The sequence below is a fragment of the Esox lucius genome, chromosome 24, assembly GCF_011004845.1.
Source record: "Esox lucius isolate fEsoLuc1 chromosome 24, fEsoLuc1.pri, whole genome shotgun sequence".
In the NCBI taxonomy this organism is placed as follows: domain Eukaryota; kingdom Metazoa; phylum Chordata; class Actinopteri; order Esociformes; family Esocidae; genus Esox; species Esox lucius.
The window spans coordinates 20,738,535-20,810,623 of NC_047592.1; the positions used below are offsets into that span (position 1 = coordinate 20,738,535).

The window sequence follows — 72,089 nt, forward strand, 5'->3', positions numbered from 1 at the left end:
CGTAGCACAAACGATCGAGACTATTTTGGGTGAATTTGGAGAATGTGGGGGGGCTGGTTGACCTCAGATTGACCTACAAATTTGATTTTAATATCTAAAATACCGAAGCAGCACAAACAAAACCTTTTACAGCACAAACCAGCACAAACGTAGCACAAACGAACAAGACTATTTTGGGTGAATTTGGAGCATGTGGGGGGGCTGGTGATGTCATCGTCTATAATTCAATGTTGAATATTTTAAAACCCAATGCAGCACAAACAAAACTTTTACAGGCATAAAACAGCACAAACGTAGCACAAACAAACGAGACTATTTTGGGTGAATTTGGAGCATGTGGGGGGGCTGGTGACGTCATCGTCTACAATTCAATGTCGAATATTTTAAAACCCAATGCAGCACAAACAAAACTTTTACCGGCACAAACCAGCACAAACGAAGCACAAACGAACCACAAACGAACAATACTATTTTGGGTGAATTTGGAGAATGTGGGGGGGCTGGTTGACCTCAGATTGAATTAAAAATATTATGTTAATATCTAAAAAACGGGAGCAGCACAAACTAAACTTTTTACAGCACAAACGGAGCACAAACGAACAAGCATAGTTTGACGACGTTTTGCGTTGGTGGGGGGGCAGGTCTACAGGAGCTGGTAATATAATTAGAATATCCTAAAGTTGATTTATGTCAGTAATTCCATTCAAAAAGGGAAACTTAATTAGCTGATTAGAGTGTAGCTGATTAGAGTGTGGCACCAGGTGTCTTCAATATTGAACCTATTCACAATATTAAATTTTTTTGAGACACTGAATTTGGGGTTTTCATTAGTTTCATTAGTCAGTTATAATCATCAAACTTAAAAGAAATAAACACTCGAAATATATCAGTCTGTGTGGAATGAATGTATACATTATACAAGTTTCACTTTTTGAATGGAATTACTGAAATAAATCAATTTTTGATGATATTCTAATTATGACCAACACCTGTACTCACTTCACCACTTGTGAAGTAATTTGGAATGAAATGTTGCAACAAAGGATCTTTAAAACCGACTACATCAACAAAATAATACCAAACTTTTAACAAAGGTAATCTTCTCTGGAGATGGCAGTGACACTTCTAATGTATTGTGCCATAATAGTGGTTCCTCCAAAATGTAGGGTTTGCTGCATCTTTTAGTGTTTTTTTTAATCATATGGTTTTCAACAGTGGTTTACTACTTACCAGAAATATATATATATATATATATATATATATATATATATATATTAAAATGGCTGTCCACAATATGGTAGGATAGAGGGAGAACTAATTCCCTTGCAAAAGAAAAACAAATGTTTGTGAAAAACCCAGTCCTTCAATGTTTGTTTGTCAAGCTGCTGATAACAAACCTTGAGTAAATTAATTTGCCACAATCCTGCCCACATTCAGAACAATGTGATTGCTGTTCTGGATCTTGTCACACTGTTTGCTCAACGAGTAGGTCTAGCCTGGAGTCCACAAGTTCTCAAGCATTTCATCCTTTGCTGTGCCTAGGAGATATCGTCGAATGAGATTGACATTCCACCATGAAATCTTTTCAAATACAAAAAGGTTTGGACAGATTCCTGGGCTGTACAGCAAACTACAGCCTTCCCTTAACACGCTTCTTAACACACGTTTATTGCTTCTACCTGCCTCCAAGAGACTGTTTAGCCCTGTAGAACTGATAGCTGTTTTTCACAATTGTGAGGCTACTGCAAATTGTGCTTTACTGAGTTATTTATATACAAATATAGTTATTACTGAAATTACTTTTACATCTTGCATAATAATTATGTATCTTTAAAACATGTTATACATAGACATTTACTTAAGTAACATTTTAAAGGGATTACAATAAACAACTAACTGTCACATCCTGGCACGGCAAGCTTGATTATTAAACATGTTTGCAAATTAATAAAAATAAACCGAAATGCCAGTATTCAGACCCCTTCATTCAGTACTTTGTTGAAGCACATTTGGCAGTGTCTTTAAAAACAAAAACATACAAGGCAACAGTAAACATGTTTTCCCCTGCTTTTATTTATCTCAAAAGTAGGAAATCAGAAGACAAAAGTGAGAAATCGCCTGTGACACGTGAACATCGACCTTGTTACACTGTCTCCCTTCCAGCTTCAGTAGTGGGGGACAACAAACAAGAAAGAACGAAAATTCAAGGTCAATTTGAACATGACTGGTCAACATTGTCACCTACATTGATTTTTCAAATTGCAATATACATTTGTAAATTGTGGTCTGCACATTTGCAATAATTTAAAATCAATTCTACCTCCACATTTTACTTGTCATCATTACAATAATTTTTACTTGTACAGACACACTCTGAAACAGGCCATATGTGTGCAGTGGAAGTATCTCTTTTGGATCGGTACTTCTGTATGTCTGTAAATATTCTACAGGTTGAACCACGTAGAGTTGGTCGGTTAACATAAATACTCTGCAATGTTCCTGTTTGGCCCCAATCAGGACATTAGTTCACTTAAAAATATTTCTTCTCCCATTGCTGGCAGTAGTTTCTTCCACTTGCGTGTGTGTTCCTTATAAACTGTAGGACCTTTGCACCATGGGATTTAGTCAGGAAGTTGAATTTGAGCAGGACAGCCTCATGGTTGTGTTATCATCTCTCCATACAATCCGCTTAAAACTTCTACGTTCCTTGCCTTTGGTAGCATTCTCGGTATGTGAAATAGATGCTGACATACTGTTCTTATATCTTTGTTAATTATTGTCAGTAAGTTTGATGTGCAATATGTATATTTTTGATGATGATTGATAGCTCATATTAGACTGACAGTATGCTTCAGTAAGCTGGTTTGCCACTATTTTCTTGGGTTGTGCTACATGTAAGTATATTTTAGTTTATTTAGATAAACAATATAGATTATATTATGTACATTGTATAACAATACATTAGATATTTCCTTTATTTCAGCTTACATGTTAGCTACTGTATATACTACCGCATTACAGTGGCATGTACAGTGGGGCAAAAAAGTATTTGGTCAGCCACCAATTCTGCAAGTTCTCCTACTTAAAAAGATGAGAGAGGCCTGTAATTTTCATCATAGGTACAAAAAAATCCAGAAAATCACATTGTAGGATTTTTTATGAATTTATTGGTAAATTCCTCTGTAAAATAAGTATTTGGTCACCTACAAACAAGCAAGATTTCTGGTTCTCACAGAGCTGTAACTTCTTCTTTAAGAGGCTCCTCTGTCCTCCACGCATTACCTGTATCAATGGCACCTGTTTGAACTTGTTATCAGTATAAAAGACACCTGTCCACAACCTCAAACAGTCACACTCCACTATGGCCAAGACCAAAGAGCTGTCAAAGGACACCAGAAACGAAATTGTAGACCTGCACCAGGCTGGGAAAGACTGACTCTGCAATAGGTAAGCAGCTTGGTGTGAAAAAAATGAACTGTGGGAGCAATTATAAGAAAATGGAAGACATACAAGACCACTGATAACCTGCAGAGAGCTGGGACCAAAGTAACAAAGGCTACCATCAGTAACACACTATGCCGCCAGGGACTCAAATCCTGCAGTGCCAGACATGTCCCCCTGCTTAAGCCAGTACATGTACAGGCCCGTCTGAGGTTTGCTAGAGAGCATTTGGATGATCCAGAAGAGGATTGGGAGAATATCATATGGTCAGATGAAACCAAAATATAACTTTTTGGTAAAAACTCAACTCGTGTTTGGAGTAGAAAGAATGCTGAGTTGCATCCAAAGAAACCCATACCTACTGTGAAGCATGGGGGTGGAAACATCTTGCTTTGGGGCTGTTTTTCTGCAAAGGGACCAGGACAACTGATCCATGTAAAGGAAAGAATGAATGGGGCCATGTATCGTGAGATTTTGAGTGAAAACCTCCTTCCATCAGCAGGGCATTGAAGATGAAACGTGGCTGGGTCTTTCAGCATGACAATGATCCCAAACACACCGCCAGGGCAATGAAGGAGTGGCTTCGTAAGAAGCATTTCAAGGTCCTGTAGTGGGCTTGCCAGTCACCAGATCTCAAACCCATAGAAAATCTTTGGAGGGAGTTGAAAGTCTGTGTTGCCCAGCGACAGCCCCAAAACATCACTGCTCTAGAGATCTGCATGGAGGAATGGGCCAAAATACATTTGTGAAAACCTTGTGAAGACGTACAGAAAACATTTGACCTCTGTCATTGCCAACAAAGGGTATATAACAAAGTATTGAGATTAACTTTTTTTATTGACCAGATACTTATTTTCCACCATAATTTACCAATAAATTCATAAAAAATCCTAAAATGTGATTTCCTGGATTTCCTTTTCTTATTTTGTCTCTCATAGTTGAAGTGTACCTATGATGAAAATTACAGGTCTCTCTCATCTTTTTAAGTGGGAGAACCTGCACAATTGGTGGCTGACTAAATAATGTTTTGCCCTGTCAGGGAAATTTCTTTATACAATGTATTCTCACTGATTAAAGGACTGAGTCCCATTTTTTAGATAGGTAGAGGAATGTGGGGGATCTGGTATTTGCCGAGGGTGCATCATTGACTGGTATCAGCTGATGAAAGGGTTACTCTTTATCTCCTTATCTGTATAACTCATCAGGGCATCTATTGTCTGTTCGGGTTTGGTTGGAACTCTTAGAATTGAATAAGGTATTTATGGGAGGAAGGAGAGCTGTCCTTTATGTGATGTTTAGGTTATAATGGAACAAAGGGAATGTGCTTTGCAATTTAGAAATTGCCATCACAGCCCCACTGTATAAATGCATGTGGGCTGAGTCCAGAGTCTATTTAAACTTAGTCGAGGTTGGAAGCATGACCAGATGGACAAAGACAGGGACAACACGGGAGGGGGAGGTGTCAGTACAGTGGCAGCTGAAATCGTCAGGTATCGTCTTGATCTATAACACAACCAGGAGGACTTTGGACAGGGACAGCAACGGGATTTTCAAGCCTGGTACTCCTCAGGTGTTGTCCAGGGCCACATGTCTTCCTAAGTTTAAAATGGCAGGAGACGGGGAACATTTTGAAAATTCCTTAGATCTACAAGAATTTATAGTGACAAGATTTATAGAACAGACCCTACTCCCCCAGCACAATAATATAGCAGTGTAAGAACTTGGGGCTGTGACACTGTGGCTCTATCTGAGGGAGGCCCTGGACAGGGACCAACAGGCAGGAAATCAATGGCATTGGAGGGAGGGCATCCCAGTGTCGATGTGTTGGGTGTGAGGGTGTATTGGGTGTGCTGCTGCCATCTGCTCCACTTAGTACACTGGCGAGGTGGTGCGCTGGACAGGGAGAGAGCACGCAGCACCACGCGGAGCACCCATCACGAAATGAAACAGCTTTTGCAGTGTAAAGTTCATCTTCAGTCTCGCTAGCAATTGCCCAATTCTTATTACTATTCCAAGTAGTATGTAGAGACTAGTATGCCTATTACTGGGTACCAAGCTGTTAAAACTGCCAGTGGCAAACGTCATACAGTTCATATACGCTAGTTTGTGGTGGAAGTAAACTTAATGAGACATTTTAGTCAGTTTAAAACAATGCTTAATGGTGTCTAGCTGAATATTCAAACTTGGCCTGATGCTAATGCGTGACAAAATGATCTATTGTTGAGGCAAATAATATGAAGAGGTACTGTGGTATGTCCCAATCGGTCCCAATACTAGCTTACTATATACAAGCAGTACATACTTAACCATCATCTGTGAAGTACGTACTTGTAGTATGTAGTATGCGATCTGAGATTCAACCTTTACTTAGTGGTCAGAGTTTGGGAGTAATGGATTACAAGTAATCTGTTACAAAAAAACAATAGTGGTAATCCGTTACGTTACCAACAAAAATATTGTAATCGATACCTTTAAAGAAATGAATGATTACTTTTGGATTACTACAATAGAAAAATAATAGGTGCGCGAAATAATTATGACACGTTGCATGTTTGAGTTTATAATTTAATGTTATAAAAACATTGTTATTTGAACCAACATATGAACTGCGCGCCTCAGTTGTGTGTGTTATCATGATGCGCGCAAAGGTGGACGAGCATAACTAGTTTAGTGACGGAGGAAGCGCTAGTTTACATTTCTCAGGTTTATGTTGGTTGGATGGCAGGTAAAACAGAGTATGTCTTCGATTTTTTATTTAGTTATCTACTCAACGCATAATTTTCAGAACAATGATAGGCAATAGGCCTACCTGGTATTATGTCTTTGTCAAGTTTCAAGGTTTATTTGTCACATGCACTGAACAACCCAGCCAGGACTAGTTGCACCGAATAACGTTTACAGGAATTGTTTAATAGATTAGGCAACTATTTGTTAGATAGCTGTAACATGGCGCTGCCTTCAAGATAAAACATCATATGTAATTTACCAAGACATTTGAGGAGAAAAGGTGTGTTGGGAAGCACTCTGCCAAAGGATGATTATTTGCATTTGACACGGCCACATCAAATCCGTCCATACAGGTAGGCCATGTGATTCTGCTTGCTTTGCACCTCTGAAAAATGTGTTCATTGGTTATCATTGGCTGCTGACGTCATTTACTTTAAGCTAAGATTGAGGGTTTATAATCACAGTTTATTTATTTCGTTTTGAAAATCCATCACTTGGTGGCCACAATAATTGCAGGTTAAGTTTGCGAGGGTAAATCTTATTTTCACAATTGCAAACGTACATTCAGGTGTGGGGGGTTTTTGCAAGATTTTGACAATATTGGTTGTGGATCAAATCAGACTACTGCAGATTTATTTTATGCGCGAAAAGCTACGAATATCTTATTTTTAATATACAACGTCAATACCCTTTTCATGTAATTGCCATTTATTTTTCAACAATGTTTTGAAGTAATTAAAAACATGAATAAAACACAAATTACAGAACTGGCTTAAGCATCATTAGATTTCGGGTTATGTTCAGATAAAAAGTCAGATTCTAGAAGAACGATGTTTATTGGATTAATTGAATATCTGACAAATCTTTAGCTTGTAATGTAGAGATGTAGCCCAATCATTTTGAAGTAAAAAGCAGTGGTTTAGAAACCCATTTCCAAAGGCATTGTAGCCTACACATCCCATAAGGTAAAAAGTGAATTCCATTTTTGGCCAGCTATGAAAAACTCTAACATTGATTTATCCCGCAAAAAGTGTTCAGTTGATTATAGGCTATTCCTATTTGTTTTCCAATGCCTCTTAATATGAAAGTAATCTAAAAGTAATTCAAAGTAATCAGATTACGTTACTGAGTTTGAGTAATCAAACAGTTACATTACTGATTACAATTGTGGACAGGTAACTTGTAACTGTAACAGATTACATTTAAAAAGTAACCTACCCAACCCTGGTAGTGGTTGCCTGTTCAACTGTCATTGTTTTTTAAAGCATCAAACCAGATATGGATTACTGTAAAGCCATTAGCTAGGCATCTAGTGTAAACACTTTCTAATTTAACATGCTTGATGTAGTGTAGCGACCCTCTTAAACATGTTACAGGTTTGGATGTTAGCTAAAGTAGGGTACTAGTTTCAAGATCCGTGGAGTTTCTACTAATTGGTTTAACAATGCAGATGAATACCGGTCCCACATCTCTGCACACGTATAGCTTAGAGGCATAGATGTTAAAGACATGGTCTGACACATTGGAGAACCTGGTTTAAATCTAGGGAGGGCAACATCATTCATCCCTTTTAATCGCGGGCTGGCCAAACAAGGCTTGCCTGGTTCCTTTTCTTAACTTTTTCTTCTTCATTTGGCAGTGTGTGGGCCTCCTTTTTCTCTATTCTGAATAAAGATAGGCAGATCATGACAGAGAGATAAACAAGAGGTAACTAACGGATAAAGGGGAGCGAGAGTAGAGAGAGGTGACTAGGTCAACTTTACAGTAATGTCTCAAATATATTGATGAATACATGAATGTAATGCCTCTAATATTGATGAATACATGAATGTGAGGCATCATATGTTGCTGCTGGTGACGATGCGCTACTATCTCACCTACTATCTATTTTAGCCAGGCTACCCGATTTGTTTTTAGTTCGACCAACTCTTTTGACAGGAGTTAAAACACAAACACTTACAGTATTGTGCAAAAGTCAAACTTCTGCTTGAAATTCTGATACTTAAGACTTTGGACATTACTGTATGTGGCAGGATTAGGCATATAGTTTATAGCTGTTTTCCATCCATCCATCATCTTCCGCTTATCCGGGGCCGGGTCGCGGGGGCAGCAGTCTAAGCAGGGATGCCCAGACTTCCCTCTCCCCAGACACTTCCTCTAGCTCTTCCGGGGGGACACCGAGGCGTTTCCAGGCCAGCCGGGAGACATAGTCCCTCCAGCGTGTCCTAGGTCTTCCCCGGGGTCTCCTCCCGGTGGGACGGGACCGGAACACTTTCCCAGGAAGGCGTTCCGGAGGCATCCGAAACAGATGCCCAAGCCACCTCAGCTGACCCCTCTCGATGTGGAGGAGCAGCGGCTCTACTCTGAGCTCCTCCCGGGTGACCGAGCTTCTCACCCTATCTCTAAGGGATCGCCCAGCCACCCTGCGGAGAAAGGCCGCCTGTATCCGCCTGTATCCGGGATCTTGTCCTTTCGGTCATGACCCAAAGCTCATGACCATAGGTGAGAGTAGGAACGTAGATTGACCGGTAAATCGAGAGCTGAGCCACAAGGCTCAGCTCTTTCTTCACCACGACAGACCGATACATATATAGCTGTTTTATTATTTCAAAATTTAGGTGAATATATTTAAGTATGTAAAATGTTTTGTGTCTTATCAAACTGGACGGCTAATTAGTTAGAATCACGAATATTAGAATCGCACATTTTGTGGGTGTTACCATTTTTTTTTTCATTGCTTTGTTGCAATTTGTAATATTCTTTAACAAAGACATATTAAAATGTCATCAATAAAAATTTACATATCCCCCCCTGGAAAAAGAATAAACCCTCCCCCTGACTTATGTGGCTTATGTGTACCGGCTCACACCCTCAAACACATCACTGATCTGGCAAACGCAACTCACTCCTCAAACACAACAGCAACCCGGGAAACGCAACTCACCTTGCAGATCACAATCATCGGAATTCTAGTCACCTGTTCACTCATCTGTTGTTCATCAGCACCACTATTTAGTTCCCTTCCAGTCCACACTTTGTGAGGTGTTGTTTTGTAGTCCAGCAACTTTCGTTGAGTATTTTCTGTTAGTATTGTCTACCGTGTACCGAAACGCTTTTGTCCTCTTTAACTGACCACGTTTTGCCTCATCCTCTTGTACCTTCGCTCCAGAGATCCTGACCTTGACCTACTTCCTGTTCCCTCACTACAACCATCGTTTTACTCTTCTGGTAACTTTGACCACACTGGTTGGAGGCTCCCGTTTTTTTACTCTTGCCTGTTATTACTGACTATCCCCCTGGATTTACGTTCTGTACCATTGCCTCTATTAAACCAGTGCTCTGCGCTTGAATCTTTACCTTTCTCCTTGGAATCATTACAACAGAAATATAACCCTACAACCCCTCTGTTTTATTCCTGGTACAAATTGTGCTAATTCTGGGCAGGTTATAACTTGCTAGCTAACCTACATAAAATACAATCTATGATTTATCAGATCAATACTCATTCACTGTCTGTGACTGTCTGTTTTTTTGACATTCTAGTTTCTTTTGTCAAGGTGAAGAGGTGATTCTGGAATGTTGGTCTTCTAGGCAGAGTTACAAAGAAAACAGACTGGCCAGTGAAAAGAAAAGGTTAAGATGGGCAAAAAAACACAAACACTGGTCTGATAAAGAACCAGGAAGTCCAGCATCCCGGTGTCGCCTCTTCTCTGTTGATGTTGAGACTGGTGTTTTGCGTGTTCTATTAAATGAAGCTGCCAGAATCTGTGAGAAATCTGTTTCTTAAACTAGACACTAATGTATTTGTCCTCTTCCTCAGTTGTGCATCAATATTCTGAACAGATTGTGCTGTTCTGTGAAGGGGGTACTACACCATTGTATGAGATCTTCAGTTTCTTGGCAATTACTCACATGTAATTGCCTTCAATTCTCAGAATTGAGAATGGACTGATGAGTCCAAAACAAAGTGCTTTGTTTCTGGCCATTTTGAGCCTGTAATCGAACCTACAATTGCTGATGCTGAAGATGCTAGTCTACAGAAGATCAGTTTTATTGCTTCTTTAATCAGCACAACATTTTTATGCAGTGCTAACTTAATCGCAGAAGGGTTTTCTAATGATCAAATTAGCAAAACACTATATACAGTATCTCACAAAAGTGAGTACACCCCTCACATATTTGTAAATATTTGTTTATATCTTTTCATGTGACAACACTGGAGAAATGACACTTTGCTACAATTTAAAGTAGTGAGTATACCGCTTGTATAACAGTGTAAATTTGCTGTCCCCTCAAAATAACTCGACACACAGCCATTTGTCTAAACCGCTGGCAACAAAAGTAAGTACACCCCTAGGTGAATATGTCCAAATTGGGCCCAATTAGCCATTTCCATTCCCGGTGTCATGTGACTCATCAGTGTTACAAGGTCTCTGGTGTGAATGGGGAGCAGGTGTGGTAAATTTGATGTTATCTTTCTGACACTCCCTCATACTGGTCACTGGAAGTTCAACATGGCACCTCATGGCAAAGAAATCTGAGGATCTGAAAAAAAGTATTGATGCTCTACATAAAGATGGCCTAGGTTATAAAAAGATTGCCAAGACCCTGAAACTGAGCTGCAACACGGTGGCCAAGACCATACAGCAGTTTAACAGGACAGGTTCACTCAGAACAGGCCTCGCCACGTTCGACCAAAGAAGTTGAGTGCACATGCTCAGAGTCATATCCAGAGGTTGTCTTTGGGAAATAGAGGATTTTGAAATTGAGCTGCAGCACGGAGGCCAAGACCAGGGGTGTACTACATTTTGTGAGACACTGTACATTACCAAAATACATTTCCTCTTATGGTCACAAATATATTCTAACATACTATAGCCAACTTGGTAAGACCACTACTTGCCTCTCCAAATGAAATAATCCTGTTTAGAGTAGTGGTTAGTGTGCCTGACTGTGGAACATAATTTTGCAGATTTGAAACACAGCCTGGCCAATGCTGCAGTCATTTTAGACATGCATTTAAAAAAACATATTAAATATTTTTTTTATAAATATAGTTAAGCAGACAATTTCTAATATTTTGCTAATTTTGTGTTCGGAAATATATTTTCCCAAATGTATTCAAAAACATTTAAAATACATTTATTTTCATTATGGGTTAATTCACTACATCTGAATAGCTTGAAATGAAGTAGTTTTGGTAGGGCACTGTGGTATGAAGCTGTGTCCTGGGATTGTGGCCGGGTGTAAACTCCTCAGATTTAGACCCCAATGCTTGCTAGATCACATGATGAGAGATATTTCTTTTTCTAATCTTACCCCTAACCCTAACTACTTATTTTGATATAATTAAGAAAACATCTTCTAATGAGGTAATATAAAACCTCACATATTCTATGTTGTGAATGCATTTGAGTCATACTGTCACACTATCACATTGGATAAAACAGTACTGAATCAGAGCATTTCATGTTGTGTACGTGGATGTGGAAATGTGTGGGCATGCAGGTATTTACACCTGCGTACAATGTGTGGATTCTGTTATGTTACACCTAACTGCATGTGACTGTTTATTTCTCCATCCATTGTCCCTCCTCCTTTCACGAGTCCTGTTTTAAATAAAGAGCAACCTTAGTTGGGAGAAGAGCATCTCCTTCTTGAACACACCTGTGACATCCATTAGTCAGACTGTGACAACCGCTTGTTCAAGGAGAACAGCAACACCTTTTTTCTGAGATACAAAATTACAGGTACATTTATAAGCTATCTTGTCAAATTATGCAGATGTGTAATACCTTATTTTTTAAAACTGTGTTTGTTTTTTCTATCATGTTTCAGTACTTGTAGGCAATTTCAATAATGGCATATTGGTGGGTTTGAATAGTTTTATTTGCTGGCTAGCTATTGTATTCTAATAATTTGTATTCTTATTATTTCCTCCCTGTTGACTTTGTTGACATTATGGAGTTTAAATAAAGCCTCTAGTTATTATTATAGTTACGAAAGAACATCAAATTTGCATTATAAACCATTCAGTTCCTGTTGTATTCATTTTGTATTGCTTGTTGTTGTCATGAATCCCTCAGCACAGGCAGAAGTGGTTTTATCCCAGATGCTGAAAGACGCGCCGCTTTATTAAAGGGTTCAGGCATGAATCGTGGTCAGGCAGGCAAATGTAGGGATAGGTTTCCATACCCTGGCAGAAATAGGGACATTTTGGCATTGGTTTTGTAAATATGACTAATCATGCAAAAATAACTGTCTTTTATTCAAGGATAGTGATCATGTGAAGCCATTTATTATCACATAGTTGTTTGGCTTCTTTTTAAATCATAATGATAACAGAAATCACCCAAATTGCCCTTATCAAAAGTTTACATACCCATGAATGTTTGGCCTTGTTACAGACACACAAGGTGACACACACAGGTGAAAATGTCAATTAAAGGTGAATTTCCCACACATGTGGCTTTCTAATTGGAATTAGTGCCTGTGTATAATTAGTCAATGAGTTTGTTAGCTCTCACGTGGGTGCACTGAGCAGGCTAGATACTGAGCCATGGGGAACAGAAACAAACAGTCAAAAGACTAGCATAACAAGGTAATGGTCAGTACTGTTCAATCACTTAATAAGAAGTGGAATATTCGGGAATCTCAATACCAAGCCAAAGTCAGGTAGACCAAGAATGATTTCAGGCAAAACTGCCCGAATTTTTTTTCGGGATACAAAGAAAAACCCACAGGAAACCTCAGGAGAAATACAATCAGCTCTGGAAGAAGAGGGTATGTTTGTTTCAAGAAGCACAATACAATGATACTTGAACAAAAATGAGCTGTATGGTTAAGTTGCCAGAAAGAAGCCTTTACAGCGCCAATGCCACAAAAAGCACTGTTACAATATGCCAGACAATACCTTGACACATCTCACCGCTTCTGGCACACTGTAATTTGGAGTGATGAGACCAAAATAGAGCTTTATGGTTACAACCATAAGAGCTATGTTTGGAAAGGGGTCAACAAGGCCTATAGTGAACAGAATACCATCCCTACTGTGAAGTATGGTGATGGCTCACTGATGTTTTGAGGGGTTGTGAGGCATGAGTATCTGGTGAAAATGTATGGCAAGATGAGTGCAGCATGTTATCAGAAAATACTGGCAGACAATTTGCATTCTTCTGCACAAAAGCTGTGCATGGGGCACTTTCCAGCACGAAAAGGCCAAGTTTACCCTCCAGTGGTTATAGCAGTATTAGATGAAGGTTCTGGAGTGGCCATCACAGTCACCTGACCATGATATCATCGAGCCACTCTGGGGAGATCTCAAACGTGTGGTTCATGCAAGTCAGCCAAAGACTTTGCATGACCTGGAGGCATTTTGCCAAGACGAATGGGCAGCTATACAACCTGCATGAATTCGGGGCCTCATAGATAACTATTACAAAAGACTGCACGCTGTCATTTATGCTAAAGGGGGCAATACACAGTATTAAGAACTAAGGGTATGCAGACTTTTGAACAGGGGTCAGTTCATTTTTTTCTTTGTTGCCATCTTTTGTTTTATGATTGTGCCAGTCTGTTATGACCTACAGTTGAATGTGAATCTCCTAAGAAAAAAAAGACGTGTTTTGCCTGCTCAGTCATGTTTTCTTTACAAATTGTACATACACTCACCTAAAGTATTATTGGGAACACCATACTAATATTGTGTTTGACCCCCTTTCGCCTTCAGAACTGCCTTAATTCTACGTGGCATTGATTCAACAAGGTGCTGAAAGCATTCTTTAGAAATGTTGGCCCATATTGATAGAATAGCATCTTGCAGTTGATGGAGATTTGTGGGATGCACATCCAGGGCACGAAGCTCCCGTTCCACCACATCCCAAAGATGCTCTATTGGGTTGAGTTCTGGTGACTGTGAGGGCCATTTTAGTACAGTGAACTCATTGTCATGTTCAAGAAACCAATTTGAAATTATTCGAGCTTTGTGACATGGTGCGATATCCTGCTGGGAGTAGCCATCAGAGGATGGGTACATGGTGGTCATAAAGGGATGGACATGGTCAGAAACAATGCTCAGGTAGGCCGTGGCATTTAAACGATTCCCAATTGGGGCCTAACGTGTGCCAAGAAAACATCCCCCACACCATTACACCACCACCAGCCTGATCTTCTATCAGCTTGAATCAGTCGGCCCATTCTCCTTTGACCTCTAGCATCAACAAGGCATTTTTGCCCACAGGACTGTCGCATACTGGATGTTTTTTTTTTCACACCATTCTTTGTAAACCCTAGAAATGGTTGTGTGTGAAAATCCCAGTAACTGAGCAGATTGTGAAATACTCAGACAGGCCCGTCTGGCACCAACAACCATGCCATGCTCAAAATTGCTTAAATCACCTTTCTTTACCATTCTGACATTCAGTTTGGAGTTCAGGAGATTGTCTTGACCAGGACCACACCCCTAAATGCATTGAAGCAACTGCCATGTGATTGGTTGATTAGATAATTGCATTAATGAGAAATTGAACAGTTGTTCCTAATAATCCTTTAGGTGAGTGTATATTACCAATTCTCCAAGGGTATGCAATCTTTTGAGCACAACTGTAAAGAGAAGGATTTGAAACAGCAAGTTAGTCAAGAAAGCAGTTGACGAAACAATAATTGCCTGAATAGAATCAGAAAAAACTAAAACTAGTTTTGTTTGACAAAAACGAGACTAGATTACATTTTCTTTGGGACAAGTGTTATTTAACTACCATAGTGGGAGAGGAGTATTTTGGACAGAGAGGTTTTCAGAGTTGCGCTTTCAGATGTGATCAAAGGACTTCTGAAAGCACATCAACCCAATATATACACACAGGGTATGCCTGTGGTGTGGTGCCTGGAGATGTGGGTATACCCTAATTTGTTAACTATCAAAACGTTTTAGAATTTTCTGTTCTCCCCTCATTCAAACTGATCTTTCCATCCATCTGAATTAAACTGTGCTAACAATAACGCATGTGCAAATACGCATTTACCCTGGCTAATTACATTTTGGACATTTCACAATTCCAACGCTGTGCTTACACTTTTAATTAAACAGCCTAATTGTAGGGAATGTGAACATTGTATATGAAACATTATGATATGTCCCATTAGACTTGCTTGATATGGCGGTATGTTTAGGCTACTATAGGTTAATGAGGCGACAACTGTGATTGGACTAAAATGAGACTAAAACATTAGGTCATTTTGTTGACTTAAATGGCTCAATCATTGACTAAAACTAAAGACTAAAGTAGAATATCATGTCCGAAGCTTCGTTTCACCAAGTTCTTTTCAAACCGAAACACAACCCCCCACCCGTGCACAATTGACCAAATACCAAACTAACACATCTAATACTTTGTGGCGCAACCATATTACTCCAGACTTCTATTCATATGGTCACAAGTTTGGTTTTTCCTGTTGTGGGTAAAACAATTTTGTGGAAGCAAAATGTCATAATTTCCCCCTCCACAGATTTCTGTTTTATTGAGGTTACGCTTTTCAATGATCTTCATTATTCATTCATCCTTACCATTTCTTCGAATACACCACTCCGGGCTAAATACAACACATCTAAATCAAACAAGTCACATTATATTTTGTCCAGCAGATATTTTGTCCCTGCTGTGCACTGTGTTTGGAAAGCTTTGAGCAATGAAGCGTTTTTTCGAAACAAGCCTTAATGGTTCAGAAAGCCTTCCCATGCCTAGGCAAATGGTTAAAACACAGTAATCCAATACAGGCAGGCAAAGTTCCAAAACACTAGGCAGGCAGGTAGTCAAAAACACCAGGCAAAAATACAAGGCAGGCAGGCAAAAACATCTAGACAGGCTTAGTACGCTGAGTGACAAGTTACAAGCAATAACACCTCACAATGTGAGAACACAACAAAAAAGTAGTCCAATTGAGAGGTGTGTGACACAGGTGGGGCTCATAACAAAAGACAAGCTATGTTAAATAGCTTGGAAAATAACAAACCGTAACCAATGACAAGAACGTAGAAACATGAAAATAAAACATAACAGGCACTTCACAGTTGTATTCTAATACACCACCATAATAATTAGTAATTGCCACAATGATAGTAGGCGTGTGTAAATGCACTTATATTTCTTATTTATTCATAATATTGTCTTCATTCAAAGTTGTGAATCATCATGGCTCACCGTATCTTAACGTTGGTAATTTCATATATAAATGTTATTATAATTGTATCTTAACATTATGTATCTCCATTAATGTAACAGCAATGGACAGTGGTAGCAGGGTTGTGTTTGCAGTCATCATGATAATGGCATGCATGGGAACGAGAGCTAATGGACTTAGCTCCATAACAGCACCGAATACATTGCCCTCGGTGAGTGGCCAGGCTACAAAATCTTTTATTGGTTTACATAATGATACTTGACACATGATAGCTAATGTCATGTCAAATGTCATGTTAGAGTCTTTACATGGTGTGTAAAAAGTTAAAAACAAGCTAATAGAGAACTGTATACTGATTTCTGTATGGTGCCACACAGTTAAACTTTGCCCGTGAGTCATTGGGAAGTTATTTCCTTATGTATATAAAAGCATATATTTAAGTGTTAAATGTACCTATTGCAGGTTGACTTTTTAGGCAAATTAAAAACCAAACACCACAACCACTAATGAGGTACTCTTTACACACAGGGAAATATCTCAAGGGCAAATTGTGGAACCACACAGTTATGTGCTGCTCAGCCAGCAGGCTGTAACCCATCTGTGTCTGGATCCTGTTTCTTCGTCTCAACCAGTTTAATCTCAGGACAGAACTTTTCCTTCCACCTTCAAGGACAATCCAGTGGCTACGTTGCTGTAGGGTTGTCCAGAACCATTAAAACGGTATGAAAACTGACTAGATATTAGTGTTGATTTTCTAGAAACTTCAGGATTTGGATTTTTTGTCAAATTTTCATGAATAAAATAAGAATCCCCAAAATGTACACATTCTAATATTATTATAAATTTGAAACATTCTTGTTATTTTATATTTGTATGTATTCATCCTCTCTCTCGGTAGGGACAAAATGACTCCGTCTATGTGTGTGCTAACATCAACAACACCGTCAATTTCTCTTCCACACTTTACAACAACGGAGTTCTGACTCATACCAACACGGTGGGTTTGGCCAGTTAGCTGGAATTATTTTCCTTTTGATTTCATGTTTTTCTTGTTTGGGGCTGATAAATTCAACAAGACATGCAAAATGGTGAGCATAATTAAGATTAAGAATGGACTTGATTTATAATTTCTTGTCAATGTTAACTGATGCTAAATTTGATAAGAATCACCAAGGTTAATCTCTGATTACACACTTGTGGTCCATTTGGTATATGCGCCTGGTGAATAACAGTGTACCTGATTAGATGTACAGTTCATACCTACTGACGTTTCTCTAATAATGTTGTTATCCTTGTTTCCTGTAGCAGGCTAACCTGGTGATGGGCTCAGTCAGTGGTCAGACCATCAGGTGCATCTTCTCTGCTACAGTCCCCAATGCTACTTCCACCAAGAGCAGCAGTACCTCCTTTTTCCTTTCCATCTACAACGGGACCCTGACTAACGGTGAAGCACTTGTCTTGACACAATCCAAAGAACAGATCTAAGAGCAGCTTCCCCTTGTCCAATCCTAACCTTATCCATTAGTTATTGAAATGCTCAGTTGTCCCCAGATCAGAACCTAGGAGCTGCTTCATGCCTCCAAACCCTCTGTAAGCAATGCATCCCTTCTGTGTGGTCTTTCTTGAACCCTCTATTTTTCTCCTCCTTCAGGACTCCCAAGTATTCCAAAGGCTGTCTTTATAAGCACTGCACCCGTGGACCTGTCCAACCCCACCGCCATTGCAACCAACAGTCTTTACATGGTGTGTAAAAAGTTAAAAACAAGCTAATAGAGAACTGTATACTGATTTCTGTATGGTGCCCCACAGTTAAACTTTGCCCGTGAGTCATTGGGAAGTTATTTCCTTATGTATATAAAAGCATATATTTAAGTGTTAAATGTACCTATTGCAGGTTGCTTTCTCGGGTAAAATAAATACCAAAAACCACAACCACTAATGAGGTACTCTTTACACACAGGGAATCATCTCAAGGGCAAATTGTGGAACCACACAGTTCTGTGCTGCTCAGCCAGCAGGCTGTAACCCATCTGTGTCTGGATCCTGTTTCTTCGTCTCAACCATTTTAATCTCAGGACAGAACTTTTACTTCCAGCTTCAAGGACAATCCAGTGGCTACGTCGCTGTATTGTTGTCCAAAACCACTACAACGGTATGACAACTGACTAGATATTGGTGTTGATTTTCCAGAAACTTCAGGATTATGATTTTATTTGACATTTCATGAATAAAATAACTTTCTCCAAAATGTACACATTCTAATATTATTATTATTAATAAAACATATTGTTATTAAACATTTCAACTTATGAATTCTATCTCTCTGTAGGGACAATATTACTCTGTCTATGTGTGTGCTAACATCAACAACACCTTCAAATTATTTTCCATAATTTACAACAACGGAACTCTGACTCCGACCAACACGGTGGGTTTGGCCCAATAGCCAGAATTATTAGACTTTTGATTTAATGCTCTTCTTGCATGGGGCTGATAAATTCAACAAGACATGCAAAATGGTAAACATAATTATGACTAAGAATGGACTTGATTAATAATTTCTTGTCAATGTTAACTGATGCAAAATTTGACAACAATTAGCAAGGTTAATCTTTGATTACACCCTTGTGGTCCATTTGGGATATGGGCCTGGTGAATAAAAGTAAATGTACAGTTTATCCCTACTGACTGTTCTCTTGTTGTGGTGTTACCCTTGTTTCCTGTAGCTGCCCTCTAACCTGGTGACTGGCTCAGTCAGTGGTCAGACCATCCAGTGCATCTTCTCTGCTTTAGTCCCCAATGCTACTTCTACCAAAAAAAGTACCTCCTTTTTCATTTCCATCTACAACGGGACCGTGACTAATGGTGAAGCACTTGTCTTAACACACTCTAAAGAACAGATCTAAGAGCAGCTTCCCCTTGTCCAATCCTAACATTATCCTTTAGTTATGGGAGCTGCTTCATTCCTCCAAACCCTCTGTGGATGATGCATCCCTTCTCTGGGATCTTTCTTGAACCTTCACTCCTCTTCTCCTCCTACAGGACTCCTAGGTAGTCCTAATGCTATATTTACCAGCACTGCAGCCGTGGACCTGTCCAACCCCAACGCCACTGCGACCAACAGACTCACATCAGCCTCACCAAACGCTTTTGGTCTACAGCGCACCCTGTCTCAAGGTAACAAAAGTCCAAAGTACCACTGAAACGCTAGCTGAGAAGCATAAATACTACTTACTAATTAGTACTTTTTTAGATACTGTGTATTATTATTATTAGCAATAAAAATAGTACATTGTGAGTTATGGATGATTTTAGGGACTAAATTATATAAATATATACAACATGAAATAATTATATATAATTATAATAATATTTTATTTTAAAATAATTAATAAAAAATGTAACATATTTAATGGTGTATTCCTACATTTAACGATTTATTTCACAATTTCATATTTCACAATGTATTAATTTCATGGTTGCAGTCCTTGTGATATCTGTCATTCATTGAATCTGTCCCTTACACCCATCAAAGGGCGGGCTCTACTGAATACTGTTTTTTGTTTGGTGAATCAACTTTACAGCTCTGGAAACAATTCAGAGACCACTGCATCTTTTTCTTTTCTTTCCAAAAAAGTCTCACTAACAACTATCCTTTTCAACTTATTTTGGAAAGGAAAGAAAAAGGTGCAGTGGTCTCCTATCTTTTCCCAGAGCTGTATTGCCCTGGTTCCACTTGAAGGCACTTTGGGCTTCTTTTTTCAGAAACATGCTGCACTGGGTGACTTGGTGAGGGAAATGCTTTCTACGTTCAGATGAAATTGAAATTGGGGAAGTTATTACAATCTGGATGCCCATTATTCATCATTCTGGTTGAATCGATTCAATGTCCAGGGCTAGCAACATTGCAGTCGGAGCTCTCTGTGTGTGACATACTCCGTTGTCGAAGTTCTTCAGTTTTTTCTTATACAATTTAATCAATGTCCTGGTCTGACAGGGACTGCAGCATTGCAAACTCTTCGGCCATTTCTTTGATTTTATCTCTTTAGACTATTTAATAAAGTCCTGAAAATTCCTCCTTAGTTAGCACTTACACAATTAGACAAAGATTAATCGTTAAAGCGTTGTTACCATCGTGTCCAGTTTCTTATCATTCCATATACCATAGAATGTATATATTGTTTAATATTTTATTCAGTAATATATAATAGGGTCCAATCATCTCTTATTTGCCTCTCTGTCTTCACAGCACTGCCGATCCTGCTTGGTGGACTAGTTTTCATCATGATGTAATGTGGATATCAGTAGTAAACCTTCACATTCTGGAATCATGAACCTCTATGGTTACTGAAGCCAACCATTCTGGGTTCCCAAGAATTAAGCTCTTTCTGATCAGGGGTAGTAAGACATTTGACTACAGAATTAATCCAGCAATATAAGGTTAATATTGTGTTTGTAATCAAGCCCTATTAAGGTACATTTTGAAAAATGATATCACTGCTAACTATTGGCACAGATGGTCAAATATTTAAATACCCGAAATGTATTTAGTATTCGAATACTTGTGTGTATTCAATTAACCCCTATTTTTTTAAGTATATGTATTATCTTGGTTGAAATAAATAGATTTGAATATTAATTTTCTAAATACTTTAAAAATTCCAATCTACAATGTTTACACAAGACGATATACATTAACATTAGTAGATAACTTTTTAAGTTGTTTTCTCCTTCACACGTGTTGTTTACTTTCCTCAATAAAAGCAGTAGTAGTTTGGTCGGGCCCAGTCAGTCAGAATAACACAATATATACTTCTTAGACTACAGTTAGGAAGTGGATGAAAAGTCAACTAATTCAAGGGAAGATGGATAATATTAACTGAATTATTGTTACCTTATTTGGCCGCAAAACTCTACAGCTGTGGAATCGAAAGGCGGTTGAGAGTGCAGAAAATGGTGAGTTCAGTAAATAGCATATAGCTAGCTGGCTTAGCTAACTAGCGTCTCTTGACTCTTCCATCCAATAATCTCAATTTTGTGTGTTGATTAATATTGTCTTCTAGTTCTGTAGTTTTGCATGTCAACCACACTGCTTCCTCCATACATGCAGTCGCTTTTTTGTCACACGAACAGTCAGTGACCTGATGTTACATGAGAAAAACACCCTTATTCACGGTTTATGTAGCGCTCATGAGATATCGGTAGTTTTTAAAAACATGTATTTCGGTTAACACTATTCGAATAACAAGATATACTATTGTTGAGATAAATGAAGTTTAAATAATGCTGATTTAATAACCATGTATTCTTATGTTTTTGTTTTATTAAATTGTATGCTGCAGCCAGGTTAGGGAAATATGATTGAATACAATAACCATCAAAGTTTAAAACTCCATACATTACACTCAGCCACACTCACTCAGACTTCACACCTGGCTCAGATAGAGAGACAGGATTAAAACCCCACAATTAACATACAATGAAACTGCCCCCTATACAGCAGGAAGAGACCTTCTGTCTCCAGCCCCCTGATGTTCTAGTCTAGGTTAGAACAATAGAATGTAAATTCTGGTAACCTTGTTAAGATTTCACTCCTGTATGCAAGAACTTGTTGATCTATGACCGAGAGTAACCCCAAATGGGAAGAGTTTAGAGCATGCCCTTCTTCATTGGACAGATAAAACAAAGAGATTCGTCCAACATGTCACCATGCCAACGAAGAGCCAATAAGGATGGGTTTTACTAACGAGAGTGAAAAGTAACTGCCCCTGTGGCGGGAGAATCAAAACCGATGGTTGATCTTGATTCGGGGCGAATATTTTGTGGAAGCTTGAGGGTTGAGCAAATATTTGACCGCTGCAGTGTATTTCATGTATTTTTACTTATAATTTCATATTAAGAAATCTTTGTGCTAAATTTTCATTCGGACCGAAGCCTCGTCCTTCTTCAGAGATTCTGATACACGCAAATTCTTAACACTATTCGGTTAGTAAAATATGGTCCAATGTACATCCCTACTGCTAGCATAATATCCTGCTGCTAGAAGAACGGTAAATGATGCCTCGAATGGCTTCATTACCAGTGAACCCCAACATCAACACGTGTTAAATTTTTTGACCACAAAACATTAAAGCCTAGGTTATGTTGATGTTGTGTAGAGCAAATGAATATGAGATATACACCTAAGACATCCACCATGTGTAAGTTATTTATATGAGCCCAGTTACCTTTGACCCTCTCTTAGCAAATGTCACGTTATGAAGGAAGACTCTATGTGTGAGTGTGTGCACGTGTGTGTGTGTGCGCGTGTGTGTGTGTGTGTTAGTGTGCCTGTCTCTGGAGTGTAAATATTTGCTTACACATTTGTGTCTAATGAAGCCACAAGTAGGCAGAAGGTGATACTTGTGTGTTTGTGTGTATGATAAAGTTTGGCAAATTGTTCTTCCTGATTACCCTTTAAAAGTCTGAAAAGTTTTAAAACATGTAATTATGGGGGAAAGAAAATACATAAGAAATACAACTGTTTATTAATGGTACTATGCGTGTGTTATTGTCTTTCATACATGCACTTTAATATAATTTATTGACAGTGAAAAAACATACATTTTATACTGGATCATGTAAAATGCTGTTTTTAGACAGTTTGTGTAGGTAGATGTGGTTTGTTTTAAACAAAAAATAATACCACTAACATACAGTAAAGGGAATCAAGTAATCAACCAGCACTACAGCATACAGTGGGGAGAGCAAGTATTTGATACACTGCCGATTCTGCAGGTTTTCCCACTTACAAAGCATGTAGTAATCTGTAATTTTTATCATAGGTACTATCCACCTGTGAGTGACGGAATCTAAAACAAAAATCCAGAAAATCCCATTATATGATTTTTAAGTAATTAATTTGCATCTTATTGCATGACAAGTATTTGATACATCAGAAAAGCAGAACTTAATATTTGGTACAGAAACCTTTGTTTGTTTCTCCCATTCCTCCTCTGGATCATCCAGATGGTCATTGGCAAACTTCAGACGGCCCTGGACATGCGCTGGCTTGAGCAGGGGGGCCTTGCGTGCGCTGCAGGATTTTAATCCATTGCGGCGTAGTGTGTTACTAATGGTTTTCTTTGAGATTGTGGTCCCAGCTCTCTTCAGGTCATTGACCAGGTCCTGCCATGTAGTTTTGGGCTGATCCCTCACCTTCCTCATGATCACTGATGCCCCACGAGGTGAGATCTTGCATGGAGTCCCAGACCGAGGGAGATTGACTGTCACCTTGAACTTCTTCCATTTTCTAATAACTGCACCAACAGTTGTTGCCTTCTCACCAAGCTGCTTGCCTATTGTCCTGTAGCCCATCCCAGCCTTGTGCAGGTCTACAATTTTATAACCTCATGTCCTTACACAGCTCTCTGGTCTTCGCCATTGTGGAGTCTGTTTGATTGAGTGTGTGGACAGTTGTCTTTTATCCATGTAACGAGTTCAAACAGGTGCAGTGTGGAGGTAATGAGTTTGAACTGTAAACAGGTAATGAGTGGAGAACAGGAGGGCTTCTTAAAGAAAAACAAACAGATCTGTGAGAGCCGTAAATCTTACTGGTTGATAGGTGATCAAATACTTTTGTCATGCAATAAAATGCTAATTCATTATTTAAAAATCATAAAATGTGATTTTCTGGATTTTTTAGATTCCGTCTCTCACAGTTGAAGTGTACCTGTGATAAACATTACAGACCTCTACATGCTTTGTAAGTAGGAAAACCTGCAAAATCAGCAGTGTATCAAATTCTTGTTCTCCCTAATGTAGCTAAATACATTTTAAAGCTGAATGAATCAACTGTAGGTACAACCTACCAGCAAATCATAAATCTAACTAAACATATTTTGTCTATTCGTATCATTGTAATATTAGCTAAGGTTAACTACCATGACCAAGCTAGTTGCTGTAACTAATAGCTAGGTACTGTGCTCAATGGATTTTTATTTTACAAGCCAAGCAAAACATGAGTTTAGTTTCAGGCACAACAATGAAAGGGCCACCTACAGTGCTGTTTTTAGTTCTATTCCAGGTACAGACTTTGTGTAACTGAGCAAAAAAGGATAACATCTCCACTGAACCCAACTCAGCTATTTGAAATAACAAAATGTGTCCATGCTCCAAATGAAGGAGAGAGATCGTTGGATTGCACTGATTGGCACAGCGTGACTTACAGAGAGAAAATCTAAACACGGATGTCCTCTTCTTAACTGATCTAAATGAAACCAATTGTAACAAAACATACATCCAGAAAACTACACCCTGTGCGTGACACAGATAATGGTCCTCAGTAATATCTCAATACTATTATCATAGAGCACAGCAAACAAGTTTATTTATATAACACAATTCATACATCGAAGCAATTCAATGAAAAAATATAAAAATACAATAACATGAAAACAAATACTCAAATGAAAACATCAAAACATCATAATAAAAAATGTAATAAGTATTACATTTCTATAAAAATAATAGAAATGGGATAAAAACATAGGAAGCTATCAGGCTAAAGAGTGTGGTTTAGTTTAAGTGCTCAGTCATAGGCAGGTAAAAAAGAGAAGTGTTTTTATCCTGGATTTAAAAATGTATTAGTTTGGGGCACATCTAAGATCTTCTGGTAGTTTATTCCAGTTGTGTACAGCATAACTGCTAAATGCAGCTTCTCCATGTTTATTTTGGACTCTGGGCTCTACTAACTGACCTGTGTTCATGGATCTAAGAGCCCTGCTCGGTTTATATTCTTGAAACATATCAGAACTGTATTTGTGACCAGGTCGGGCTGATCTATTTTTCCTATCGACAACGCCACCTTGAATTAACAAGAGCTCTAGGAACTCAACCAAAAGTTACAATAACTTCTCATGACTACAAACTATGATCAGGTTCGTTTGGAGGGAGGAGCAGTATATAGAGTATCCGAAGCTATACTTTAATCAATATTTTTTCAACTTCAATATGTCTTTACATTAACAATAAATTACATTACAATACTTAAAGCATCGAGCAATAAAATATATATGAAAAACCATATCCATGGACATATTCGGGTCCTAAACCATACAGAGATTTATAAACTAAAAGCCACCACTTTAAAATATATTCTGGGACTGATTGGAAGCCAGTGCAAAGATTTAAGAACTGGAGTGATGTGCTCTGTTCTCTTGGTCCTGGTTAACATTCAAGCAGCTGCATTCTGAATGAGCTGCAGCTGTTTTACAGTATTTTTGGGGAGTCTAGTTAAGGAGGTCATTACAGTAGTCAACCCTACTAGAGATAAAAACATGAATGAGCTTCTCTTGGTCTTTTTGGGACACCAAGCCTTTGATTCTGGCTATATTTTTTAGATGATAGAATGCTGTTTTGGTGACCGATTTGATATGAATGTTAAATGTGAGGTTTGAGTCTATCAGAACACCAAGATTCCCCCCTTGATCCCTGGTTTTAAGGGCCCAAGAAACTAAATCTTTACTAATACTTGTTTTTTTGTTGCCAAACACAATAATCTCAGTTTTATTTTGGTTTAATTGTAGTCAATTTTGGTTCATCCAGGTATTTATGTGCTCTATACAGTGACACAGAGAGTCTATTGAGCTGTTGTCATACGGTTCAAGAGCCATATACAGTGGATATAAAAAGTCTACACACCCCTGTTAAAATGGCAGGTTCGTGGGATGTAAAAGAATGAGACAAAGATGAATCATGTCAGAACGTTTTCCACCTTTAATGTGACATATACCGTGAACAATGCAATTGAAAAACAAACTGAAATCTTTGGAGGGAAAAAAATCAAATAAACTCACAATAACTTTGTTGCGTAAGTGTGCACACCCTTCAATTAATAATTGTTGAAGCACCTTTTGATTTTATTACAGCACTCCGTCTTTTTGGGTAGGAGTCTATTAGCTTGGCACATCTTGACGTGGCAATATTTACCCACTCTTCTTTGCAAAAGCACTCCAAATCGGTCAGATTGCGAGGAAATCTTCTGTGCACGGCCCTCTTCAGATCACCCCACATATGTTCAATTGGATTCAGGTTGTGATGGTAATTCCATCGATAGACACTCTTAAAGGAGTAAGTACAGACACATAATTCTCTTGCCACAATTAACAGTTTATTTGCAAATAAATAGATGTGTCAAAAGCTTCCAAAATAACTCTCTGAGGGATCTCTGAGGTAGATACATGAACAGTCAGTATTTATTTCAGTTAAAAGGGGAGTGGTAAGATGTTTCCCAGTTGACCTAACTCAATAGAACACATTCCCTTTGTTCTATTGCTACCTAGACTTCACACAAGGGGCAGGCTGTCCTCCCCCACATGGGTAACCTATTCAACTCTAAAGAGCTCTTACAGTATCCGGACAGACAATAGATGCCCTGATGAGTTATGCATATTAATGAGTAACCTTATAACCTGCCGATACCAGTCAATGATGCCCCCTAGGCAAATACCAGATCCTAAGGAACAAAGGACAGATACCCTTATTGGTCTCGGCAGATGAACAGATGGTCAGAGTACCTAGTGATGCTCTGATATTATGCAGATGTGTGTGTCACAAAGAACAGAGCTACATACCAGGTAATAGAAAAGCAGACACTTCTCAAATGTTCATTAGTTCAAGAATTTCCATAACAATCCATCCTCTTGATACCAAATCAACCCTTGGTAACATTTGTTTTCAAAGACTTTACGAGAGGTATAATAATTACACAGCAAACTAATCTCATTCCCACACTTCTTGTTAAATGCACAGTGCCAACATTTGTTTCAAAGTTGGTCCATATAGTGGAGCCAGAACTCAATGTTCAAGTGGGATATCACCTTCCATCTCTCAATCTGCTGATTCATCAAACCTTGAGTAAATTAAGTTCAGATCAGTGTGAATGCTGAGAGATTATTGGCATGAGAAAATGCATCAGGCTGTACAGCAAACGACAGCCTCCCCATCTCTCAACACACCCTTAATTTATTATTTCTTTACCAAATGGCAATAGCCAAATTGCATTTTCACCAATAGACACATGATAAATTTGTTGAGGAACCAGTTTCTATTTAAGATTATAGATTTTTCTAGAGTAATTAGGCAAGTATACTTTCATTATACTTTTCATTATAATTAAAATGATCTGTTTACATTAGGGTACGTGTCATGTTTTGAGGGTAATCAGGAAGTTAGCCCAGGCAGATGGAGACGTTTAATTCAAAGTATAATCCACCACATACATGGGCAAACAAGTGTCTATCAATAAAGATTGACTGGCAAGAACTGGGAGAAAAAGAAAGAAATACCCAGGCACATGAGGGAACAGGACACAGATGAGTGGAAAAAAATAAGTATGATGACAATGATTGAGGGAAGACAGGAAGTAAAGACCAAACAAGGCCATGTGAAGCAACTGAAGACCAGGAGAGGGCATGACAGGACAAGACAAAACCATAAACAGAGCTGCAGATGGTCCTGTTCGGCTGGGACCGTTAAAGTGGCAACCAAACAGCAGTATCTAAATACATTTTCACAAATAGACACGTAAAGATCATGTTAAGGAAAGAATTACATTTATTCTAGATTTTTCTGGAGAAATCTGGCAAGTGTAGTTTCATTACACTTTTCATTATAAATAAAATTATCTGTTTACATTAGGGTAGCAATCAAATTGTTTGGCTTATATGCACATTTTTGTATTATAAGGTTGCTAATAACCTATTTGAACCTTTCAATTTTTTAATTACAGAAGATTTGTACTCAATTGAAAAATATTGACCGTCATGATGATATGGCATTCTGGATGGTATCTTGTTTTCAAAAGTCCATTAAACACTACGTTCCAAAATGTTTACGAAAATGCATTGAAGATGCATCAGTTCGAAAATTTATGAGGTCCTAAAAAAATTGCCAAACTTAGCAAGCAAGCAAGTTTATTTATGAAGTACATAGAAGCAAATCAATGTGCTTTACAAAGAAAAGAAAAATATACAAATGAAATACCATTAAAACAGTCAGATTGTTACAAGTCTCTAACCTCGGCTGTCTCCAGAGGGACTGTACATGAACTTCAACACCCTAGTATCTCAATCCTCCCATTCCAGCACTTGGATGAACCCATCAGTCCCTTTGTGAGAAAATCTTTGCATCAATGTTTTACTCAGCTCTCTGCAGGGGGACATTTATGCCATGTCTGTACATTAATTTTAGTATCATGCTCATTGCATTACAGTTCCCATAACTGTTAACTGAACCACCCCGGTATCTCAATCCTCGCGCTCCAGCGTCAGTCCTTTTTGTTAGATAACAACCTCACAAGAACTTGTATTATCCATCATCGGCAAAGGTTATTCCTCTGATAGCATAACAAATTGCGTTACAGAAAATAATATTGGTAAAACATAGCAGAATAGAAATAGAATAACAACAAAATAATAAAACATAAAATCAAAGAAATAAACATAAAATACATACTCAAATGAAAACATCAAAACAACATAATAATAAGAATAAGAAAAAGAAAATACACTGAACAAAATTATTAATGCAACACTAGTTTTTCCTCCATTTATCATGAGCTGAACTCAAAGATCTAAGACTTTTCTATGTACACAAAAAGGTCTATTTCTCTCAAATCTGTCTAAATCTGTGTTATTGAGCACTTCTCCTTTGCTGATATAATCCATCCACCTCACAGGTGTGTTATATCAAGATTAGACAGCATGATTATTGCACAGGTGTGCCTTAGGCTGTCCACAATAAAAGGCCACTCTAAAATGTGCAGTTTCACTGTAATGGGGGGGTCCGGAGGGGTGTGACCACCATTTGCCTCATGCAGTGCAATACATCTCCTTCGCTTTGAGTAGATCAGGTTGTTGATTGTGGCCTGTGGAATGTTGGTCCACTCCTCTTCAATGGATGTCAAAGTTGCTAGATATTTGCAGGACGTGGAACACGCTGTTGAATACGCCGATCCAGAGCATCCCAAACTTGCTCATTGGGTGACATGTCTGGTCAGTATGCTGGCCATGCAATAACTGGGATGTCTTCAGCTTCCAGGAATTGTGTACAGATGCTTGCAACATGGGGCCATGCATTATCATGTTGCAACATGAGGTGATGGTCGTGGATGGATCTTGTCACAGATCTCTGTGCATTCAAAATGCCATATATAAAATGCACCTGTGTTCGTTTGTACATAACACACGCCTGCCCATAACATAACCCCACCACCACCATGGGCCACTCGATCCACAACGTTGACATCAGCAAACCGCTCACCCACCTGACGCCACTCCTCTACAAAGTGCCAGACGCCATCGAATGTGAGCATGTGAGCAGCTTATGGTAGAGAAATGAACATTCAATTCACGGACAAAAGCTCAGACTATTCAACCCTTTATGGGGAACAGGGGAAATCCAAACACTACATATAAATGTCCACAATATCACGCATTTAGTTACGTTCCAATTTGTTTCCGAGTTTCACACCTCTCCAGGTGAGCTCAGGAGGGTGGGGCTGATGGCCCACACCTGGTGTTCCAGATCTTTAGCAAAGCAAATGGTATGCAAGACCCCAGTTTACAAGGACCACAGTGCACATGTTGTGGTAATTCCATTGATAAGAGCTCTTAATGGAAGTACAGAGAAAAAAGTTGCAGATCTCACTTTCCTGTGTGAGTGTGTCCATATATGACTGTCAGCACTAGAGAGAAGCTCCCCCACATGTCAGGGGTCAGGAGACGTTTCTATAGAGAAGAAACACAGCAAAACGGCATGCATGGAGAATTTTATGGCTTGCATGTCGACCGCAAATTTAAGGATGTTGTTGGAGCTGTTTGGTCACGCAGCCATGTGTTAACAGGGAGTACAGGAGGAGCCCTGTGTTCAGGGTCAGTGCAGAGGAGGTGAGGTTGCCCATTCTCACCACCTGGGTTCTGCCCGTAAGGAAGTACGGGATCCGATTCCAAAGGGTGGTGTTAAGTCCCAGGTTCCTGAGCTTAGGAACAAGCTTAGTGGACACAATAGTGTTGAATGCAGAGCTGTAATCCACAAACAGCATCCTCACATATGTGTTGCCTTTCTCCAGGTGGGAGAGGGTGGTGTGTGTCGTCAGGGCGTTGGCTTTGTCTGTAGATGTATTGGGGTGGTATGCAAATTGAAAGGGGTCCAAGGTGTCAGGAAGGGTGGAGCAGATGTGAGTTCTGACCAGCCCCTCAAAGCACTTCATGATGGTGGAGGTCAGTGTTACAGGAAGAGCAAGAAGCTCACTCACGTGTATCTGGATAGCAAGGGGTCAGGAGACGTTTCTATAGGGAAAGACCACGTGTCAGATTCAGCAAATAGCTTGCATGGAGACCAGACAAGGACACCAAGACCAGAGAGAAATTCCATGCTTGGGCACAAAGAACACTACTACTATTCTACGGGCACCCCCAAGAAACTTTACAATTGTGTGCCTTCCCGAAATATGTATAACCACCATGTCAAGTGTAGCTGAAACAGCCACTGCGTGCATTCTGAAAATACAGGCCAGAGACATTGAGCTGAAGGACCAGACAGGCAACCGGGTCCAGCTGCATAAAATCCTACTAAAACCATAGTCTCCATCTTAGGGAAATAAGCCTACAGTCCTCACATATGTATGAGTCTCCTCAATGATCTTGTCCAGACCTACACTGGCCACACCAATGGCAGGAGGGCAGCAGGATCGGCATCCAATCAGAGGTGGCAAAGAGTTTTCCAGATGAGCTGAAGAAGCTCTGAGAACCATGGTCTGTCTGGACACATCATTGGCCCCAGTAGGAACCAGTCAGTTCCTGGGAAGAGGCCCTGACCTGGGAAGATCAGCTGTATGGTCTGCCTGCAGCTTTTCTTACAAATGTTTTAGTTTTTTTGTTGAAGCTCTACTTAGGGAGATTTTGCCAGTGCATCTATCTAGTTTCCAAAGGTTACAGTATAAGACACATGCCAAATGCACAGTGCACAATGACACAGGGGCAAAGTGAATGGCAGCCAAGTGTATGTGAAAAGACTGGTGGGTCACAATTATTTTAGCTTCCTGTGGAGCTGGTCCTGTTGGCAGCCCCATTGCTGGTCCTGTTGGCAGCCCCATTGCTGGTCCTGTTGGCAACCCCATTGTAAAACCAATTCAATATTTTTGTCCCGACCCACATTTTCTCAATTGAAAAATGAACGGTAACTGTCATGCATGAAGATGCATCAGTCCTAAAATGTATGAGATCTTAAAAGAAATTGCCAAACTTAGAAGGTATTTCATTTATTTCATATATCCCACAAGCCCCTCCCTAGAACAAAAGACTATAGACCAAACCAAAAACTAAAGATCAGCCCCCACAACTAATACATTTTATTCTGCCCCTGAAAGAATACAAGGACAAAAATCTATTAGTTAATTGTTGGTTGATGTCTTGTGTATACAGTATATGTATATCAAGGAACTTACAAAAACATCTCATGTTGTACACTTAGCAATTTTCTGTTTAAAAATCTAAATCTGCAAGGTCAACATAATGTGTAAAAGACAGGGCTATGTGGCCAAAAGGTTGAAGAAGTGTTGATGTGGTGGTCTTGCTGGAGAAAATGTCCTGTAGTATTATCTTTAACACAATATTAACCTTTTTTAAATTCTGTTTACAATGTATTACAACCCAAACATAGAAGGTTCATTCTTGCCTGTATTGAATGAATTTGAGTGCATTTACTCTATAAGCCAGGGGTGTCCAAATAGTTCCAAGGAGGGCAGAGTGTCTGCAGGTTTTTGCTCTCACTTTGTACTTGATTGACTAATTAGGTTAGTAATTGGTCAGTTTCTACCCTCACCTGGTTGTTCAGGTGTGAACTGGCAACCAATTTGTAGGAAAAACCAAAAACCTGCAGACACACGGCCCTCCGTGGAACCGGTTTGACACCCCTGGTATAAGCAGAAACATTTAAATATGTATCATTGTCTTTCACACCCATGCCAGAGGACAATATTTACTACATATTTAATTAATTCTGTATTGAGAGGAAATGGGCATGAGAAACTTAACACAAAACAGATGTGCTAACTCTGAACAAAGGACAATAGATAGGACGTGTTGCCTGTTACAGATGGGCCCCACACATCCTGTCCATACATCCTGTCCATACCTCCTGTTAGGAGTTGCCCATGTGACTGACATAGGCTCTATGGATATGCCCATTGACCAGAGGTTGGAGCACACCATACAAGGGTATTTTGTAGGATAAACCTTTCTTATTGAAGGATATTGGACTGTGTAATGGCTGGTTATGACCATTGACCGCCTCCCATGTGTCCTGGCATTAAAGACAGTGTTAACTGTGTAATTATTGGAGAGAAAATGAAAGAATGGAAGGTTAACATCGTAGTCTCATGCTTAATAAAGATGGCTCTCCCCTGACTTTTGTTTGCATTCATTTCATGGCTCAAAACTGGACAGAATCTAACACTATCTAGTGGATAGGGTGTTGATTGGGAATCCAGCCTGGTCAGTGTCTGTCAAGCTACTGTAGTGGCCCATAATTCCTAAGTGCAGTTTATTATACTACCAAGATCCATATTACATGACCGACAAAACTAGCACCCCTAGGAGAATCAGCAGGGCTGTGAAGGGACAGAGAGTAAAAGAAAGACTTAAGTCATATTTAACCTTTAATATTAGTTCTGTATACATGACATTTGGTACTATGGTGGTAATACTTTATTATATCCTTGACTAATACGCAAATACATTGGCTATACCTGTTCAGAAATGCATTGTAAGTTATTAGACATGTTATCAGTGCTCAAAATAAAACTAAAGTTTAAAAGAATGCAATTGAAATACTTGTATACAAATTATATGTGGGTTTTACCTTGAGACAGGGTGTGCTGCAGGCCTAAGGTGTGGACAGTTGTAGAAGAAGACACAGTAGTGGAGGTTGTGATGTTGTTCGTTACAGTAGTGTTGGGGTTTGCCAAGTCCACAGCTAATGTGCTGAAAAAAATTGCCTTAGGAGAGCTCGGGACTCCTGATGGAGAAGAAAAGGAGGGGAAAGAGAGATATAGAGATGGATGTGATGAGTGCCTGTCAATCTGAGACCATGTGGGGGTAACATCAGATCTTACTGGCATGTTAGCTAAACATCTGTGCTGCGCAAGACAGCTAGGTAAATCTTGTGCAAATTAAGTCAGATTTTTAGAGATGGGGTAGCTTACCGCTATCACTTACAGGGAGGATTAATGCTGTTAAAATTAATAGCCTGCCCAAATTCCTTTATCTCTTTCATTCTATCCCATTGTTTTTACCAAAGTCATTTGGTAAATGTTGTTACCTTATTTATTAGGGGAGGTAAGATATCATTAGTCAGTTGATATTTGCTTAGTGGAGGACTGGAATTAAAAAAACTGAAGCAAGAGTTGATAAAATCTGATGTCAGATCTGTTCTCTGGAGCATTTTTGATTGACTCACCATTATCAACAGTTCCGTTGTAGATGCCGATGTAGTAGGTGGTGCTGCTACTCTTGGTTTTAGTAGCAGTGGGGATTAAAGCATTGAAGGAGCACTGGATGGTCAGATCATTGATTGAGCCCTTCACAGAATCAACTGGTAGCTACACCACAAGGGTCACAACAGCCAAAATGTCAAAAAAGGGCAGCATTTTTTACTAAAATATCTGATAATAACCCTTACATACATCAGTAAACAATTCAAAAACAGTCTCTGGCAGAGTGTCAGGACTGACACTATTCCCAGTGCCATGGTTTCCAAATAAAACACAGAAGGCTGAGACGTTCATAGGCATGCACTTCCTTGAAGGTGTTTGAGGGAAAGACCAATGACAAGCTTCATTTGGTTTCATGTTGCCTACATTGAATGGTCCAGAAACTAAGATATACGGAAGCAACGCGAGCATAAGACAAACATGGGTAAATTATGCATTTGATAGTGAGAGCTGTCAAATGTAAAAGTCTTTGGTTGAGACAATAAGCTAACGAGCTAAGTTGTGTCCAAGCAGACCCTTCTTGATTCCATTTCTTGGTTGTTTGACTAAACCTTATGCATAAGCAAATATTGCTCAGAAGAAGCATTTATTTTGCCTTTTAGCTAGATTTAGCCCTGTGCAAACTGGATGAAGTGCGCATATTATTGTTCCAGCTAGCAGTAGCTAGCACAATAATGGTTTCATGTTCGCTAGTTAGCCATCAACCTCTGAAATATGCCAATGCATTTAACGCAATAGATAGCCCAGATGACATTTTGATTGGTTTAAGTGCTTACTTTGATTGTTTTTTTGTGTTCCGAAGTTATGAAAAGGGCACTTTAACTATGAAACGAAAGTCTGTATGCTCGTGGTTAGTAATGACAATGTCGGATCCTAATGGAGTTATAGAACCGATGCAAAACTCACTGCCGATGTTTGGCGTTAAGTTGCATAGGGTGCTTGTAAGTACAGTAATATTCTCCAACTGTGCAAATTGGGATCAAATACAGTTTCAATGACCACCGCAATAGATTTAAGTTCATATTTAAACATACTTATCCTCTTAATGAGGCACTCAACTTATGGTTCAACTATGCTTTCGAACCACCCGTAGACCATTACAAGTCAAAAATGAAGAAAAAAATAGATTTCTGTTTAGGGCCACTCACATTGTTGTTCATAGTCAGATTTCCATTGACTATATTCGCGGTGAAGAAGTTCACATTGCTATTTTTCTTTGCGCAAATAAAGGTGCTGACATTACCTTCCTTCAGAGAAGAGAGAGAATTAATAGAAAATAATTGGTAATAAAAATAATGTGTACTTGTTGGTAAATCTTTTATTCATTCATAATCAGTATTAAACTTTTTTTTTCTTGACTAGGTATTGTAGAATGTATAGTAACAGTTTTAATACCTGTGAGAAGTCTGTGGTTAAGCCTAAGGCAATATAGCCGCTGGATTGTCCTTGAAGCTCAAAGAAAAATGTCAGTCCTGTGGTCTGGTTGGCAGAGGCAAAGATACAGGAAGCAGACCTGGCTGGGTCACATCGTGCTGGCTCGGAAGCACAAATCACAGTTTCTCCACACCCTTCGCTTGAGATGTTTTTCTGTGCATGAAGAGTTTCCTGTTAGTTGTTATATTTGGTATCTATATTACCTTCTAAGTGAAATCTGCAATAGGTACATCATGCTCTATAAACGAAGCATAACTACACTTCTAAAATTAAGGGAACACTTAAAATACACATGGGGTCTTTAATATATTAAAGATCAAAATCTCTACTGTTCATTGTGTAATTCATTAAAATTACAAGCTGTTCCAATAATGTGACTCAATAGTATGCATGGCCCCCACATGTCTGTATGCACTCCCAACAATGTCTGGGCATGCTCCTGATGAGAGACGGCGCATGGTGTCCTGGGGGATCTCCTCCCAGACCTGGATCAGGGCATCAGTGAGCTCCTGGACAGCCTGTGGTGCTACTTGGTGGCGTCGGATGCACCGATAAATAACGTCCCAGAGGTTCTCAATTGGACTCAGATCTGGGGAATGTGAGGGCTTGTCAATGGCATCAATGCCTTCGTCATCCAGGAACTGCCTACAAACCCTGGCCACCTGAGGCCGGGCACTGTCCCGCACCAGGAGGAACCCAGGGCCCACTGCATCAGCATAAGGTCTGGATTTCATCCCTGACAGCTGTCAGGGTACCGTTGGCTAACATGTGGATGTCTGTGAAACCCACCAAGGATATGCCTTCCCAGACTGTCACTGACGCCACCGCCAAACCGGTCATGCTGGATGATGTTGCAGGCAGCATAACGTTCACCACGGCGTCTCCAGACTCTTTCAAGTCTGTCACATGTGCTCACTGTGAACCTGCTCTCATCCGTGAAGAGAATCTGCCAATTCTGGTGTTCTCTGGCAAATACCAATGGATCTGTACGGTCCTGGGCTGTGAGCACAGGTCCCACTAGAGGATGTCGGGCCCTCATGCAACCCTCATGGAGTCTGTTTCTGACAGTTTGTTCAGAAACATGCACACCTATAGCTGGTGGTCATTTTATAGGGCACTGGCAGCTCCTCCTTTTCCTTCTTACACCAAGAAGCAGATACCGGTCCTGCTGCTGGGCTGATACCATTGAACGGCCCTGTCCAGCTCTCCTCATGTAACGGCCCATCTCTTGGCCTCTCCTCCATGCTCTTGAGACTGTACTAGGAGATACAGCACACCTTGCGACAGCACGTATGGATGTGCCGTCCTGGAGGAGCTGGACTGCCTGTACTACTTGAATGGGCTGCAGGAACCGCCTCGTGCTATCAGTAGTGACAAGGACACTAGCAAAACGCAAAACTAGAGAAGAATCAGTCAGGAAGGGTAAGGAGAGAGCAATTGTCTGTGGTGACCCCCTTCAAAACTATTCCCTTTTTGGGGGTTGCTTGCTGTTGCCTGTCCAGGGCATCTGTTGTGACTTTCATTTGCACCAAAACAGGTGACATTGATTCACAATCGCTTATGCTTCCTAATTGGACAGATTGATATCCCTGAAGGTTAACTAACTTAGCGCTATACTGTGATGATTACGTGTTCCCTTTATTCTTTTGAGCAGTGTATGTTACTCTTATTATAAGAGGCTATTGCTTTGGTTGTCTTTCTATCAACCTTTCACTGATGGTTGAATGAGCTCTCCACAGTGTGCAAAATTGAGAAATAATAATGCAACTTACATACTGTAAATATACTTCCAAATAAATCTGAGGACTTACAGTGAGCAAAGTTACAGAATGAGTTGTAGCAATAATTTGAGTCATAGTAGTAGCTGTATTTGTGGCCGTAGTTGTAGTAGCCATAGGTGTGGTAGAAGTAGGAGCCATAGTTGTGGCAGTGGTAGTAGGTGGAACCGTAGTTGTGGTGGTAGTAGTAGTAGGTGGAGCCATAGTTGTGGTGGTAGTAGTAGTAGGTGGAGCCATAGTTGTGGTAGTAGTAGTAGTAGTAGTTGGAGCCATAGTTGTGGTGGTAGTAGTAGTAGGTGGAGCCATAGTTGTGGTGGTAGTAGTAGTAGGTGGAGCCATAGTTGTGGTGGTAGTAGTAGTAGGTGGAGCCATAGTTGTGGTAGTAGTAGTGGTAGTAGGTGGAGCCATAGTTGTGGTAGTAGTAGTAGGTGGAGCCATAGTTGTGGTAGTAGTAGTAGTAGTAGATGGAGCCATAGTTGTGGTAGTGGTAGTAGTAGGTGGAGCCATAGTTGTGGTAGTGGTAGTAGTAGGTGGAGCCATAGTTGTGGTAGTAGTAGTGGTAGAAGTAGTAGATGGAGCCATAGTTGTGGTAGTAGTAGTAGTAGGTGGAGCCATAGTTGTGGTTGTAAGTATAGGAGCCATAGTTGTGGTAGTAGGAGGTGTAGTGGCAGTAACTGGGTATATTTGCTGACTAGACAATGCAATCCAAAATGTACCGAAGTCTTGCAAAAATGTTGCCCTTAAAAAGAGGAAGGCATAAACATAACAATATTAGACTATTATTAGAATTATTAGAATATTAGAATTTTAAACACAATGTGTTTAAACACGATGTATTGCTCTGCTCATTCCATCTTCAATATGGAGAACATGACCGAAACATTGGGAACATTGTTTGCACACTTTACAAAGATAACTTTATTTTACTGAGACTCACCTGGCTACGATGTTGCCCATGACTGAGGCTGGTGCAGTCCAGGTGACAGTTACTGATGATTTATCCTGATTGTCGCTTTGACTCAATGCTGAGTTCTGACAGTTGAACAGTACGTAATGTCAGTTATGAAAAGAGAACAAGGGTATGATGTGATGAATGGTACTGGCTAGTGATTAATGACACTTCTAGTTAAGAAAGTATTTCCTGCTTAGGGACTAAATATTACAGTAGATGTTCGTAAAATCCTGGTTGAAGTATTTTGAAAGAATCTGTCAGGAAAAAGTCAGGATTTCTGAAAATCGTATGATTTGAGGAAACTCACTGGATATTTATGCAAACCTAACTGTCATTTCACTTTAGAAGTCAGTTTTTATTTGAAATTTGGAAGATTCACTATTATAGCCTGAAGCAGATCATTGGGAAACATTAACTCACGGCGATTCCATTGCACGGAACAAAAGTGATGCCAGTCACGCTGCCAAGAGAGAACGTCCCCAAAGCAGTGTTTTGTCCAACCCCGTTGACCTCCAAGAGAAACCCACTAAAGGTAGTGGTTCCTGAAAGAGTCACTGACCAAATAGAAAGAAAGAGAGACAGAGCGGGACTGTGAATGGTGAATACTGTTCAAAAAGTTCAAATGAGCAAAACAACAGTGAACACATCAGTGTAGAAAACATTTCCCTCCCTGTTAAACACATTCGTTCCGATGTTTTGAGTTGACTGTCGCCGACCTGTTCAACTGCCAGCGGTGAATTATGTGGTTAACGTTTGATGCTTATCCGGGTTGCTGATATTGTTGGCAGGTCCGCTATTCCTGATAGGGACTTTAGTCATTAGCGCCTGTCACGATTTCGGTCTTGACTCCAGTCCTTCTCTGTTTTTTCCCTTCCTCCGGGCTTTCAGTTACCTGCAACTACTCAAACCTGCCTCTTGTCAGATCATCAAGGTTACAGTATTTCTTCCCTGGTTCTTCAGCCAGTCATCTCCAGATTGTTCTGTCAGTTCCTGTGGTAGTTACTCTCAGGCTTTTCCTCATAGTTTTTGTGTAATTATTTCTGTCTATGATTCAAGTGTTAAATTCAGCTTTTCCTTGGGCCTCAGGACCACGCCCACCAACATACCACCAACATCTCCGCCAGCTACACCAAGCCAACACCAACTAACCCCGCCAGTCTACCACCGTCACCTGGCCTGCCCCAGTCTCTCTCTCTATCATCGGCTGCATCATCGCAGCTTCCTCCTCCATTCACCCCTCCCTTTTACAAAACATACATTTGGTGTACCGTCTCCCACCTATAACTGCTGAGTCTGCTCCTCGGTCCAAAATCCGCAACACATAACAGCGCCATCTTTAGTTAAACACATTCGAGTTTTGCTCTGCCTCTGTGCAAATTAAAAAGTCTCAGATCGACTTTTTAATTTGCTTAATAAAAACCACTAATTTCTAGAAATGTTAGATTAGTCCCAGTTCATTCGTGTATCTTTGGCAATGAAGACCGGTTAAGCCAGATAGTGTTTTCACCGTCTTGATGACTCACCACTGATGGTGTCTCCAGGCTTGTAAGTTGTCTGGTTAACTGTAACAGTGTATGGTGGGGGAGAGTTCTGCATCGTGCCATGGACAGAACTGGGGTCCATGGAGGCACACTGACTTTGAATTAGTGATCCTCCTGCACTGTAACCCTCCACTCGTAAAGCTGTCAGAGAAAGGAGAACACAGAGAATACCTACCATTTCTCTGTGCTGTAATTCCTCTGTGTGTGTGAGTTTGTACAAGACAGAGAAAGAGAGAGAGAGGAAAAGAGAATAGCTTACTTATCAACTAGTTTAAGCATATACATGAAAGGCTGCATTTGAACATCATATTAAATATATCCACAAACCCATTCACTAAGCATCCATTTATATCAACTTGCTAGTCTCTAAATGTCTATATGATAATATTACAAATAAGATGATTTTACAAGAACAATCTGAAGCTGGAACAGGACTACAGACAAGGCAACATAACCATGTGAAAAGTCCTGTACTTAGGGTGTGGCATAGCGTTGCCAAATGGAGTAATAGCCTTCCCTCTATGAAATCCCTTTTACCCTGTAAAAATGGTTCAACTTCACCACCACCAAAGCACCCCCAGACCACATCACAGTGCCTCCACCATGCTTGACAGATGCCGTCCTGCACTCCTCCAGCATATTTTCATTTGGTCTGCATTACATGAATGTTCTTCTTTGTGAACCCCACACCTCAAACTTTGTCTGTTCATACAGCTCTGGAAATAATTAAGTGACCACTGCACCTTTTTCTTTCCTTTCCATGAAGTTTAAAAGGAAAGTTTTGAGTTTTGCAGTGGTCTCTTAATTTTAACCCATCTGTTCCTCACTCAAAACCTTCCTTTTCGACTTTTTTAGAAAGGAAAGATAAAGGTGCAGTGGTCTCTTAATTTCTTCTGGAGCTGTAAAACTTTTTTCCAGTCTTCCTTTTCACCATTTCTCAAACGAGACACTGTAATGTATTTGTCCTCTTGTTCAGTGGTGCACTGGGACCTCCCATTCCTCTTTCTGTTCTGGTTAGGGACAGTTTCCGCTGTTCTGTGAAGGGAGTAGTGCACAGCGTTGTACGAGATCTTCATTTTCTTGGCAATTCCTCGCATGGAATGGCCTTAATTTCTAAGAACAAGTATAGACTGATGAGTTTCAGAAGAAAGTTATTTTTCTCTGTCCAATTTGAGCCCGTAATTGAACACAGAATTGCTGATGTTGCATATATTCAAAAAATAAAGAACAGATGTATTGCTTTTCTAATCAGCACAGTTTTGTGTGCAGGAGGTGAGCCGAGGGTTTCGGGAGCAGCAGCCAATGACGGATAAGCAATCTACACCAGGACCTGAGACAGATGATGTACAACTACCCCCCTCCCCCATTTGATTGTCCATGAACCAGACGAAGGCCCCAGTTTAAACAGAAAACCTTCAACAGCTCTGTGAAGAAATGGGGAGGGCCTACATAGACTCCAAATAAGGACAATATGAGGGGTGGTAAAGTCTGGGGTCATGTGTTGATGATAAACCAATCATTGAACAATTATGTATAATAACTACATCCTTCATACACAAAGGGAGGGGACTGGAAGATGATATTATGTTAAACCAATCATTGTACAATTACGTAAGATGAGTGCCTCCTTCATAAACATCATGAATAAAAAACATTATAAAAGGGCCTGGAGGATCCCATAACAAGGGCTTTTTGATCGAGGACTCGAGAAGAGCTGATCTGACTCTTGGCTACTGGACCCTCCTGGAACCCAGTTCTGTCTGTACTAGTGATTAAGTACTATTGTACTAGTGATTAAGTAACCCAAATAAAAGTAGGAACTTGTGAGAGCTCAATCTCCCTCTTGGTCTGTGTGTGTATGTGTGTGTGTGTGTGTGTGATTGTCAAATGCTTGATCATAATTCCTCTGCCTCTGAGCCACAGCCCCGTTTTTACTAGAGATAGTAGCCAGTGAGACTAACCGGGTACTTCGTAAATCAAACCAGGGATTCATTCCAGAGAAGGAATACGGAACCTTGTGTCCTCACCATAAAAAGATCTGACCTCTGATGCAGTCGAAGTGGAGAACGCCTGGACTGACAGAAGGTCAGCATTAGTTAGTAGATACGATTTAGAAAAGGGTTTTACTGAAGGTAAGTATATTTTTCGTAGTATATGATAGGGTCAAAAGAAACGGGTTGACCAGGGATTTGTTCTAGAGAAGGAATACGAAACTTGTGTCCCCGCCATAAAAAGATCCGACCTCTGGCATTGTGTCTGGGCAGACATTGCCCTGAGTGCTAGCAGGTTGGCTTAGAGCCAGATAGGAGGGGAACAGGCTGACAAGGGTTGGTGAGTTACAGCTGGGAAATACACACACCTTGGAGAAAACCAGAGAGCAGTTTAAACGGACCAAAATGGGACTCTCAGTACCTCAGGCTCTGTGAGTGAACTGGTTCTAAATAAGCATGTCTATAAAATTGTTGAGCGTTAGGAACCGCCGAGTGGCAACATAAAAAGTTCCTCCGTCTGAGGATTAATTGATAGGACCATTCCAGACTTAGGACGCGGTGGAAGTTAACTGCCAGGGTGGAAGTTAACTGACATTGCAGTGGGTCAAGTTACACCTCACGCTACATTCCAATGCCTGGTAAACTGAGTTCGGTGTAATCCCAAAGATGTAAAATGGAAATAAAAAGATCCCAGGGCAAGTGTGAAATAACCAAAGACGCTTGGTGCCGTCACCTGATTACAACTGAGGTCTTAGAAATAACAGGAGGAAAGTGAATCAGGTGATCCCAGAGGTAAAGGCTGTGAAATTGCAAAAGGGTTTTCTAATGATCAGCCTTTTAAAATTATAAACTTGGATTAGCAAACACAGCATGCCATTGGAACACAGGACTGATGGTTGCTGATAATGGGCCTCTTTGATTTGCTGTAAAGGCATAAATTAATTCAATTTAAATGACCTTGAAATAATTTCTGTGAGGTGCAGAAAAACTACAAGCTTGTCTACTTAACTCCGTGGAGACTGCAGAGTAGATATTAAAAGTCTACACACCCCTTGAAATGCCAGGTTTTTGTGATGTAAAAGAATGAGACAAATATAAATCATGTCAGAACTTTTTCAACTTTTAATGTGACCTATAATGGCAACAATTCAATTGAAAAGCAAAATGAAATCTTCGAGGGGGGAAAAATGAAAAATACTGTATCTCTTGAGTTAACCATCCCTGAGACCGTGTTTGATAGTTTTAACTCATTTTTTTGTGAGCAAGACTGAAATGCATGGATCTGTATGTGACATCAAAGAGGGCCAGCCTACTTTCTGATACAGAGAACAATGATGTGTGCTGAAACAGTCACCTGTAATAAAACGAAGTTAACTGCCAGGGTGGAAGTTAACTGACATTGCAGTGGGTCAAGTTACACCTCACGCTACATTCCAATGCCTGGTAAACTGAGTTCGGTGTAATCCCAAAGATGTAAAATGGAAATAAAAAGATCCCAGGGCAAGTGTGAAATAACCAAAGACGCTTGGTGCCGTCACCTGATTACAACTGAGGTCTTAGAAATAACAGGAGGAAAGTGAATCAGGTGATCCCAGAGGTAAAGGCTGTGAAATTGCAAAAGGGTTTTCTAATGATCAGCCTTTTAAAATTATAAACTTGGATTAGCAAACACAGCATGCCATTGGAACACAGGACTGATGGTTGCTGATAATGGGCCTCTTTGATTTGCTGTAAAGGCATAAATTAATTCAATTTAAATGACCTTGAAATAATTTCTGTGAGGTGCAGAAAAACTACAAGCTTGTCTACTTAACTCCGTGGAGACTGCAGAGTAGATATTAAAAGTCTACACACCCCTTGAAATGCCAGGTTTTTGTGATGTAAAAGAATGAGACAAATATAAATCATGTCAGAACTTTTTCAACTTTTAATGTGACCTATAATGGCAACAATTCAATTGAAAAACAAAATGAAATCTTCGAGGGGGGAAAAATGAAAAATACTGTATCTCTTGAGTTAACCATCCCTGAGACCGTGTTTGATAGTTTTAACTCATTTTTTGTGAGCAAGACTGAAATGCATGGATCTGTATGTGACATCAAAGAGGGCCAGCCTACTTTCTGATACAGAGAACAATGATGTGTGCTGAAACAGTCACCTGTAATAAAACGTAATGCACTATGACAAGCTGTATTAAGAGGTTTTAAAACCAAGGTAGAAGCATTTATATAAATAATATTGCCATAATCAATAATAATAATCAAAGTCAACTGAACAATTTACTATCTGCTGGATATGTAAGACATGACATTTCTATATTGAAAGACAATTTTCATCTTCAATTTACTAACAACTTCATCTAGATGTTTTTTAAAGGAAAGATTTCCATCTATCCTTATGAACATGTGCAACAAGTTGTCAACGGCGACACAAGCTTTTGAAAAATTAATAAAAAGTGCAGCACAATATTTCCTGTTAACCTCTACTATTTATCACATTTAAAACCAAGGAAGCACCAGAGACAGTGTCTGAACCCTGACTGGTGGATATTTTAAGCCCCATGGAGCTTCTTCTTAGCTAAGGAGAAGGACGTGGGGCTTCAGCCCTGAATTGACACATGGGGCTGAACAACATCACGATCAAATCCAGGTACCAGATGCCCCTCGTCCCATCGGCCATCGAGCAGCACCTGAGGGGGCGCCTCTTCACTAAACTCGACTTCCAGGGTGCCAACAACCTGGTGCGTATCCGGGAGGGAGACGAGTGGAAGACAGCCTTCGGCACGACGTCGGGCCACTATGAGTACACGGCGTTGGGCCTCTATGAGTCGTGCCATATGGGCCCCTGCAGTGTGGGCCCCCCAGTCCTTCTTGAACAAGGTATGTTGAGGAGGTATGTGGTAGTTTACATCGATGACGTCCTGGTGTACTCCCATGTGGCCCACGTCCGTGCTGTCCTACAACGTCTACTCGACCACCAGCTGTACGTGAAAGGCAAAAAGTGCTCTTTCCTCCAGCCCGCCGTCTCCTGCCTGGGGTACCGCATCGCTCCGGAGGGCGTCCAGATGGAGGAGCTGGAGGTGGAGTCGGTGAGGTCATGGCCAGTCCCCAAAACCATCAAGGAACTACATGCCTTCATCAGATTTGCCAACGTTTATCGCCGGTTCATCAGGGGATTCAGTACCATCGCCATGCCACTCAAGTCGTTACTGAAAGGCCAACCACAGCGCCTCCACCGGACCCCAGAGGCCTTCCACTGCCTCTGCCCTCCAGTTCACTGAGGTGCTGTTTCAGCAGGTCTTCTGGCTGTATGGACTTGTAGAACACATAGTCTCTGACCGCAGTTCACGTCCCGAGTATGGAGGGGCCTTCATGTCCAGACTGGGAATTTGCGGTTAACCTCACATCCGGGTACCACCCACGTGGAAATGGGCAGGGGGAGCGCACCAACCGAGACCTGGGGAGGCTCCTCCGGTCTTACTGCAGACCAGGTGAATGGGCCCGTTTTCTCCACTGGGCAGAGTACGTTCAAGTTCCTCGGGAAGGTAAACAACGTCACCTGTGGAACTCCAACTGACTCCACCATATACTAACATCTCTCCCATTTCCCATGTCTCTCTGCTCACGCAGGTTCTTGCTGGGATCTGTTCCTGCAGTGGCGCCTACTGCTGGCTGGAGCAGATGGCAGCTGCGCACCCAACAAACCCTCACATCTGTTTTGAGTTATTATGTTGTCTATTTAGGTCGCTCATTTTCACCCGCACCTCATGGGTTATTGTGTTTGTCCTGTTGGAGCCCAAGTGGTGCGTTTTGCCATTAAAAGAAGAGACTAGCCGCTTGTTCTCCGTGTTGTAAGTTTTGCTTTTGCCTCTTCATTTTACGCACTTGCTACCCTTGCACCTCACACAGACAGGTGCTGGTCATAAAATTAGAATATCATCAAAACGTTGATTTATTTCAGTAATTCCATTCAAAAAGTGAAACTTGTAAAATGTATACATTCATTCCACACAGACTGATATATTTCAAGTGTTTATTCCTTTTAATTTTGATGATTATAACTGACAACTAATGAAAACCCCAAATTCAGTGTCTCCGAAAATAGATATTTTAATTTTATGACCAGCACCTGTACAGATAAAGTCTTGGATTAAAAAATGAAGCTCAATAAAACTCCACGAAACCGCCTCATTATTCACACATTTTTAAACATGCTCATCTAAACTCTCCTAAGAACTTACCGTTTTAGATGTTGTTGTAGTTTTAGGATTTTTTTTTATGCTTTATGTTTCTTTCTTGGTCAGGGCACACTAGAAAAACTAATGTGTGACTTCTCTTGAATAAATGGAGACATTAATAACAATACTATACAATTTCCTTCTTGTTTTCTATAGTCTTACATCTTAAACCCTAATATAATAATATTACTGAGGAACAGGATTTGTTAGTCCTATAAACTGAAATATTTACCCCATTGTAAGTTGTTTTCATGAAAAGATAATCACTGGCTTACCGAGTCGACTTGGACAAGTATTTATTTCAAAGAACTGATATGCAACTGAGTGTGAGTCAAGTGAATTCCCACGTCATTTAATGAGAACAGGTTATGACAAGCATTCGTCTTCCGAGTGATCTGAGGTAGAAAAAAAATGGAACACCCAGAAATAGATACACTTGTGTGACTTTTTTTGTGTACACCTTGGTAAATTCCATAACTGTAACAGGATAATCAATATTGTTGTTAAATTGTGACAGTGGACTGTTTATTTGTATGAATAAATGGGGGTCCACAGTAAAGTACATCAAATATACTGTAAATCTAAATGATCAATCCCTTTGATAATTTTTCATTTAAATATGCATATTAATTATTGGCGAAAAATACGTTTAAGTTATTTATTTTATTTAACCCAATAAGTTTACTAAAAACATGTTAAAAGTTTACTAAAGACAAAATACATATTTGGGATGGTTGTGTCACTGTCATTGATACCATGTGAAGCTGATAGCCTATTAGTATTTTGCATTGATGTAGCTATTTATTTACTCATGCCAAGCCTTACAGAAATAAAATAATTCAAGGTTGGGGGAATCAATAAAACAACCACAGGATAATGATGCAGTCATTCCATTTCCTGTCGTCATGTTTCTGTTGAAACAATAATAAGTAATCTAACAAGCTTTGAAAGCTAAACAAAACTAATGCAGTGCTTTCTTGTCCATATAATGATTAGAATGTGACTGCAAAGTAACCAGGATCAACAGCTTCCCTATTAACTGATTGTGTTGGATGGATCTCCCGTGTTCAAGACAGTCTAAGTCTGTGCCATCAATGGGCAAGTCATGAGTCGGTACGGTTGAATTCTGGTTCAAGTGCTCAGGTCACTGGGTCGACGTTAACTAAAAATGCTGCTCTTAGATTGGTAACAATCAGAATACTGTGTTTCATATCAGTTAATAACATTTACATCCATAACTGCAAGGTGACAGATTATATATATATTTTTTAATCAACACACAGGAATACACACTTGTCCAACTTGTTTTGAGTGCACATTGGCAAAGTTCCATAGCTGTGACAGGACAATGAATGTTAATGTTAAAATGTTACAGAAGACTTTTCTGTCTCACAAAGGGGGTATCTACAGGTAAGTAGCTCACATATACTTTAAATGTAAATGATCGATCCTTTTGCTTCTTTTACTTTCAAAATGTATATATTTGTTCTTGAAGAGAAATATGTGTATCGTTTCTTTTTTCTTAAATTTTACCAAGTTAATTTACTGAGAACACAATCTAATTTACAGCAACAACCTGGGCAACAGTTAAAGGAGGAGAACATGTAAGGATTAACATTAGAAGCAGGCTTGATACACGCCTCATCATTTTAGTTCAACTGTCCCAAAATATACGTTTGTTCTTAATGCAGCCTAAAAATATGATGGATTCAGATATGACCTAAATTCAAACCAATAAAAATTTGCTACAGACACATATTATCACTCGGCTAGGTACAATATTTTTCTTATATTTAAATTGCCCCATAAAATGGATCTAACAAAAAACTGAATCCGACTTTCATTGTTTTGTTATTGTTTAAGGCACAAATTGCCCATTCGATTCATTTGTACAAAAAGTGTCTGGGAAAATGTGTAAGTGTAAATGAAACCATGTTTTATGAAGCATGGGCATGGTACAGCATTTTTAAAGAAACATGTAAGGCTGTGTCACTGTCACTGATACAATGGATACCTGGTAGCTAATCTGATTAGGCTGCTGTTTGTTTACTTTTGCCAAGCGTTACTAAGAAAACAATCCAGTCTATCATTCAAGGGAGGGGAGAGACAAATATACAACCAAAGGAAAATGACTCATTCATTCCATTTACTTTGTCGTCATGACTCGGTTGAGTCATTTAACAAGCTTTAAAAGCCAAACAAAACGGATGCAAAAGTTTTCTTACCCATTTGACGATTGACCACAAAAACTGACCACAAAGATATCAATGTAACCACGATCTATAGCTTCCCTGTTAACTGATTGTGTTGGATGGGATAGAATACAAATCTCCCATTTTCAAGACAGAGTCCAAGTCAGTGACATCAATGGGCAAGTCATGAGCCTGTATGGTTGAATTCTGGTGCTTATTTCCTGGTCCAAGTGATCAGGTCTCGGTGTCACTGGGGATGACATTAACTGAAGAAAATTGCATTTACCCATTGCAACACATCATTAATGTTGTCAATAAAAAAAATTCTATGCCCTTTACTTCATTTTTGTAAGACTAAATATTTACCTACAGTTAGATCCTGAATTAATATTTACCTACAGTTAGGTTCTGAATTAATTGGACACTGACACAAGTTTTGTTATTTGGGCTGTTTAACAACATTATAGTTAAATAATAAATATTGGCTTAAAGTGCAGTCTTAAGCTTTAATTTGAGGGTATTCACATCCAAATGGGAGGAAGGGTTTAGGAATTACAGCTCATTAATATGTAGCCACCTCTTATTCAAGGGACCAAAAGTAATTGGACAATTTACTACAAAGCTGTTTCATGGACAGGTGTGGGCAATTCCTGAGTTATTTCTTCATCAATTAATCAGGTAAAAAGGTCTGGAATTCCAGGTGTGGCTTTCACATTTGCAATATGTTGCTGTGAACCCACAAAATGTGATCAAAGAAGCTCTCAATGCAAGTGAAACAGGCCATCCTGAGGCTGCAAAAAGAAAACATTCTGTCAGAGAGATAGCAGGAACATTGGGAGTGGCCAAATGAACCGTTTGGTACATTCTAAGAAAAAGAAAATGCACTGGTGAGCTCCGCAACACAAAAAGGCCTGGATGTCCACGGAAGACAACAGTGGTGAATGATTGTAGGATTCTTTCCATGGTAAAGAAAAATCACTTCACAACATCCAGCGAAGTGAAGAACACTCTCCAGGAGGTAGGCATATAATTATCCAAGTGTACCATAAAGAGAAGACTTCACGAGAGAAAATACAGAGGGTTCACCAAAAGGTGCAAACCATTCGTAAGCCTCAAGAATAGAAAGGTCAAATTTTACAACAAAAAAACCATCTAAAAAAGCCAGCCCAGTTCTGGAACAGCATTCTTCGGACATGAAACTAAGATCAACCTGTACCAGAATGATGGGAAGAAAAAAGCATGGAGAAGGCTTGGAACGGCTCATGAATCGAAGAATACCAGATCATCTGTAAAACACGGTGGGGGCAGTGTGATGGCACGGGCATGCATGGCTTCCAATGGCACTGGGTCACTAGTGTTTATTGATGATGTGACAGAAGCAGCCGGATTAATTCTGAGGTGTATAGGGATATATTGTCTGCTCAGGTTCAGTCAAATTCAGCAAAGTTGATTGGACGGTGCTTCCCTTGACAGATGGACAATGACATAAAGCATATTGTGAAAGCAACCCGGGAGAAGTGCAATATTCTGCAATTGCCAAATTAATTAACTGATCTCAACTTGATCGGGCATCATAATACAATAATATGCTAGATGTTCTTAGTAAAGGTAGCTACTCTTTTGTCACAAGCCAAATATTTAAAAGGTAATGTGTTTCACGACCTACGTTATCCTCAATGCTTCTCATCAGTCAAGTCCAGAAGACAGTTCATCTTGTAGCAATCCAGAACTCAGGGATGACCAGTCTGGTCACTTTAATTTACAAATGTGTGTGCGCTAGTTATCATGAGCATCCATAAGGTGTAGGTCTTTTAACTCAAACAAAAATTGCAAGTGTTCCTGGGGCTACACAGAATGTTAGAAAACCCATCACTCAGGGATGACAAGCAGGGGCGTCGGACTGGGGGTAAAACCGATACTGATTACCAGGGCCCAAGGGGAGAGAGGGCCCTTGAAAAGTCTGGAATATATTTTATTTCACCAGAATATTTTCATTTCCTAATTACATTTCATAATGCATGTCAGATGAAATGTAAAGTGTATTGGCTGAATAACTTGGTTGATTGACTGACTACATTTTGTATACAAAAAAAGACTATATGTAGGGTCTCACCCACCCCTTGCTAATGCGCCAAATGGTTCAGTCCACATGCACGCATTTTGTTTAGTTCAGTTGAGCATCTGGCAAACTTCTAGTACAGAAATGTCTTTCTCAAAGAAAGCGAAATCAGGCTGCTAGAAAAGAAAGGAAAGACAGGATAAGGATAGAAAACTAAATGAGGGAAAGCAATTGCTGACTGACTTCTTTTCAAGGAAAGGTGAGCACAAACTAGAAAACGAAATGGTGCTAAACTACTTGAATATCTCCGCGACCGTTAGTGCTAAAAACGGACTGAGACAACCCATATGATGACATACAAGCTGCAGCTACAGAGCATTTTTGGACAAATCGGTATTGCACTGAGGATTTTCTGCACCCTTCCTGTCACTGTCACTGTTGCTGGTGGTGAACAGGCTTTCAGCAAACTGAAATTAGTTAAAACTACTTGAGGTCATCAATGTGCCAGGCTCAACAGTCTTGCTCTTCTCTCCATTGAAAGCCAATTGGCAAAAATGTTTTACTTTCAGGACCTCATCGATGACTTTGCCAGCAAAAAGACACGCCAGTGGGCATTTACTCGGGAATAAACTTCAGTATAAGCTATACATTTGAGGAAGCCATAGCATGTAAGCAATAGCATTTGTTTCGTTTTGCCTTTTTTCTTCTGATAAAAATGACTAGTGAGACGTTTTGTTTGTCTTTTATTATGAATGTAGCTTTTTCTTAATGTACAGAACTAAAATGGCATGTTTTAAGATTTTGTTTATGCCTTGAAGTAATAAAGCATAATACAAATAATGTTCTCAAGTAAAAATAATTTAAGTAAAGTGACTGTAGACCAGAGTATGTTAAGAAAGTCTGAAATGATGACTTAAGCACATATGGCATTGATATTAGGCTACCTTCAGTGGCATTTACTGGAGGGAGAACTTCAAAGTCATGTATAAGCTAAGTTTCTTTTGTCTTGTTCATTCTGCAAATAAAATATGAATGAGTCAAGTGTTGTTTGGTTATCTTTTATTATGCGGTAAGCAGTTTGTTCATGTAGGGAAAACTAAAATATAAATATAATAATATTGTAATATCATTTAGCTTAAATTTAGTAACCACAGTAAAGTAGGTTAGAGAATGTTGGGAAAGGTTTGAAATGTGTGTAGAGAAATTATCAGGCTACTCTAAGCAGTACAGTTAATAGTTATTACCCTATATACATCTAGGACTACAGATTCATGTGTACATAGGCCTGATTATTATTATTATTATCATTATAAAAAAAAAAAAAATTGGGTGGGGGCCCATCAGGACTGTCTATGCATAGGGCCCAGGATCTTGTGCTATGCCCCTGATGACAAGTCATGGACAAGTCGAGGCATGTGTTCCTGGGTCTAACCAGACTGCTTCTAAATCCAGGATGGGTCTGCCAGAAGTGAGTGCGCAGGTAAAGTGTAAAAATGTAAGTTTCTATTTAAAATTGCAAAGGGTTTGGGGATCTCATCATCTATGGTACATAATATCATTAAAAGATTCAGAGAATCTGGAGAAATCTCTGTATGCAAGGGACAAAAACCAATATTTGGATGGCCGTAATCTTGGATCTTGGATCACGGCCATCTAATATTGGATGGACCTCAGGCGGCACTGAGGTTAAAAACAGACCCCATTCTGTAGTGGAAATCATTGCATGGGCTCAGGAACACTTCCGAAAACCTTTGTGAACACCGTACATCGCTGCATCCACAAAGGCAAGTTAAAACTCTACCATGCAAAGAAACCATATACAAACAAGATCCAGAAGCACCACAACCCAGATGGACTGAGGCAACATGAAAAACTGTCCTGTGGTCTGACGAATCAAAGTGTGAAAATATGTTTGGGAATCGTTCCCCAACACTGTTGGCAAGCATGGCTATACAAAACCTTTGGGCCACACAATGGCCTCCAAAGCCATTTCAGTAGAATAAGTACAACCACACATGCAGGCACGTGCACAGGCAGGTGTAAAGTGGGGTGACAGCCCCTCTGCCCTGCCATTGACAAAGGGCCCTCCTGTGCGGATGATTTTTGTTTCATAATTATTTTTCTAAACACAACCAAAATGTGCGTAGTAACATGAAAAATAGAAACCCAAGTAAAAAACTGAACTGTCACGGTTGAGTGGATGTGTGTAAGAAGTAGGGATAGAACAAGTAAACCGTTCAGTTCTCTGAGCTCTACTGTTTGGATGCAGTGTACCAGACGCTCGTTTCAAAGTACAACGCCATGTGACCAAAGATGTTCAAAGGTTTGGGTAACACAAAATCACCTTTGAGTTCCAATCGGGCCCAACAGATTTTTTTTTTTGGGGGGGGATGCCTGTTTTGAAACTGCATTCATAAAAGGTTATTGAAATCCAGTTACTTTGTCACTTGGAGTTGGAGACATTTGAGAAGAGTAAGTTAGTCAAGAGAGTTATAAAATAGAGCTAGTTATTTGATTGTAGTCATAAAACAGTAACTTGAGAGTCATACAAGAGAACAATTTTGTGTTGGTTAGGTATTATTTGAGAGTCATTCAAAACAGTAGGCAATTTTCTACGTAGACACGATAATTATTAAGAGTGTTGTTTAGCTGGGTTCTTGGAAAGAGTAATAGGATTGTATATTAGAGAGCAATGGAGAATAGTATGTGTGAATGGCAGTGTTCATTTCGTTAACAAAAATAGTGACAAAAATATTAAATACCTATTTTTCAGTGGCCGTTGACTAGACGAATGAATATAAACAGAACAAACGGAAAATACTAGCCAAATTATCTTTGTGACAATATTCTTATTTAACTACCATAGTTGGAAAGAGAGTTTTTTTTTCATTATGCGCTTTCTGATGTCATCAAAAGACTTCTGAAAGCGCATCATCCCAAAATGCACAGGGTAAGACCGTGGTGTGGTGCCTGGAGATGTGGGTATACCCTAATTTGTTAACTATCAAAATGTTTTTGAATCTTCTGTTCTCCCCTGGTTCTCACATTTCAAGCTGATGTTTCCATCCACGTGAATTTCCCACTGCCTAATTGCATTTCACGCGCCCATAATATTACCCTCAACTGTTTCCCAAATCACTGTTAAGATCCTCTTTTCCTAGTGTGTCTTGTCAGTCTGTGTTTGGTGCAGGCCATATGAAACGGCTGTTCTGTCTTTTCTAGATGTTGGGTTTCTTTTATTAAATTGTCTCCTGCCTCCTAACCGTTACAGCAACAATAACTGTTTAAATAGAATTGCATAGCAACAATGGATGGGCTCCTCCACTATGGTGAGTATAGGAAAATGGTCTGGTAGGGTACACTCACACTGTATATCTTTGTATAGTCATATAGATTTCACACTCAACAGTCCACTGTCTAAAATGTGTGTGCCTGTGTATGTGCCAAAGAGAGAGACAGCATAGAAGTATATTGAGTATATACAAAGTACTGCAATAGGTGTCCGTGTGTGGTCATATAGACCTCTGAGCCAACAGATTACTGCCTAAGACAATAGACAGACAAGCATGGAGATTAAAGAGGCAGTGGTAAGGCAGGGCTATGTCTATGGGTTATGGTTGTAAGTGGATGTATGCGAGGGAATGGGGAAAAAAACAGAATGGGACAGATATACACTGACGGCAAGATGTTTTTGTGAAGCGGTGTATTATTGACAACGTACTGTAGATGTCATTGTTCAACATTCTTCCGGATCACACTATATAGGGCGATGTAGGAGGCAAAGGACAATGAGCATAGAGGGAAGCATGTGTTTAACAAACAATGAAATAATAAAAACAACAGGAAGTAGAACACTGTAGAAACTGTACAAAAAGACAAAAGAAATCTATGGATGTAACAAAATAAAAACAACAGGAATAAAAATAGAGTACACACCATAGGGAAGTAGTTAAAAAAAACAAACAGGGAATAGTGTAATAGTGTAACAGGAAGAATAAACAGGGCATCTGCAGAGTAACCCCCAAACGGTGAAGTGCATTTAAGTAAATAAGCAAACGTAAGGAGCCGGAGCAGTGAGAGGATCAGGAGGTGCGGGAGGAGACGGCAGCCCCACCCCTGAACACGGAAGAGGCGGGGGCCCCACCTCAGGGCTGAAACTTGACACAGGGACAGGAGCAAGGGGGTGGCAGGGACTCGTAGCACTTCGGGTGCCCCCTCTGGCTCTAGCACACTCAGAGGGCCCCATAGCCCACTCCAAAAAAAACTCAAACATAAAACGTGTCATGATTATTTGGCGCACCTATTCTTAAGGAATCCAAGAAGTAATCATACATTTTTTCAAAAGTATCTGTAATCCAATTATATTATTTTTGTTGGTAACGGAATGGATTACAGTGTAGTTATAGAAGCGAACCTGCAAACTATAGGTCCCAAGTTCGTATCTCCATGCAGGCAAAGAGAAGTACACATTATGAATTATTCCGTATAGATGAAAGCTTTGCTGGCTAAAACCTCCAGTGACTACATTATAGTAAGCCTGAAATAAAACAGTTTACTGTTATATTGCGACTGTTTCTGGTGGATTTTCGAAGTATGCATCCGTGCATGTGTTTTGGGTCAGGATAGACAGACATTTGCTGGCTACAGTAGCTAAAACAGTATATGGTTTTTATATAAAAGAAAATCCTCCTCAAAGATTTCAGTTTGTTTTTCAATTGAATTGTTTACATTATAGGCCACATTAAAAGTGGAAGCATTTCTGACATGATTTATCTTTGTCTCATTCTTTTACATCACAAAAACCTGGCATTTTAACAGGGGTGTGTAGACTTTATATCCACTGTAAGTGTGCTTAGTAGCTACACATGATCATTTCCAGCCATACCTGGGAGCCAATATGGTTAACTGCCTTGTTCAGGGACAGAATTAAGCTCAATTTAAAAAAGAAGAAGCTCAGTGAAAATCTGAGTCTACAAAACCACCTCATTATTTACATAGTTTTGCAGGAATCCATAAGTGGAGCCTGCCAAGAAGAAAGAATGTCTCTTACTGAGTGAGTGACGGATTGACTGACAACCCCTTGTTAAATAGCACAGTGGTTGGAAATGCAGACTGCCAAACAAGGGGGCCCGTGTTTGAGCCTCATTACAGTCAATACAAATTATGCATTAGGATTGACAAAAACTTCACTCTACAACCTATGTTATAGTAAGCCTAAAATAAAGAGTATTCCTGGTGGATTTTCTAAGTATGCATCCGTTCATGTTTTTTGGTAAGATACAGTAGATCACAACCCCTTGGGCAGTAAAAAAGGAAGGGTTTCCACGGTTCTCCTGTCTTTTCACTTGACGAAAAAGTCAGTTACCGTCAATGTTAGTCAGTTTAACAAAATGCTTAATGTGGTCTAGCGACACACATTAAGTGGCTTTATAATGCTTCTTGGTCTGAGCTCAGTAGAAAATGTGTCAAGAACTCATTGTGACGACTCTTGTTAAATAAAGGGAGACATTAATAACAATACTATTTAATGTCCTTATTATTATAATGTCTTAAACCCTAGTATTCCAGTATAACTGAGGTATAAGATTTGTTAGTCTTATAAATATTTGCCTGTAAAATATTAAGTCTACCAGAAATGTATTACATGAAAAGATAACCCATTGTTGAATTTACTTCAGCTGTCTGTTTCAAAGACATAAACCACCACCAAGTGTGCATCTACTGCAGACCTACATTATTTGATAGCAATAGGTAACAGTCTCGCTTTACTGTTCATGAACACGACTTGTTAGTGTTGTGATTTCCTAAATAACAATAATAATACAATCGTTTTATTATCAATCTCTACCATGATGTTCAACAGTAGTAAGGACTATGATTTATTAGTCTTTACAACTGTGAAATATTTAAGTTGTTTTCATGAAAAGATAATCAGTGGCTTACCGAGTTGACTTTGCTGTGGCTAGACGAGTATCTGTTTCAAGGAAATGATGTACTAAAAAGTGTGAAAAAAGTTCAGTCCCATGTCATTTAATAACAGGTTTTGTCTTATCAAGCATTCATCTTCTGTGAATGCCTGACATGCCAATAATAAAAAAATGACTTGTTTAGAGTACACCTTAGCAAACTCCATAGCTGTGACAGGGCAATCAATGTTGATGTTAAGTTGTTGCAGTAGACTGTTATATGTAGGAAAAAGGGGGGAAACAGTATCATTCTTGAAGAGAAATATACTTAATTTTACTTTTACAATTTACCAGGCAAGATTACTAAAAACATGAGGATGTTAAAATAAATGTTTGGTATGGTTGTGACACTTTCACAAGGCCTAGCTGATAGCTGAACTGGTTATGTAGCTATTTGTTCACTTTCAACAAGCCTTACAAAGAAAACATTTCCAGTCAAGGTTGTCATTGGACACACTTTAAAAGCCAAACAAAACTGATGCAATGTGTTCTTGTCCATATGATGATCAGAAAGTGACTGCAAAGTAACCAAGGTAACCAAGATCAACAACCTCCCCATTAACTGATCCTGTTGGATGGGAAAGAAGACAAGAGTCCTTGGCAGTGTCACCAATGGTCAAGTCATGAGTCTGTATGGTTAAATCCAGGTTCAAGTGCTCAGGTCACTGGGTCGACATTAACTGAAAATGTTATTTAACCATTGAAACACATGACTAATTTGGGCAATAAATTGGTTAATGCGCCTTTTACTTCATTTTTATAGAACATGTTTACCTATATAGAATAGGTTAGAGTGCTTAAGTTTCCAGAGCTGTATTCAATCCACCAATTGTTTTTGCTAACTGGATTGTACATTTTATGAATTTGCCCAGGAGAAATATTTTACAGTTTATTTCTTATTATTTATTGTTCACTTCCTTCTAGCACTGACCCACAGCTACATTGTTTAGTTATGGTGGTAAACTGCTGCTGGGTGTGTTGTTGTCCCACCTAGCTATTGTAAGTTGAACAAACTAATTTCCTTTATTTATGTAAATGACTGGTAAATGTGAAATAGGTCAAAGTAGTGACTTGAATTAAACTATTGCACTTACCAGGTGAGCACTTCCTCTGTCAGTCGTATCAACTGGGTGCTAAACACAGGTGTGTGAATAATTCTTTGTCCATTTATGATAGATACATCTACAATCCCTACGTCTTTATCTTAGTGTAAGCCTGCATATGTTGATAAATCTTAATGTATCAACAGATAACGGCATATACACCGATCAGCAATAACAATATGATTACCTGCCTAATAACAGCCCTGACCTGTCGAGGCATGGACTCCACTAGACCTCTGAAGGTGTGCTGTGTTATCTGGCACCAAGACATTAGCAGCAGATCCTTTAAGTTAAGTCCTGTAAGTTGCGAGGTGGGTCCTCCATGGATCGGACCTGTTTGTCCAACACATCCCACAGATGCTCGATTGGATTGATATCTGGGGAATTTGGAGGCCAAGTCAAAACCTTGAACTCGTTGTTTTATTTCTCAAACCATTCCTGAACCATTTTTGCTTTGTGGCAGGGTGCATTATCCTGCTGAAATAGGCCAATGCCATAAAGGATACCATTGCCATGAAAGGGTGCACATGGTCTGCGACAATGCTCAGGTAGGTGGTACATGTCAAAGTAACATCCACATGAATGGCAGGACCCAAGGTTTCCCAGCAGAACATTGCCCAAAGCATCACACTGCCTCCACCGGCTTGCCTTCTTCCCATAGTGCATCATGGTGTCATGTGTTCTCCAGGTAAGTGACACACGCACCCAACCATCCACGTGATGTAAAAGGAAACATGATTCATCAGACCAGGCCACCTTCTTCCAATGCTCCGTGGTCCAGTTCTGATGCTCACGTGCCCATTGTAGGTGCTTTTGACAGTGGACAGTGGACAGTGGTCAGCATGGGCCCCCTGACCAGTCTACGGCTATGCAGCCCCATACGCAACAAACTGCGATGCACTGTGTATTCTGACACAGTATTCTGTTAGAGCCAGTTTGCGCTGTTCTATGAAGGGAGTAGTTCAGATCGTTGTATAAGATCTTCAGTTTCTTGGCAATTTCACACATGGAATATCCTTCATTCCTCAGAACAAGAATAGGCAGACGAGTTTCACAACGTTTTTTTGTTTGAGTCTGTAATTGAACCCACAAATGCTGATGCTGAAGATACTCAACTGGTCTAAAGGAGGACAGTTTTATTGCTTCTTTAATTAGCACAGTTTTCAGCGATGCTAACATAATCGCCAAAGGTTTTTCTAATGATCAATTAGCGTTTTCAAATGATAAACTTGGATTTGCAAACACAGCATGCCATTGGAACACAGGAGTGATGGTTGTTGATAATGGGCCTCTGTCCACCTATGTAGATATTCCATAAAAAATCAGCCGTTTCCAGCTACAATAGTCATTTACGACATTAACAATGTCAATTACCAACAATGTCTACACTGTATTCCTGATCAATATGATGTCATTTTAATGGACAAAGAAATTTGCTTTTCTTTCAAAAACAAGTAAATCTCTAAGTGACCCCTAACTTTTGAATGGTAGTGTATACAGGGATGGGCAGTATTTATGATACATGTTTTTAAAATAAATATTTAAAATACAAGAATATGATTTAGTAATTTGTATGTTAGGTTTGATGAAATTGGCTTCATATTTTGTATCAAAATACCTTTGTGTTTTGTATTTTGGAGTTAAAAAATACTTTGAGAAGTCTACATGACGTCATCATAAAAATGCTGCCTCTGATTGGTGCCTATTCAGTAATGTGCCCATACTTGAGATCAGAATAGAAAATGAATCCATACCTGAAGAAGGTCAAGGTGAGAAACGTGTAGGTTGCCAGCTTTCCATAGATTTTTAGCATACATTACTAAAATTTTGAACAGATAATGTTAAGTTTTGGTGTTCGTTTGAGTAGCCTAGGCTAAATTGTTAACCGATTTACGTAGTGTTCTAGTTAACTATTGGCCCAAGTTGACGTTAGCTTGCTACTTTCAGCCTATGTAAAGTTTTGGTCAGCAGATCCCAGCAGATTGAATGGAGACAACTGGACATTTAATTATATTCAGACATCGTATTGCATGCCTTCAATAATTTCAATGTAGGGACATATATAGGTTTTGTTTCCCTAAATCGAGTCAAATCAACAGTTAACCTGTTGTCCCCCTCTGTTGTTTTATCCATAACTTAACCACTGAACTCAATCAGTGGGGGTGTGTATTTACGTCTTCCATGAGTTATACAGACTTGACCACGGGGGAATGCAGCAGCTTGGTGTGAAAAGCACATTTTCCATACATAAACATGCAAGCACACATGATAATGGACTTATTACATCCACCAATCAGTGAGGGAGAAACTGCTCAGTGAGCGACAGGCCAGACAACCAGTGAGGTCGGCTGGAGGGACTCTCAGAACTGGTCAACAGCACGGTCTGCAATGCCTAGCACATAAGTGACCCTAAGAGAAGCCTAGCTAGAAAGACCCCAGGACCGGAGACGCTGAGCGACCTGGAGGCAACCGAGTAATGACATGCCTCCTCAAGGAATTATGCGATACACTGTGGAGGTGTCCTCCATCCTCACTAACATTCATCCATCCAGAAGGTGGCAGACGTGGACAATGAGTGCAACGCAAACAGCCTTGAGCTCCAACACGCTCCAGGGGAGCTCCCACACCTCTCCCACAGACTCACTTTCCCAGATGGATCCCAACCAGTCAGGGACACATCTGTCACAACCAGTTACGCCTGTAAGGGAGATTCCGGGGAAGCTTTTGGATTTTGATTACCATCTGTTATGTACAGTACGTCATACAACACACTATACTGTACATTATGATTTACGACTGCCTCCTGCATTATGGATGAATGGGCTATACAAAACCCTTTCAGTAGAATAAGTACAACCACATACAGACACGTGAACAGGCAGGAGTAAAGTGGGGTGACAGTCCCTGCCCCTGTGCCCTGCCATTGACAAAGTGACGTCCTGTCCTGTTTTTTATTTTGAAAGAATATTTTTTTTTCTAAACAACCAAGAAGTGCATAGTAACATAGTGACACCCAAGTGAAAAACAGAACGGTCATGGTTGAGTGGATGTGTGTGGGAAGTAGGGGGAGGCAGCATGGGAGTTCAAAGATATAGAAAAAATTTATCCAACTGAATTGGAACAACATAATAAATGCACAAATGCAACAGTGTCTCACGACTAACAATAGCAGACCAGGGGGTCTTCCATCAAGGCAGATAAAGGGCTTATTTGGTCTCACTTAAATTATCCAGAGTTCCGTTCCATTACTGTGTGCTCAGTAACCAAGGTAACTTAACTCTGAACTAGCCTGCCCCTGCGCAGGCTAACTGTCAAGCTTAATTTAGCTGTGTTTCAAAGAAAGTCCAATAGGTGGAAACAGACCATTTCTGTGTTTTTTCTCGCTCGCATCACTTTTGTGCAGTCCATGTTTGGAAACATAAGTTCAGACTTGTTTCTGTCATTGTGACCAAGCATGAATTGAAATGTTTAATTAAATTCCAAAGAAAATATCAATAGAAATAAACAAGTTAATAAAAGCATGTCTTACCCCTTTCATTGTCTTCAAAAGCCAATAGGTAATTGACATATGTCAGGGAAATTTCTGTAACCTGATAAATTATATTCTGAGTAAAGGACTGAGTCCCAATGTTTAGATACATAGAGGAGTGTGGGAGAGGGGATCTGGGTTTTGTCCTAGGGGGCATTCTTGTTTGGCCACGAGTAATTATAGGGTTAACCATCTACCTATCAGTAGGTTGCTCAGATGCTTTAATTCCCCCTTAATGGTTAAGAAAGTTAACCACATGAGGGAAGACACCATGTCCCTTGTGTCAAGCCCAGGACATGTGATAGAACAAAGGGCATGTGTTTGATTGACATGAGACAGATGGGCAACAACTTACCACACCCCTTTTTCTATGTAATAAATACGGATTGTTCATGTATAGAGTTAGAGACTCCTCGGATGATTATGTCTGTAAGCGTTTGACGCGTCTCTCATATTTGCATAATAGTTAATAAAACTGTTAGATTGTGCCAAGAGAACTTTGTCTGTTTCTTACTCCTTTAAGAGTGTCGATACATGGAATTTCCATCACACATAGGCCTAGACTATAGCTGAATCTCAAATCGCATTCTACAATACGTACTTGATGATGGTAAAGTACATACTCTTTAGTACATCGTAAGGTAGTATGCCAGTATTGGGACTGATTGGGACCTACATTGTCATGATGTTGTGTCCCAACATTACATTTTTTCACACATTTACATCACGCCAAGTTTGAGTATTTTGCTAGACACCATTAAGCATTGTGTTAAACTGACTAACATTTCTTATGAAATTTACTTACCACCACAAATAGCATTTATGAACTGTATGGCGTTTGCCACTGGCTGTTTTAAAAATGTATACGCCAGTAATACTAGTATCTTAGTACATGGAATAGTCATAAGAATTGAGCAATTTCTAATGAGACTAAAGGCAAACTTTACACTGCCAAAGCTATTTCATTTCAGGGCAGAACAACGTTCGACCCTGATGCAATACCTATCAACATAGGTGATGATAACAGAAACGTTTTCATCATGTGAAAAGATGAGAATCGTGGAAACCCCTTCTCTTGTACTGCGCTAGTAGTTGTGGTCTAAATTAGGCCTACCCTAAAAAAAGAGTGCATGGGTGCATACATGGGTGCATATTTTCCGCAGACAATTGTTTGAGACATACAAATCTTCTGGCATACTTATCTGGCTTTCTATATAGAATTTGAGATTCAGATACTATAATTCAGATTTCAGTTTCAGCCTATATAAGCAGTGCATCTAAACACCAGCCAGTTGCAACCAAAAATGGCATGTCCATTCCTCAACAACCCAGTGGATGAAGGTGCTCAGATTCTACACAGAACGTTTACACCACCAGGGTCTTCAGAGACATCAGGGAAGCCCAGTGGAGAACTGTTGAGTATCTGTAGGAAAGGTACAGGTTCAATAGGGCCAGCAAAGTTTACCTATGCAATCTGCTGGAACCACACATAAGGAAGCAGACTCAACGTAGCCAAGCCTTGACCACTGTTCAGTCTGTCTGCATAGCTGTGTTTCTTTGCATGTGGGACATTCTTATACAGTTTTGGTGATGCAGAAGGTCTTGCGAAGGCAACTGCACGCTGGGAAATATGGGTCTCTCTTGCTCTAGAGCAGTACCTGAATATTTTCATCACTTTCCCTGGTCATCTTGAAACACAAAGAATCAAGGAGAAGTTTTATTCAACTGCACTGTATGTGACAGTTAAAATAAATGTAAAGTAGCCTAAAGGTTGACAAGCCTCTGTATTAACATGATCTTCTTTTTCAGGCTTCCCCAATATTATAGGTGCAATAGACTGTACCCATGTTCATGCCAGTCCCCATCTGGACCTGTGGAGGCAGACTATGTCACTGGGAAATCTTTAACGTACAGGCATCTACTGGGGGCATCTGTCCACACACTATCAGGCAGAATAGTAGTAATTGGATGCAGATGAAATGTGCACATTTGTGAAAATAGAACAAATACGTTTGGATGTGAACACTTTAAATCCCGTTACCCTGGCAGTTGTTCACAGGAATTTCACTTTGTGTGAGGCAGCCAACTTCCATGTCTGCCTCACACAGTAGTAACTCTACTGTAGAGATAATGTTTCACTTTACCTCATCAGCACAGATCCATCAGGAAACAATCAGGTATTTCCTTTCCTTACCAAGTATGTCATAGCAATGTAGCCGCAGGCCTATCCAAAACAGATATGAAAACCATTTTAGTTATGCAAAGTTCACGTAAGTTAGGCTAATTCATTTTGATTGATCATAAATCTGATATCATCAGGCCTAATAATATAGCCAGTCTTATCTAGTGATCTCAATGTTAATTTATAAAAAATGTATGACTTACACATTTAATCTACCAGCAATTTTTTGTAAAGCTATCCCGCTCGTCTTGTCAATTGCGGCAATTTATCCCTTTTTGGTGATGACTTCTCTAAATTCAGCAGGGCTTGTTCCGCTGTTGAGATCACCGCTCTAGTTCTCTTTTTTTTTGCGACATAGTATTTCCATTTCGATGATCGCCTGTTCTGGGCTGCTTGTGTACTCTGTGCGCATGAACAATGCAAGCATGTTCAAACCTGGTTTGAGCGAACGTTGACAAGACATGGCTAGATTGTGGTAATGGAACGGCTTGAGCCTAAGGTGGAAGCTGGCGTTCATTCAACCCGGGTTTTTTCAATTAAGCAAGGATTTCATTAGCGGTATTGATGAATACCCTCCAGGACTGAGAGAGAAGGACAGAACTAAATACCCAGGCAAACGAGGGAAAAGTCCACAGCTGAGTGGAAACACAGGGTGAGTATGATGACTCTGATTGACTAAGGGAAGACCAGACAAGGCCATGTGAAAAAACTAAAGACCAGGAGAGGGCATGACAGGACAAAACCATGAACAAAACTGCAAACAGGACCGTTACAAGAACACTCCTCTCCTTCCAAATGGTTTTGCCTATCTTGAAATGTTCTGCATGTCTGGTGTTTAATGTGCCGCCCACTGGCTGTTTAGCTCATAAATCATGAGCAATCATGGACGGCACCCCAGGGTTCACGGGAAGGAGCCTTCTTAAGGGGAGGTTTGGCGGACATAGCAATATTGTGTAAGCATCATTCTGATTGTGTTCTGAGTGTGAGAGTAGTCTTTCATTTGGTTAGGCGTAGGCCAGGGGTGGGCCACATGAGAAACCTGAATTGTGTCAGAGGGCCACACCAACGATAACTTGAACTTAATTCTGCTCAACTTTCTTCCATTGTTAAATGCATTAAATAATATATTTTGAATAGCTGGTACTGATAATCGGAATAAAACTATTCTGTAAATATAGTAGGCAATGTGAAATTGTGGTGTATAGGTCAAATAAGAAAACAAAAACATTTATTGAATCAGTGCAATTTACTTTTTAACTTGTTAATCTCTACAAACAATGAAAAGCAACAAACAGAGGTGGTCATCAATGATAGAGGATCTGTTTTTGGATTTGTTGAACTTCATCACTGAGAATGTCTGTTCACATACATAGGTAGATCCAAAGAGGACTACAATCCTCTGAGCATGCCTCCTCAGGGGTGGAAACTTCTCCTCTTTGAGGGAGGAGTAAAAGTCCAGCAGTGAGACTGACCTGAAGTGCTCTGCCAGAAGTGTGTCAGACTGCAGGTCAATGAGTTCCATCTGAACATCACTTGGTGCATTATCCACACTGCAGTTGAAGGGAGAAGAAACCATGTGCATTTCACTCTCAAGAGTTTTGAAATTGCCTCGAAAATTCTGCATGCAGTGCTTCTAACATGGTTGAGTACTTGTGGATGTGATCGGCTGATCTTTTCGTTTCTTTTAGTGTTGTCAAGTGGGTCAGAATGTTGTCCTTCACTTGGCTTGAGATAAGCTGCAACTTTCTCATGAAAGCCTTCACTGCACTGTACATCTCGTGCACAAAAAGGCCCTTGCACTGCAGTTTGACATTTAGTTTGTTCATTAGTCCAGTCACATCTACAGCGAACACGAGGTCTGCCACCCAGTCTTTATCTGAAAGCTCTGGGATGTCATGTCCTTTCTTAACACAGAAATCCTGAATCTGGTCTCTCAGGTCCCAGACACTTTTCAGTACTTTGCCAAGGCTGAGCCACCTGACAGTGCAGTGATAGCTTATGTCACCATGTTCAATCTCATTTTCCTCCAAAAATGCAACAAAGTGTCTGTGATTTAATGCTCTCGCTCAGATGAAGTTAACTGTTTTAGTTACAGCATCAACAACATGGTTCATTTTTAACACTTAATATAACACTCTTACATAACACTTCCTGATGTATAATACAATGCAAAAATATCAATTTCTGCACAGGGTTAATGTCTGTCACTTTTAAAAGTCCAACATTTTTCCCCGTCAGATTTGGACAACCGTCTGTTGTCACACCTGCCAGCTTGTCCCATTTCAGTCCTAACATGTCCAAAAATGCATTTACTTCTGTGAACAAGTCATTACCAGTGGTTCATACACAAGTAATATAAACGTAACGCTTTTCAAAATAAATTTCTAAATAAAAACAAAATAAAACACGACACAGATTTGGTTAATTTATGTTGTAATTTATTAGGGATGCACCAAAATGAAAATTCTTGGCCTAAACCGAAAACACAGAAAGAAAAGATTGTGTCAATTATTCGGTGGCCGAATTTTTGGGGCATCCCTATTATTTATGATTGGCCTCACGCGGGCCGGACAGGGACACACAAAGGGCCGGATGTGGCCCGTGGGCCGTAGTTTGCCCAGGTCTGGCGTAGGCACTAGCCGATCGTTGCCCAAATTAGGTTTGTAACAATTGGTTGGAAACCATATCGGCGTCTCCGGCTCATTCTGTTTGTCTCGTTACAATTGGTAATCAGCACATGAGCAGCCAGCTAGCTAATATACAACATAAACTAGTTTAATGGTGAGTGCTTGAATCAATTCTTCCTGCTGCTGCTTTCACCATCCATGCCTGACAAAGTCTAAAAATCAACCACTAACAAATAGAAATATAAAAATGGCCGTTTAGTCAATGATAATTAGCTAATTAGCCATTGGTGAATGACATTGATACAGTATATATCAATACAGATGACCATAACTTTTTTTAATCAAGTGAAAAGATAAGAGAATTGTGTAGCCAGCAATGTTTTTGTATATCCTGAACAAATCCTAATATCCACCAGAACTGTTTTATTTTAGGCTTCCTATTACGTAGCTACATAGGGTTGTAGTCAGCAAGTTTTTGTCCGTCCTAAACCTCAGTGTAACATACAGTAATAAGCTTATTATTGCTGCTACATTGTGTGAAGATTGTTAGTTCAGTAAATCAGAAGATATTAGATTACAAATAGAGGTAAAAGTAACACTGGGAAACAACAGGCAGGTTGCAGTTTAGACAATGAATACCAATTTAATATTATGAATTAAGATTAACACATTACAAATAAAATATAGCCGTACAATTATTTCTGGGTGCACCCTCTAAAATATTTTATAGTAAAAAAAACAATAATAATTACATTGAGAATTGTAACAGTACAAAATTACTCAGATAATGTTCCCAGTCATTATAAACATCTTTGTTTAATAAGTGTCCAATAAACAGTGTAAAATAAAATAGTAAAATAAAACTTAAATATATTTCTCAATTTTGTCTATAAAATCTTGCCTTCACATTGAAGTGAGGGACGCAAATAAAAATACTGTCCTTTAAGAAGAAAAGGCGGCGGTCTTCAATGTCTTTCACCGGGCAGCACCCCATCCAATTCCAGGGACAAAAGTTCACAAACACAAAAAACCTGACCTGCTTGATTAACACAAGGCCTTACATTCAATTTACATGTAAACTTTTTTTTTTCACATTTAATGCTCAACAAGAAAATAATTATTAGTTTTCATTGAAATGAAAATTACATAAAAACACAGTTTCAGAAAATGTAGTACTTTGGTAACATACATTAGCTACCACTAAAACCTACACAAGTATGGCTAATTATTTTCCACTTGGTATAATCTACATGCATTTTCCCAATTATGCAACTCAAGACACAACACTACTCAGCAACAAAATTGCTTCAACATGGTGCAAACTATAGAAAAGTACATTAATTTTACCAATCATTATATATTTACTATAAAGACCAACCAAATCAAATATTTACTGTTACCGTTCCCAGACCTAGCATCACCTGTCCCAACCCGCATTTCAATTAGCCCAAGTTTAGTACTTTTATTAATCGTTTACGTTATTGGTGCATTACCGCCACCTACTGTAAAGGAGTGTGGGTCAGCTCCAGGGAGGACCTAAATTCTCCCTGCCAACACAGTTTCTCTCAGGAACACAAACAGACACCTAACCACAGCACCCGAACACCCCTTACCCCCTCCCCAACACAGATCCTATACTCACCAAGTTCACCCCCTCTGCCCTCAGACCCTGTTGCAACCTCTCCCTTTCCCTCTCATAGAGTCTGCACTGCCTCAGGAGGTGATCCACCGTCTTCACTTCCCCACAGTAGTCACACAACCCAGTCAGATGCTTCCATCAGTGCCCCACCCTCAATCTAGTCAAAATCCTTTCCTCCGTCCTACTCCTAACTGCCCTCCTTCCATTCCCAATCTCACCCTGTATCTGGAACAAGTGCCGTCCTCTGTGTCCACATTCCACTGGTCCTGCCACATCTTCCTCACCTTATTCCACACCTCCACCTTAGCCTCTGCCCTGCTTAAGGGCACCAACACGTCCACCACCCTCCTCACCAGGGCCTGTTTCGCTAGTTTATCGGCTGCTTCGTTTCCCGCCACCCCAGCATGCGCCGGAACCCACATGAATGAGACTTCCATCCCATCTCTTCTTACTCTATCCTGTGCTTCCAACAACCTGTTTAAAATGTCCTGTCTCCTAGTGGACTTGAAAGACTGCAAACTAACCAACACCTCACATGAATCGAAAGAAATAACCCCCCTAGCCGGCTTCGTGTCCTCCACCCACCTCAATGCAAACTGCAACGCCAGAAGTTCAGCCGTGTAAACTGCCAAGTGATCCGTAACCTTTTTAGTGACACTCACACCCGTTCCCCTAACTACAAAAGCTGCCCCCGTCCGACCCGTCCCTGGGTCCTTTGAACCATCCGTGAACACCACTACACTCTCCGGGTACCCACCCTCCAGTCGCCTCTTAACCACTTTCGGCAAAGCAGAGGCCCAACCGATCCCCTCGCACCATCTCCAAAATTCCCAGATCCACCACTGGAGGCAAAAGCACCCAAGGAGGTCTCAATATCAAATCCACTGTCGGACTAAATTTCCTCCCTCCGAAACCTACCTCTCTGGCCAGGGCATCCCCCACCCACCCAAAGCTCATGATCTCCCTCCCACCGTGTTCCCAGCACCCCAAAAACACCTCTTATGTAGGGTGCAAAACCCCATGTCCCTGCAAATTAACCCAGTCATTTATCAACAATTGTCTTCTCCTCAAGTGTAATGGCATCTCCCCCACCTCCACCTGCAGTGCTGATACCGGTGATGTCTGAAATGCCCCACTACATACTCGAAGCCCCTGTGCCTGCACTCTATCCAACCTTTCCAGAGTGCTCACTGCTGCTGACCCATAAGCAATACACCCATAGTACACCACCGATCTAATTAATGACACATACATGGTCCTCAACGCAGCTCTACCAGCCCCCCAGCTTTACCCCGTCAGGCAGCGCATCACATTCAAAACCTTCTTACACCTCACCACCACCCTCTCAATGTGCTCTCCCCACGTCATTCTGACATCAAAGACGACACCCAGAAACCTGAAAACCTCAACCTTTTCCACAGTCTTCCCATAAAATGTAACTTCAATTCTCCACAGCAAATTTCCTGGACATCGCCGTCCCCATCCTCACCTGAATTGACCTACCAAACAGGAAGTCTCTTATCCAATTGTACGTCCTGCCTCCCACCCCCATGATTCCTAGATTAATCAGCAGCCCCTCCTTCCACAACATGTCATACGCTCTCTCCACATCAAAAAAGACAGCCACCACTGCCTCCCGATTCACCAGTGCCTTCCTGAACTCCGCCTCTAAACACAGAACAGGGTCCACAGTACCCCTTCCTTTCCTAAATCCACTCTGATACGGAGCCACCAACCCCCTGCTCTCCATGAAAAACACCAATCTCCCCACAATCATCCGTTCCATAACTTTACATAGATGTGATGTCAGTGCTATCGGCCTATAGTTACAGTCATGTCGGATCCTTCCCAGGCTTCCTAATAGACCACCACGACTCCTTCCATGCCACCGGTAGCTACCCCTCTACCCACACCCTGTTGAACAGACCCAACACCTTGCCCAACACCCCATCACTGAGATGGGCCAACATTACATAACACATCTGATCCTTCCCAGGCGAAGTCTTCCACACCTTATATGAAGCCCTCCTCACCTCAGCCACAGTGAACAGAGCATTCATATCCCCCTCTACGTCCATCCTCCTGTCCATCGCCCCCGGATACTCCCTCACAGTTCCTTCCCTCACCCGTTGTTCATCCCCAGTTAAGTTAGACGAGCTGTGTACCCGTACCAACACCTTAGCCAACATTTCTGCCTTTTCTACATCCGACACCGCAACCTCATCCCCATCACCCAGCACTGGATAATCCCACTCTCTCCTCACCCCACTCATCCTCAACCTCATTCCCATCACCCAGCACTGGATAACCCCATTCCCTCCTCACCCCACTCATCCTCTTGATCATACCCCATACCTCCCCCACCGGTGTTTCCGCCCAATAGAATCACTACATTTCCTCCAACATGCCCTCTTGGCCTGCTGAATAGTTCTCCTCAGCAGGGCCTGACTCTGTTTATATCTAATCAACCTCTGGAAATTGTGTGTCCTTTTTAACACCCTAAACGCCCTATTACGGTCCTTCACTGCCTTCCCACACTCATCTGTCCACCAGGGGACTGCCTTCTTCCCTCTCCTCCCAGAGCTCTTAGGTGTAGCCCCCATTGCTGCCCCAACTATTCCTGCCCCACCCACTCCTCCACCATATCCACCTCCCGCCCCCGTCACCAGCACCCATCATCTGATCACTCACCTCCCGGAACCGTTTCCAATCTGCTCTATCAAACATCCACCTCCCCACTCCACTCTCCAACTCCTCCTTTTCCAGTCTCCGGCCTACGGTACACCTTATGGGGTAGTGATCACTCCCTATTGTCGAGGCCCCCAAAAACCTCCCACACACAACCTCCTGCCACCCTACTGGAAGCTAATGTCAGATCCAATACCGACTCTTTCCCTGTCCTGACATCAATCCTTGATGTCAGGACAGGGAAAGGCACACCAGGTTGGCACACCAGGTTGGCAACTTCCATGAACCCTTCCACAACTTGCCCGTTGCCATCCGTTCGCAGCCCAACCCACAATGTACTGTGAGCATTAAAATCCCCACACCACCTTTTGCTCGGCTTGCCCCTCCACTGTTTCCAGGTCCCCCTGTGTCAATCTCAAACAGGGATTGTAAAGGTTCACACCCACTATCACCCCCCTCCTACCCAGAGCTCAACCACAATATACTCCAGCTCCATACCCTTACCTACCTCCCTAAACGGTGTTCCCTCTCCGACAAACGTGGCACAACCCCCCCCTCCCCCCACTCCCCTGTCTCTCCGAATCCCCACATATCCCTGTATAACAAATTCCAACCTTGGCCTTAGCCATGTTTCCTGTATACATATCACATCCGGAGCCACTGGACCATCCACTAGATATAGCTTGAACTCCTGTCCATTAGCCAACAAGCTTTGAGCATTCCACTGCAGGATGACCACCATAACTATGTACCACTGATACATGGCTCCTGCCTTGGCTGAATGAGGTCCTCCTGCACCTCTTCCCATGTCAGCCCTACCATATCTAGGTGCCTCTCTGCTGCTATAACTATAAGCCTAATCCTCTCCGTCTTAGATTCAATCTTAGCTGTACTATTTCTTACACCCGCAATAAACGTAACCAGTTGTCTCTTACTCACCACCACCAAGTCCCCCCCTTTCCCACCAACTTATTCTGTTTATCTTCCCCCTGCTCCCTCAGACTCTCTTCATTCCTACCCTCCCTGGGCATCTCAACCCTCCGCCCCTGAACCCGCCTCAAGGCCTCCGCATAGGACACTTAACTCTCTTCCCTCACTTGTTGTACCTCCACAGCCTGTTTCATTACCACACACCCACCATACGCTACGCTATGAGTATCCCCACAGTTACAGCAGGTTGGCTGGACACCCTCCCCACACTTATCATGCTCTCCCCCACACCTGGCACACCTCTTCCCCTCCCTACAACCAGCAGCCACATGCCCAAATCTCTGGCAGTTGTAACTCCTCAAAGGCTTGGCCACATACGGCCTCACAAAATAACTCATATATCCAATGGTAACCTTACTAGGCAGCACACTATCCTCAATCACAACAGTATAGACGGACTGTCCACTCTAACACCATCCCTTGCTGTTTGCAGTCTTTGTACTTTCATAAGTCGGCCTCCCCTCAAATTACCCTCAATTTCTCTACTATCCACACTTAAAGCCACCCCCGTTATCACCCCTTTGACCCATTGCTTACCTGTCTGAGTCTCCACCCGGCTCGACCGGCTTCTCCCACCTCCTTGTGGATTGCAGCCGTCAGTTTCATTGGACTCATCCCCCCTACACCCCCACCCTCCACAAACATCAGCACTACCTTGTTCCCCATACCTATCTCATCTACTCCCGGCTCTTCCTCCCCACGACTCTCTCCTCCCCTATCGACATTACCCTTACTGTCAAATTTCCGTCTCTTGTTCCCCTCTCCCTCCATTGCCCTGTCCGGCCTTTTCCCACCCCCTTTCGTACCTCCCCTATCCCGGTCCTTATGCTTACTTGCCTTGCCCTTACCTGTACGTCTATGCTCCATAGCAGCTCCACTCTCCCCTTCACTATTGCCCATCGCTGACCCAGTCACAACACAGCCGTGCCGAACCGTAGCACGCGTCTCTAACCACTACGTTATTTAACAAGGGGTAGTCAGTCAGTCAGTCACTCACCCAGTCATTCATTAAGAGACACTGGCCCAATCCCAATGTCCCCCCTAAACCCTAAGCCCTGAACCCTCACAGACTAAACTGACAGCACCCGGTGGGTGATTGAGTGCAAGAGGCTGCATGGGCTCTAAATGCTATAATCTAAATGCTATCATTTGCGACTTTATTGTTACCTTGACGACGTTGAAACAAGTTGCACAACAATATTGTCGGTTTGGGACTTTTTATTTAAAGTGTACTTTCTTCGCGGCCAAGGCACTTAATAGATCGACTGCCTGATTTGTATGTCTTGCAGACTCTTGCCCTACAG

General features: G+C 40.5%; 2 protein-coding genes across 5 annotated transcripts; one reads left to right on the plus strand and one right to left on the minus strand.

The window, feature by feature from the left end:
* The first annotated feature begins 11,690 nt into the window (after positions 1–11,690).
* LOC109615287 (putative ferric-chelate reductase 1) lies at positions 11,691–20,922 on the plus strand. The gene is made up of 11 exons (XM_034290293.1): positions 11,691–11,918; positions 16,446–16,555; positions 16,873–17,064; positions 17,243–17,341; positions 17,650–17,788; positions 17,996–18,087; positions 18,305–18,496; positions 18,674–18,772; positions 19,071–19,209; positions 19,387–19,521; positions 20,594–20,922. Exons 2-11 carry the CDS (start codon positions 16,448–16,450, stop codon positions 20,635–20,637), a joined length of 1,239 nt encoding a protein of 412 aa, XP_034146184.1. The 5' UTR covers positions 11,691–11,918; positions 16,446–16,447; the 3' UTR covers positions 20,638–20,922.
* Positions 20,923–32,486: 11,564 nt separating this feature from the next.
* Positions 32,487–56,045, minus strand: LOC105006340 (integumentary mucin C.1). Of its 4 annotated transcripts, XR_004575335.1 has the most exons (9): positions 56,005–56,045; positions 39,758–39,780; positions 38,462–38,595; positions 38,027–38,121; positions 35,273–35,464; positions 35,026–35,124; positions 33,844–33,985; positions 33,247–33,402; positions 32,487–32,995 (listed from the first exon to the last, which is right to left on the minus strand). XR_004575335.1 is itself a non-coding variant. In XM_034290371.1 (8 exons), the coding sequence occupies exons 5-8, from the start codon at positions 35,035–35,037 to the stop codon at positions 32,952–32,954; spliced, it is 354 nt and encodes a 117-aa protein (XP_034146262.1). In that variant the 5' UTR covers positions 35,038–35,124; positions 35,273–35,464; positions 38,027–38,121; positions 38,462–38,595; positions 56,005–56,033; the 3' UTR covers positions 32,487–32,951. The 4 variants fall into 4 exon arrangements, 3 of the variants coding, with proteins under 3 accessions (XP_034146262.1, XP_028973115.1, XP_010863121.2); XM_034290371.1 differs by lacking the exon at positions 39,758–39,780 and having other exon boundaries at positions 56,005–56,033; XM_029117282.2 differs by lacking the exons at positions 39,758–39,780; positions 56,005–56,045 and adding an exon at positions 45,814–45,832.
* Positions 56,046–72,089: the final 16,044 nt, after the last annotated feature.

What these genes read in the sequence shown, in the direction of transcription:
- LOC105006340 (XM_010864819.5), bottom strand. Translation starts at nt 37,293, where the DNA reads ATGGCTCCACCTACTACTACTACCACCACAACTACGGTTCCACCTACT. An exon ending in ATTCTGTAACTTTGCTCACT is followed by an intron (nt 35,465 to 37,122) that starts GTAAGTCCTCAG and finishes CTTCATGCACAG; the next exon opens with AAAAACATCTCAAGCGAAGG. An exon ending in CAACGGAACTGTTGATAATG is followed by an intron (nt 33,403 to 33,843) that starts GTGAGTCAATCA and finishes CTTCTCCATCAG; the next exon opens with GAGTCCCGAGCTCTCCTAAG.
- LOC109615287 (XM_034290293.1), top strand. Translation starts at nt 16,448, where the DNA reads ATGGACAGTGGTAGCAGGGTTGTGTTTGCAGTCATCATGATAATGGCA. An exon ending in TTCTGACTCATACCAACACG is followed by an intron (nt 17,342 to 17,649) that starts GTGGGTTTGGCC and finishes TGTTTCCTGTAG; the next exon opens with CAGGCTAACCTGGTGATGGG. An exon ending in ACAGCGCACCCTGTCTCAAG is followed by an intron (nt 19,522 to 20,593) that starts GTAACAAAAGTC and finishes CTGTCTTCACAG; the next exon opens with CACTGCCGATCCTGCTTGGT.